Source organism: Perna viridis, chromosome 2 (genome assembly GCF_037379345.1).
Source record: "Perna viridis isolate PV_CMFRI_1.1 ecotype Kerala chromosome 2, ASM3737934v1, whole genome shotgun sequence".
NCBI classification, from domain to species: Eukaryota; Metazoa; Mollusca; class Bivalvia; order Mytilida; family Mytilidae; genus Perna; species Perna viridis.
The window spans coordinates 33,067,392-33,134,903 of NC_142446.1; the positions used below are offsets into that span (position 1 = coordinate 33,067,392).

Consider the following 67,512-nt stretch of genomic DNA (forward strand, 5'->3'; position numbering starts at 1 on the left):
TATATATATTAATCTTTTATAAAAAAAAATTCTTAATATCCGTTCCCAAAAATGTACATGTATACAACTGTTTTAAACAACAAATGTATCGTGAAAACAATTCGAATTAGTTTTGAAATCCAAAGACTACGACTGAATTTAAACCAACACAAACAAAAAGTTACGCAATCACATTATGATTAATGTACGTTTTTGTCTATCAAAATCGAAACAACTCTAATTATCATTTTTTTTTCAACCAAGCATCTGGAATTCTTATACATTAATGTACATGTGTATCGGGACTCAATTTGCTTTGGTCTTTTAAATTCTTTACTTTGAATATTGTAAACGTTTTGGAAGATTGAATATGACGAGCGATAAAAACAAATAGTTTATTCAAAGCATAGAATCTAGAAATGACCGAAAAAAATGTAACAAAGTCAATTTGGTCAATCAAACACATCTTGAGAGAAATTGCCTTTTGCGCAATGTGCTTCAAAGGGTTATGCATTGGAGAAAAAAACCAAAAAAAAGTAATGACAAAGCACAAGAATCAATACAAACACAAACTATTTCAAAGTAGATGAACGCTATTTTAACTTTTACGAAAAGAACTTTGATAGATTATTCCTAACTGCATATCATACTAAATCCTTTTTACGTCCGTAAAGTATCATTTACAAATATCTATAACTACACTCATTAACATAATTTAAATATCACTGAGTTTCTTCATAGCATTTTATCCAATTATGTCTGTGGTATGAACGATTCCATACCACTGATTTCATTATTTCAATGTATAACCAATCACAGTAGATAACCTTAAAAAGTTTTTCAGCAGAAGAATCAATCACTTGACACGGTGGCATATTATTTGTTTGTTGTATCATAATTCATATTCGATAGATATATTTTGTGTTATGAAGAAACAGTCGTAGCAATTGAGGAATACGTTGTTATACTGGAAGATTATAGTCTCATATCAACACGATCTACCCATTTACTTTAACAGGTAAGCGTTAATATAGTGTAAAGCTTAATGGCTAAGTCGTAGTCTTATTAATGACTTATTTTTTAGTGATTGATTTAGACATCTGTTTACAATCAATTTATAAAGGAAAATTGGAATTTTTAAGGGTATACAATTGCAAGATATTTAATGATAAATGCTAACTGATCTCAGGTATGTTGTCAAGACTAAGCAGAATTGTAAAAGAGATAAAACAATGAAATATTGTCATATCGTTCATTATTTTTCATTCAAGAAACTATTAGTTTCATCAAATTCACAATTCATAGACATATTCAATATTCGAAGTAAAGAATTCAAAGGCCATGGAAACTTGATTCCCGATAAGCATGTTTATGTATTTATTAGAATACCAGATACTTGGTTAGAAAAGAATGGAATGCCTTAAAATGATACAAACATGTGCGTATTCAAGGACGTACAAAATGAACAACTATTGACAAATTAGAAAATAATTTGCATATCACTTTTTTTGGTTATTAAAAAGATATTTTTAACCTTTTTTCAGCAAATCTTACTCCATTTGATCTGTTTTTAGGAAAGAAATTTTTAATATTTTTATTACTTATTTAATTTAGTAATAAATATAATTGATTGAAACTGTTGTAAGTTGTTCCGATTTTGATAGACACAATGTACATTTATCATAGTGCAACGTCCGTTTCGCATTGATAATTTCTTCTGCTAAGATGACTAATGAATGCATCAATATCACAAGTATTCAATTACTTGTGCCACATTTTCCGACGATATAAATATCAGATATCTTATAAAGGCTTGTCTGAAAAAATAATGGTTACGCTTTTACACAAATACCTGAATTGTTTATCTGTTAACCTTAACCTAGTGAACCTTAAATTTGATTTACTTTTTTTTAACAATTACAAAAAAAATGGTCTTGGCTTTATCCAATTAATATCAACCAACTGTCCTTATAAAATACAATTACGTAAAATAAGCCTATTTATCATAAGAAGTGACGTATCGGCAAAAAACAATTCCAATGACACATATATAAAGGTATTTCAAACACTACATTCCAAAGGCATGACCATAACGTGAATACAACAAATATATGTATACCATTCTGTATTATTTCGAGGACGGTCCATCTTATTTCTGTCATCTTCGGCAAATCTAATTTCCGCCTATTTATACATATACTGGCATTTGAAATCTTCATTAAATCTAATCTAGAGTAATCGAAGGACCCAAGATTCTGGCGGAAAATCAAAGGAATGTAATCCAAGGACAAAGACCATACATGGAAAACTGACCCACACAACAAAAAGAACATAAAATAATAATACACATACAACTCATTAAATTGCATGTATTCTAGTAGTAAAAGAATAAAGGTATTTTATTTCAGTTTGAATATCTGATCAATGTTCAACGCGCAGTCCTTTGAATCGTGTCTATCAACTATCAGGTGGACTATAAATTACAAATCAGTATACTTTCAATATCCGTCAAACTATGTAAATGAATATTAATCAATTTTTAATATTTCTTATTTTATTTATATTCATAGTCAGTTTTCTTTTTTGCTACGAAGCAATACGTAATTGTAGGTGACTTTTCATGATGTCTTTGTTCAGTTTCTGGGGCACGCATTTGTCTATTACGCACACAAAATCAACAAAGTATGATCACCAGTTTCTGTTTTTATTTTTGTTTAGTTTTGTTCCCCGTAACTTTGAGAATGCAATACATGCATAGATTAAATGTTATTTTACTTCGAGCAAGTTGTTGTTGTCTATAAATAGCTACACCTGTATTTGTAACAATTGTCATTTGTATTGAATACCTGATCATGTTTTTCTTCATTACCATTTTTTGTATGTACGGAATATGTTGCTTATTTTATGTTCTTTTTGTGTGTGTCTGTTTTTCCTGTCTGTTCTTTGTCCCTGTTTTTTTTTAATTATCGTTAGAATCTTAGTTTTCCTGATTACTCTTCAGTTGTAAGCAAATTACTTAAATTGACGTTACAACCAGAGGTTGGTGATGCAATTCCCCACAATGTTACATTATTCAAGTTTTCTACAAATTTTATCGGAGAAATCGTCAACTATGATTTGAATAGCTTCCAGTACATTCCATAAATGGTATAAGAACTCGTGGTATTATCAACATTCATATTTACTAGTTCATCACCCTAATATACGGAAAAAATGTTTAGACGTATTTCTCATTGTTATTTTCATTTTTAAAAAAAACAACATTTAAGTGATACTTTTCGGAATCTGACTAATTTGATTTCGGCTCTTTTTGTTATTTAGAAAGTCCCTGAGATATCTGATTGCAAAGTGTTGTCATGAAATAAATGAACCTTCTGTATTTAGAACCAGGATTATATGGTAATATCAATCATCATCAGCGGAAATATTCAAGTTAAAAATAATTCACAAAACGAGAACAAGAATACAGTCATTACAATTACTCTTGCCTAAGCTAGAACACAATCGTCAAAACTAATGTTGCCTTAGCGAAAAAGAACTATCCATACCATCAATGATGCTTGCCTAATCTGAAATGGCCCCGTGCAGGTCTGGGTGTTAAAAGAATAGGCCTGCTGCAGCGCTAAGCTTGTCGTATAAGGCGACTAAATAGTGCTCAGAAACCTAGCCGGGGGCTAGGCGCTCTGCCCACAGAGCAACTGGGATGTGTGCCCCAGGTGGTGGAATGGGGTACCCCTGGCGTGTTACATGCTGGGGTTGTCAGGCTATAATACGGAAAACCTGACCGCAAACCATAGTGGTGCACCGTGTTGGGAAAGATGCCACGTTCCTCGCACGTTAAAGAACCCTGCTGTGGTATTCGATAGGAGTAGGAACCTTTGCGCTCCGCCACAGGAGGCTAAATTGCCCGACCTTACCCATCCCCCCTTTTTCCAGTGGCAATCAAAATATGTCGACCCTATTATCCTTCTGACCCATCCTTTCTTTTTTTCATTTCATGTTCATTGTCTGAATATAGCTGAAATATTGCTGCTCGGACGTTAAACCCCAACAAACAAACAAACAAACAAACAAACAAACCTAATCTGAAATGCAATTATTGCAAGGTTACTTTCAATACTGGAATGTTATCATTACGATGCGTTTTGTTTCAGCTAGAATGCAAGCACAACTTTTGTTCTTATATATCATCGAATGGATTCATTTCAATGCTTTCTTGTTGATAAAACAAAAGAAAAAAGTTGAATTTAACGAAAAACCAAAGATTTTTCGCACAACCCAAAACACGTTCGTCTCCGGTATTGAGATGAGCGTAGAGTGTTCACTGCTTAATGTGATCACAATTTCCCGTTGGCAAATAGTGTATCTGTATCTTCAGTTTTTAACTCAATATTGACAATTTCAATTTTTGAGCGAAGTCTTATACAGTATCCATACTTAACATTCTTTCTGTTTGTACTCATTCTTAAATATTATTTTAACAGAGAGTGTATTTTACATGAATATGTCACAATTTATAGTACAAGACACATAAATGAGATGAGTCTGATGTACCGTTGGTTTAAGAAGGCTTATGACTATGATAACACTATATTAAGTGTTAGGAGAAACACACAGTATAAATCATTGTTCAAATTAGGAGTTTTATATGTGAAATTAGACTATACTTGGATTTTATAGAAATATGTAGGACACTTTAGTAGTTTCGTTTCTATTTCAAAACGTTAAATCAGTTTCATGATGATTAGCGGGATGAAAGTCTATTGCAAATTTTATTACACATGATTCCTATAACAGTACAAATTACCCCAGAATAACTTCTACACCCAAATTAAAATCCGATTAATTATTCACTGAAACCATCTCCATCCCCACGCTACCTTTTATAGTTCAGAAAGCAAAATTACATCAAACGCATTCCAGCATTAAAATAGAGACGTTAAATGCCGTTGTCTGTAAAACAAGATCTCTATATAACTATGAGCGTAAATACAAATGATGGAAAAACATGCACATAGTTCGAATAAAAACGCAGTCATTTTAATCCGAAAAAGAAGCCCTTGAAATAAGACTGGCATTGTTGTATTGTTCATTATCGAACGAACAGTGTCGAAGGGAAATACATGTATTGTCATGATTTAATATATTTGAAACATCTGATATTAATGGAAAATTGACTAATTGTTATGAAGTTATGTGTAATTCAGTCCAATTAAGAAGTAAGTATCTATCAGTAACCTACAACAAACCATTCTTAAATCTGCATATGATATGACAAGTTACATTAATAATAATCAAACTTTTAAGGATTGATATTCAAAAAGCCGTTACAGCGTTACATAAACACAGTTTATGTGATATCCCACACACGGTTCGTATTACGGGTATTGGGAAAAATTCGGTTTTAATGTAAAAAAAAACTGTTTATGTTTTAACTATTGGTACTCATACTATTTTTTGCTATTTAGTTGGGTATTTTATGACCAATTTATGTCAAAAATCGGTTTCCAAACACACTAGAAACTTTGAAAAATCAAAAACAAGGGAATACTAATGAGAATAAATTCAGGCCTATTTGTGTATATTTTAGTATACTTCCTAAACTGTTATATTTGAACATTTAAGGTAAAATGATACTTGAATTCAATTACACATAATTTACAAGATGTAGAATTATAATTGAATCGAAATGACATCACAAAATATGAAACACACAACAACAAAAACATACATATATTTTTTTGTATATTCAATTTGGATTGGTTCTTACAAAAGACATTAACACAAAACAGGCACATCAGTTCATCGAGAAAGGCATAACAGTATCGTTTAGGTATTCACTTTTGTTAAAGTCTTTCCACGAACAAATGCTGCCCTTCAAATTTAACAAAGGAATCGATCTGACCTTGTAGTTATTTTCCGTCAGGAGCAACTTTAAAACAGTAGAACAAAACAATTATGTTCAAGTCCAACCTTTCAATTTTGAAGCCTTCATAAACATACTTCTATCCGAATTAAAATATCTACTGGTGCCCTGTTAATCATTTTCAATCCATAATTGAACCTGAAAGTTGCTCTTATCAAGTCTGTTTTTGCGCTTCAATGATTGTAGTCTAATCCTTTTATCATTTTAATGGAATAATAATTACTATATTTTTTTAAACATTCCTCCCCAAATACTGTGATTGAGGAAAACAAAACATGTATTATACTTTGCGTGCGTTTGATAAAATTTTCATGGGGAATGACCTAACAATTATGTGGGAGTCCATGATAAATATTTTGGAATACACGGACGATAGTACTTGTTAGTTGAAGTTGAACGAATACTGACAAACAAAGGAATTAAATGATACAAATAGAGATACATAGAAACAATATACTTGTCCAAATTCTGTCTTTTTGAATCTTAAATTTCTCTCATGCGGTAGAAAAACTATGGTTTTATACCAATTTTAATGAATAAAAAACGACGAAAATGATAACTTCTTCATATTATGATCGAAAATTCAATATGTTAAAATTTGACGCGTGAAGGTATGTATTGCTTCCAAATAGCACTGCAATACATAGGGTTTATATTCGAAGTAAATATAGTGACTATTGCGTCTCCTTGGGCTTTTTCATTCATTAGGATAAGGTATGGGCTCTCGTCATCAGAAAAGGGCTATTTATATCTAATAATGCGAATGATGAAGACCTTAAAACTATCAATACAATGGGCAATATGCATTATATTCCAAACTGCAGAAACAAATATTTATTCGAATGTAACACTTAACATTATGACAACTCAAAGAATGATCCGCCATACCCTCTCAATGCAGTTCTGCTGTTGCAAACAATAGTGACTGAAAACAATATAGTAATATAATATGTTGTTGTAAAGCTCGTTTTACCTTTAAATGTATTTTTTTTTCTAGATTCCGTTATCATACAAACTCTATTAGTATTACTGTGCACGATGCTAAATTGTATTACGTTTTACTGCATGACATATAGTTATATATTACTTTTTTTCTTAATTGGTGTTCAGTTTATGCAACACGAAGGCTAATTCAAACGTCAACATAAATTCGTTTCAAATAACAACTATACGAGATTAAGATTTATTTATTGAAATGGGTTGTCTTAAAAGTAGCTTAAAAGTAGCTTTTGTTGAGAGTACTGTATAGTTACTGTCAATATCAGGCTTAGGTTAGCACTTTTATTCCTTATACTAGATAGTATCTTACTTAAAAATAGGACTCTGTCATTATACATTTGAGTTTGAAGCCAATATCAGAGAGACATGAGAGTTAGAAGATCGTTATTTGCTATGACAGCAAAGTGTAACTTGAAAGTTCAGTTGACATGTGTCCAATCCATTGAGGGGACTTTTAATATTTAAAATAGGTCATCACATGTCAAGCTTCAATAGACAAAATCACATTGTTTTCTTTTTTTTTTAATTTATTTTCAACTGGCTAATACCCTCCCTGGTCACTCTTACAAAATATATGGACATTTTAATTGAAAATTTTACATAAGGAGTAATGGAAAACTTTTTTGATTTTTGCATGAAATGTTTTGGTAAATGCTTCATGTTGTCCTATGTTATTGAAAATGTGTAAGCCAATTTTAGCAATTTTTTGTTTGGACTTTTGACAAAATATCATTTTTTAGATTTTTTCATAATCCTTTCAAATTCAAATGGGCTCTAAGACATATCGTATGATTCGATGTCGAGATATGACGTCAATAACTTATTGTTTGGCGACACGGTTAATATATATTGACAATATGGAAGGGTTACAATAGCATCGCTAGTTGACAGTGTCATACATTTTCTGCTGTTTTATAGTTGTCTTCTTTTCTATGTTTTTCTTGATATATATATCTTGGCATCTAATAAAAATAATACAAGCTGTTGGATTGTTACAATAAAAAAAGAAATGTCGTCATGTTTCTTTCATACAAAGTGAAACCAACACATAAATGTAAGAATAAGATTCATGTCCGGTTCCACAAAAGAGTTCGGTTTCAAGTCTTGGGAAATGACATATCGTTTTCACAAGGACGTCCTATTGTCGAATATGTAACAAAATCTGTCTTGGTTATTTTATTAATTTGCTAGGGTTTACATATTTATAACTGGTAGATTCTACTATGCAAATTTTAAATTCGTAACTGTTTGGTCCTGAAGAGAGGCAATATCATCATCGGAAAATAATTTTCAACAGCTGAACCTAATATATGTTATTAATAAAACAAACACTCCTAGTTTCGGGAATTTTATACATTGAATCTACCAATCAGCCCAAAGAACTAGAGATAAGTGACACTACAGACACTGTCACGTTGAACTACACTTACAGATCGATGGAAAAGGAAAACTCATGAACAAGCTATAAGACAAACGAGAAGACTTTCCATTTTGTATTGGAATTTTCCTTTTCATGTATGGCAATAACCCTTCAGCACTTGCGTATTGAGTTTTATTTAACAACTCAAACATTATGTCAGAGTTTGTCGTAACTATGCTCCACCATGTCATTATTTTCCGTTCCCCTTTTGTCTGCCACGGACGATACATTTTATGACATTGTATGACCACCTCAGCGGGTGTTTCTTGAAAAGCAGATGACGCTTAGCTTACCGGTGCACCTGGTATATGATCCAAATTTTAGTTGTTCATTTACCTATGTTTCTTTGTACGTGTTATTTTGATTATATCATGTTCTTTGTTTTGTGTGTCTCTTTTCTCTGTGTTGTTCTTGGAATATATATTCTTTGAATTACTGTTGTAATCTGCTTTCCCTTAATTACTTTTTATTAGCCATTAACCTTTAATCGAAGATTGTATTCCCAAGATTTACACAAAAAAATGACGCTAACATATTTGCAGTGCCTTGAATCGAGCCCAACAAAGAAAAGTATATAATGAAAATAACATGATTAACAAAACGAACCCAAAATGAGCGTTACACGCTGACGCCCCAAATCATTCTTATGTGATAAAATAAGCTTTTATTGAAATCCATTTAATTGTGGCGCCTTTGCAAAAAATAAACAACAAAACACAAAACAAAACAAAAACAAAACAAACAAAAAACGCATCAGTATCAATCCAGTTTTTTTTCTAATGTGATTATAATTATGTCGCATGCTCATTATTTTAAATAACGAAATAATGTATAATTTACAGTAATATATGTATGTAAAATAATTCAGCGGTGACGTTCTGAATTTATATTAAGCCGGACTGCTTGGTCTGTTAAGTTATTTTCCTTTGGATCTTTACTGAAAAACTACTTTCTTTGACTTGGGGAATAAATGTTATACTTCAAACATTTGAAAGACAATTTCGAAATGACTATCCTGTCTTAAATGAATCATGGATATCCGGAAAATCTGCCGAACCTGTATTAATAAATCGCTTGTTTAAATCGAACAGATTTTTCTGACCGGGCAGCAAAAATATTTTTATTTTTTATAAGGTGTTACAAAATAAATATATTCTATTTCATAAAACTGTTCAAAAGAACTACACCGCGTGTACATGTGAAATATGAAGCCAAACTACATGTAGATTACGTTATTTGTAATGGTACGATGGCAGTAATTATTTCCGTTACGTCATTTTGTAACATCATTCTAGCATCCATACAATAAGACGAGAGGCTTCCAGGACACTTAATCGTTCACCTGGTTCAATATCTTATTTAAATATCTGTAACAAGGAGCTGTACGACAATTTTGACCAAAAGAAAACTTTAATAGAATTATCATAAGGATAACTTCATCAATTGAAAGTTTCATATTATCTATCATAGTTTTCAAATTATCGGCTGAAAACTATAAAAAAAAAAGTCATTTTTTACCTTTCAATAGTAATAACTCTTATAAGGAGTCGTCTGACAACTTTGATCCTTGGGAATTTTCGTATGCCTTATAATAGGTGTTATTTCAACATTTGAAACAATTTTAAGGGTTTTGAAGATAAAAGCGAAAAACTACTGTCTGATCCTTATGTTCTATTTTAGTAACAACAGCCATGTTTTTCGACGAAACAAAAATATATACATTGATATCAGTTCTATATAGGATACCTCAAGGAACATCAATACCAAATTTGGTTCCAATTGGACCAGTTGTGTCAGAGGAGGAGATATTTGAAAGAAATAACATTAAAGTGGCGAAAAACGTGGAAACAAGGCAATAATGCCAACATTGCTTATCAAATTATTACCACAATTTGACCACATATAGATCTTATCATGCTAAACACTTTTATCATGACTGTCAGAATTTGGCTAAACCTAACGATTTTGGAGATATATGAGAAAAACTACTCTTTGACCGCGGTGTTCTATTTTTTGTAACATCAGCCCTGTTTTCGACGAATCAAAAATCAATTCTATGCAGGATAACCCAAGGAGCATTCATACAAAGTTTGGTTCCAATTGCCAAGTAGTGTCAGAAGGGAAGAGTTTTAAAAAATTCTTAAAGACGTCGACGGACGCCAAGTGATGGCAATAGCTCACTTAGCTGAAAAACGAAAAGAACAAGGCATGAATTGTGGTCATTATTGTTAGTTACTAAAAAAGGAAGTATCGATTGATTGAACTGAAATCTCTCAACTGTCGTGGTATATGACAAAATCATCGCTGTTGATTATTTTATAATTGCAGGAAATGAAGACATGGTCATTATTTGTCGTCAGTTATGGCATTATCAAAAAAGCATAAATCAGATCTTTCTAGTCTTGACAATATTAAATGGAATAATTCCAATTTCGACACCATATGATAAATCATTTGGAAAAATAATTCCCTGATTGGCAAATGAAGTATTTGCTTTCGTCATAAAATAAGACTTTGACCTTATACGTTGAAAACTAATGCCGTGTTTTATACTTCCTTCAAAGCACGTATGAACTATTCATCAAAGGCGTCTTGATTTCAATTCTATTGAATAAAGTGAATACTTCAAATTAAGAAATAAATCACGGACATTCCATTTTATCATTGTTTTACCCAGGCTGACCATTTATGCGACAGTGACAGCGGGGGGTAAAATATCAGCATAAATGTTCAGGCCGTGGTAAAACAATAGTAAACCAGTGTTTCCGTGATTTATTTCGATTATAATAGGACAAAATCGGTACTTTTTTACATTTTCGTGACCTATTATGGTAACCATATGTGTCCATATTTTGTTGTACACTTTACGCTATGTCAGTTGACATAGTCGGTAACGAAACTCAGTGCTTAGTATTACTACTTATCAAGGAAAAGGAGAATAAAGTAGAACGATGTTAGATACGGCACTAGTTGTTTGTATTATAAGGTCGCACATGGACAGGTACAACGCCTGGACTGAAACATTTCATTCGTTGACGGTTGTTATTGTTTGTTTTCATACATGATAGCACACGCGGCGAGTGCTACCATGTACGTGTGTAAGTGATTTTTTACGGAATATAATATATAACATTTCTAATATTGAAATATAGAATATTGTTATTGAAGTGTGATTGATAAAATACACCGTTATTTACATTTGCTAGTTACATGTACTTTCTACTTAGCTAGGGTGTGTGTCACGAACACTGGCACCGCATTGTTTTTTTTAATATCTGGTCAGTTCGTTAATTTCACTATTATCGCATATATGTTCTCTTCGTGCTCGCTTCAGGTCCGGGAGGTCATGCGTATGATCCCCAGTCGAGGATTTCCTAACACTAAAATTGGAAGTCACTGCTTCTCTATCAAGCACGCGGAATTTCGGAGAAAATTTGGCGAATCCGAGCATGTTTATTGCGGTTGTTTCAAATGACCTTATAGAATAATAATATTGGTTCAGGTAATGATAAAACTGATTTATTGACTTTTTGCTATAACCTTAGCTGTTTTAATAAATCATGTTTAAAAAAAGACATCAACTTTTATATTTTCGATTAGATTGACAAATAACATTTGACTGTAATGCAGTATGTTTTAAGATGGAGGAAAAGCCAGTGTTCGTTATATGATATTGTTTTATATGATTAAGACTATGTCTATCACGGACGTAGCTCATTTTGTATTTATGTTGCACCGCCATATTGCTATATGTGCGAATTCTCATTAGGTAAGGAGTGTGAGACTTTCTTCTGGGAAAGCTTAATACATTTCTACACACACTTGCACAATCTACTTCCGTGTCGACAATTTTCGACACTTCCGTTAAAATATTTTTTAGCCATTCATAGTTCTGGTCTTACATTCTACAAATAAAATTACGTCACTGAAACCTTCTGCATTGCACGATGAATTGCATGAAGATCTTATCCACGGTCAAAGATCAGACATGGAAAACAGACATACATAACAAATAACATAAAGTAACTAAAATTATACATACAAAGTAACAAAAGCAAATGAGCAACTCGGACTCCACTGAAAACGTGGACCAGGTGCACCGATAGAATAAGCATCCTCTACTTTTCTAGAAACACCCGCCGAGTTGCTCATAAAAAATCAAGTCCGGGATGAACAAACGAGGAAAGGAAAACTATGACCCATTGAATAAATCAGTTGCATGGTGCAGATGGATACACCATAACGATCCACGAGTTCATGATGACGACCATAGAACTTCTGTAGTTCAATCTTTTAGCAACATAACTCTGTTCCAGAAGCCTATTTGTTAGAGTTATAGCGCGATACAAGTCTGCGTAGTTTAGGCAAGCTCTGGCATAACGTATGAGTTGAACATAAAGACTCCATACGCAGGTGCTGAAGTATGGAGAATAGAAGTATACACTGTTGAAAAATCATACTTTTAAAGCTATTATATTCAGATAATAGTATTGAACCGATTGTTTCCAAAAGATGTTTCGAATTTTTCAGAATCCACATTGAATTTATACAACTACCGGAGTAACAAGTATTGTGGTAGGACCCTCCTTGACAGTTGTAAGTATAGAAGTTAAAAGTTTTGAAAGAGGTTTGGTGGTACATTTTGCAGATCCAGCTATGAAACGTTGTTTGTATGGATTCTTGTGGAGTTTAGAAATCTAGTACATATATGGTAAATCTCAATTATCGTCCCTGGTAGAGAGACCAAACGAGGATAGCACAGAATTATGGTTTTCCACAATCTCGTCTTTCGAGAGTGTGGTAGCAGTATAGGTCTTATCACTGCTATTATTTTCTACGTCTACCTCTGATAATAGACATTGGATGTAAAACGTTTTGCAGACAAAAAACAATGTTGTTTTGGGCTTTGTCTGCCGGTACGACAAAATATTTGTCATGTATAGTAGACAAATATATTAGTTTTGCTACATAGGGGTCTTTGAAAACTGATGTAGCCTTGGCATTCATTGACCTACTTTCATTCGTTTCAAAATTGAAGACCTCAAGGCCTTTAACCACTCTGACAGAGAATCAATGTCTTCTTGTTCTCGTTTTATCCATTTTCTTGCATAGTCCTCCAGGGCATCCATAAGAACTGTAAAGTTATAATTCCAATTTATGGAGCGTGGTTCACGGTACTTGGGAACAGTCGGGTGGTTTAGCCTTGAAGTCCTCAATCTCGAGGTTCTGCAATAGCCTTTTGAAATTTAACATTTTGGATGCAATGGGTGAGGTATAGGAATATGAAATAATTAGTATGGATTTGTCTTTGAAATTTGGGGGAATTTTGGTAACGTTTTTGTGATGGAGGATGTTATCCAAATTAATTGCATCTATACCTTTGTTGACAAACGGTAGTGGAAGAAATGATCGCTTTTCTTCATCTTGACTTTTCACACAAACTGGTTTAAAGAGTCCGTGGAAACCAATATCCAAAATGATGGCAACAAGTCTGTATAATGATGAGGTGGGGTCCGAAACAGGAGTGTCAAGTCTTGTTTTGTAAAGGGAGTGTAGTAGAGTGAGATGTATAAAATAAAGTTTGGTTCTAATGTGATGAAGTCCAAGAGTAACGAAAGGAAATGAGCAACTCGGAATCCATTAAAACTGGAAGCATGGACCAGGTGCACCGGTAGTATAAGCGTCCTCTGCTGTTTTTCAAAAAACAAGCGCAGAGTTAAGTAAATTAAAGTATGTGATACTTAAAAGTTTGCCAATTGATGAAAGCAGTAAATAAAGGAGTGAGATATAAAATTGCAGATATAAACATAACCAGTGAAATCTAGGCCTATACAAGGGAATAAAAAAGTGTTTTAAGAACAACTTAAATCAAATAAATATTTGCTGCATATAAGGGTTGATAATACTTTCTTTGATGATATTATTCTATCCTTCATATATAAAACCTTAATTCAGTGATAAATTCATTTCATTTTCTTAAGTATCCCATCAAACGAAAACAGTTTTAACACACTTGGTAATAAAATAAATATTGAACCATTATTCATAAACTGTAAACGAAAAATGTGGACAAATTGTCATCATTTCTCTTCTGTAAAATGGAAAGAAGTATAATTTATTGCTGATTGGAATGAATGTCTATGACTTTTGCATGCCACAATTCAGTTAATCATATCTAGAGAATGGATTTCATTTTTAAGTTTACTGTCGCTGCCTCCATATAATTAATGTAATTTGTTATAACCAAATTCTATAATGTTACTGGACCAACTGGAAAATTTCGAAATAGATACAGAATGTTAATGCAATACGAATTCAATACGATATATTCCTTATACGCATGCTTTAACACAGTATAAATTAACTACTGTAAATATACTTTAAGTCATAGGAACATATTTTTTGTCTTAAAGTGTAAACACGTTCACATGAATATTTTTTTATATTACCATTATATACCACAGGGTTAGTGGTTATTGCTTTATGACATTTGATAAATTCTGGTGTTCATTGTGTTTAATAGGTTTTCAAGTGCTTTCCAATTCATTTATTTTTTTCATTATGTCATTTTCATTTTTGGAAAAATACCTAGACAAAAAACATAGAAGAATAAGAACTTTTTTAAACATTGAAAGTGAATGGACGGAGACTTACACCAATTAACTAATGGTTGATAGAAGCATTAAATAAAACTGCCTTCGATGCCTCAAACTTTTTCGGTTTCGATTTCGGTATATCAGCTTCAGATTATTTTCAGCCGGTACCAATATTATTTAGTAAGATAATTATTCTAATTATTTTGAGGACTTTTCATAGACTTTGCAATTATTGAAGTTACTAATACAAATAAAAGGTTTAGCTCAAAGCCCTGTCGTTATTGCAAATTTACAAGAAAGGTTTATAATACAGACAATCCTCTTTGTACAAACATTTGTCTGAAAATCATTCAGAAGAGGTTCTTTTTATTCTACTGTTGTTATTACTTTCTTTCTAATGATCTCTTCCTGGAAATTGATTTCATATCAAATAACATTATCAATTTTAATTACAATTCACCGTGTGTTTTAACGTTGGATTTATTTGGCTTTGATTATACGTATCTCTCATAAAATGGGATTTTTAAGTTTAACACATATTTATATGTTCCCTACTGCCAAGAGATATTTTGCTTCCACCTACAACAATAATTAAACAACTGTTTTGTTCATCAAACAAAAACTAATATGAAATATATATTTTATTCAAAACAAAACGAATCGTCAGTCTGTTTCATCCTACAAGTAAGTTTAGTTTAGATTTTTTTAAAGTATTCTTAAAGATTCTTTGCAATCAAATATGCCATCGAAACTTATCAAATGTGTTTTTTCGACAGAAATAAAAAAAAAAAAATAAACATACGTGATTTTCACGTTAATTATTATTAAAAACAAATTAGTGATTTAAAGTTTATAGCAATCGTTTTTAATTGAAGTGCTGGTCTACATTGTCGTAACACATAAAAACAAAACAAAATTTGATCATACTATTTAACCCAAATAGAATAAGAAATAAAATCCAAATTGGACACACATTTAACTTATATGTTTATGTTGGAAATGTGTTTAGCAAAGTAAACATACAACCTTTTTTAATATTTGACGTGACTCTTCACTCTTCTTCCTCTTCGCAACATTCGTATATTAGATAAAAGAAAGTCGCAATTATTTTTTCAATCTTTAAGATATTCGGCCATAGGCTATGAATGATTCTGGTTCTTTTATTCTTGTGTTACGTTTTAGTTTAACTGTTTAAACTATGTGCTCTTTATGGGTACAGCATGCTTGTTGTTATCAATGTATATGAAGATTTCACAAGAATTTGTCGGTGTCACAATGCATTACGATCAATCCAAAACCAAAAAAATCCTGGAAAGGTAACGTTTTGTACCTAAATCAGTCGAAGACATTGAAAATACCGACAAAATAATGGAAAATGTTAATTATTTAATTTTCCGTTTTATTTATTTTGAATAATTGAATTTTGAATATTTAAAAAAAAAGACATACGTATGAAGACTATTTCTATGTTCACAAGGTTATTTATGCATGTAATAAGTGTTTACAACATTTTCACTCCTATTCCAGACAAAAGTTATTTAACATTACATAATACGTCAAGGGAATAATTTGACAAATATTCATGTGACAAAAATAACGATCGCTTTCTGTCATGTAGTTTTTTTTAAAATACATAGCGTTGGAACGACTAGGATTATTGTGTCTGTGCGTCTTCTTATACAGGGCTGTCTTAAAATCAGGCAATTTAAAGGAACATAATAGGTTTAGTAATCAACCTTTCATGTTGAATTTTGTTAGTGACCATTTAGTTTTCTCTGTCATGGCGGTCTATATATAATAATTAAAACCTGTAAAATAGTTATTAAAAGTATATATGAATTCTGGGTTTAAGACTTTTCTCTGTGTTGAATAATTAAAACCCCGTTTCAATAGCTATTGAAAGTATATGAAATTCTGAGAACCCAAGTTACATTTTCAGAAAAGCATATATGTATTGTAAAAGAAACAAATATAACGAGACATATCGTTCCCAATACCTATTTTATTCTTCATGTATTATTAGTCCTCACGTAAATATTTGTCTTGTTTTTAAACATTTTGTGATATTTACCTACCAGTATGCGATTTCACTAAGAGTAATCAAAGGAACAAAAATTCTAGAGATGTCGACAATGACCTGACATGGAAAACAGACATTCACAACAAAGAACATAAAATAACCGAAATTATACATACAAAGAAACAAAAATATAAATGACACTGAAAACTGGCAGCATTGACCAGGCGTACTGGTAGGTTCCGGTTAGACGAAAGAGGACAAGAAAAATATGACACGTTGAACAAATCAGTTCTCATGGTCAGATGGATACACCGTAACGATCCACGAGTTCATGATTATGACCATAAAACTTCTGTAGTGGTGACTTCAATCTTATAGCAACATAACCCTGTCCTATTAGTTACGGCAAGCTCTGGCATAACGTATGTGTTGTGATAGGAAAACTCAATACGCAGGCGTTGAAGGGATGTTGCCACAGATGAAAGGAAAGTTGATAATAAGGAATAAAATTATAGCTAAAGACCGTAATACTTTATGACGTCATATAACCGTCATTATGACGAGTTTAACAATATTGGCTTTTCGTGAAATAGACAATCGTCTTATCCGATGTTTACTATCCTCATTCAGCCTTGATTAGACAAGTATTACCTTAGAACTATTACAAAATAAACCCACGCAAATGGTTAATTTCACTCAAATAATTAGCAGGTGTTTCACGGTTGAAGTAAACGTTAGAAAAGATCCGTGTAAAAGGTCAAACACCACATGTTTGGCTTCAATCACTTCATAGCAAATAGTGCCAAAAATTCTATGTATACGTCTAGATATCTATTATGATTCAGTGTATAGAGCTTAAAGTCAAAAGATTGATCAAATTTGTCATTTACTATTTAATTCCGACAAGGTAAAAGGTCAGGAAAAGGAAAATGAATCACATCTTATAAAAATATTATTCGACACCTGTAATGCTGTTGCATATTATTGCGTGAAAAAATGCTTGCTTCATTCATAAAAAAAATGTTACAATTGTTTCAAAATACTTTTGAGTGTGTCATGTTTTTGTTGTTGCATTGATTCCGAATATATCGTATTTTTTAAGTCTTAAATATTGATCTGAGTACGTTACCAGAGCTCTGTCCATCACTTTAATTGAATTGTCATTGCCTGTAGTAGAACGTTACAATGTCGTTGAAATTGTTTTTATTAACGCTTGAGTACGATACTAAAACAACATCCAATTAAAATGATTTTATTCGTTTGATTACCAAGTGATAAAACTGGCTGAAAATAAAGCAATTTAAAAGTCATTTACCTCTAGTGGAATTCAATTTGTTTATCATTTATTTTGCATGGCTTACTTTCCAGTTCCATAAATACAAATGCAAGTAAGTCGGTTTTAGACTGATTGAATAATTCAACACTGTGTATGGTCTTTGTTCACTTAGGCAATACAAAATTAATTTCCGGTTCGTCGATCATCCATAACAAAAGATGTTAGCGATTTAGAGTGGGCTTTCTTCATTGTGGTTATTATTATTATTACAAAAGTAAACAATATATATATATTATTCGCCGACAATACAAATGCAAAAATATATATTTAACACAATTCTTCCTTTTAGAAAAGGAGAGGAGAATGTGCTTGCCCTTCAACTGCTATAGACTGTTTTTTAATAAACAATAGAAAATTAACAAATATCATGCCTATTGTTAAGAGTTTTATAGCAGCATTATCCTTAAATAATTTCGTCTTTGGTCGTATATCTGAAACTTGGTGTGAAAAGCATAAACTAACAGGTTTGTTTTCAAATCTTATTCAAAAGTTTGAATAGAATGGTCTTAAAAATGACACAGCAAAAAAATCTTGTCAAACCACGCGCGGCGTATAAGACGTGACGACCTAGTATTATTAGTCGTACCTAATTTTTTTTCTTTATTAGTCGTACCTAACTTTTTTTCTTTAAAAGATTTGTTGTTCGGTTTAATATACTAAGTAGTGATTTGTCAAAGACGCAGTTTATATCATATATAACCAAAACTAAAGAATTGACCCACTAAAATTATTCCAAACCAAAAGACGCCTACCCAATCGGTTCACTTGGTCCATTTTAAGAGAATTCGTGTTGCACTTTTGTTTTGGTTATTGTGTACGTTATTGTTTGTGCTTTGTCGTGAATGTCTATTTCCCTTGTCTAGTCTTTTCCCTCGGAGAATATTCTTTAAATCAGATTTAGATCTGATTTAGTTGATGTCTGTGTCAAGGTTTCTTCTCAATTGAATATATTGTGTGAGTATCTGTATTATTGTGCATGTTTAAAAACCAGTAATAGCATAAGAGGGAATTTAAATGATAATACACAACATATACACCATCATATAACCCCTATAAAATAGTAAATACTTACAGAGATCATCAGAAAGTCTTCAATAAGTGTAGCCACATCTTCAAGTAAGCTATGAAAAACCTTACAGCAAAAGTAACAAAAACAATGGTAATAGACCGATGACACTCCTTCAAAATAAACGAAAAAAATCAAGTAACGACAGGAAGACACATTAATGACCAACATTGACATTTAGGCGAAATCTTACATGCGTAACCAAGTATCAGCTACAAGCGCAGCAGACAATTTGGAAATAGTCGACAAATATCCGAAGGGCGTATCAAAGATTTCAACTTCTGCCACACTTACTATTTGTCTCTTTATTGGAATCAGTACAGTATCACAGAAACAACTTCACAGTTCTGAAATGAGTATTGCTTATGTCTCGTAATTTTTGTCCTGTTTGTTTAGCAGAATCTATAAGACAGCAGAATGGTATGTAGTGAAACCGAAAACGGTTATAATCCCGCAAAAAAGATGAAGAATGTTTATTTTTCGTTTCAAATTTATACAAAAAGTGCAGAATTAAAATCAATTGTACAAAATAAATCTAAGCGTAAGTATACAATATTTTTATTCGATATAATATAGATTTTCTTTTAAATTAGATGAATGGGATTCCAAACATAAGAATCATTTCTGTGATCTTCCAATATCAGGAGAGAAATTAAAGTTCAAGAAATATAACACTATGTAGAAAGAATTTTTATAACTTTTACTCTTACATTATACTTTGCTCTTAAGTTGTTTGCCAATTGTTAAATTGTAAAGTAGAAGATAGGCATGAAGCATCATAAAATTATTTTAAAACAACGATTTAAAAATTGACATTACTGAATAAAATTGAGCTTACGTAAACACAACTAACTGACATTCTTTTTGATACACATATTTTGGACTGAAAAATAAACGAAAAAGCTAATGCACATTACCCTTCAAGTAGGACTATCCTAGATTTCAAAAACTAACTTTGGTTGTCAATGAAGGAAACTCGATTTCCCCTATGAGGCAAAAAAAATTTGAAACATGGAATTCCACCTGTAAAAATTTGAACCCTCCAAGGTGGTCATAACATCACATGCACATCGGAAATATGATCATTAGAAAACAATTAATTATATGTTAAAGCTCTGCTTCAGGTGGAAGCATATCAGATATTGCAGGCGCCTTGTTTGGAAATTACATATTCGACAAGAAGTCATTAACGGAAACATATCCATTTTATTCCTAGCAAACATTTTCTGTAACATGTCTCGTTGCATAATTATCTCTAAATGTAGAACTACAACTGTTTTTATGACCGAACCACTCAGTGGTATTTAAAAATACATGCTCAAATATAGTCCACTGTTTGTGGATGACAAAGACTGATCCGAAAATGAAGGTTAATTTTTTTTATTTGGATAGGATGATTTGTCATGAGTATTTAATTTTGCAATAATAACTTTGAAGAAGTCATTTAATTGAAAATTTATTTTGATGCTTAGTGTCAGCACTATCTATATGGCAGCCATGTTTGCGTTATGAAAAGTTACGAATGTATCGATTGGTGTTAAAAAGTATAATATATGTATCTGATAACATGTATTTCATTGACAATGGTCTTCATTTATATATCACATGTATGTAATTGACTAAATAAAACCTTGCATTGTATTTTCGGAGCCACACGTGGGTAACGCATGTTTCTATATTTTCTTATGTTTACTAACAAACGCTTACGTATTTTAATACGCTGTGAACATTCGTCCACATTGACATGACAGTTTCGCGAAATTTGATTAAAAAGTTCTTTTCTAAAAGGGCAACAGTTTGCGGTCTGTTGTTTTAAAGTTTTTGGACCAGTTTTTTATATTATTAAATACAAAATGAATGCAACCTTCTCATATCTAGCGGATGCTGTGCCTAAAAATACTTAAATACACAGGTTTGTTTGTAGTCAGACGGAAATGTTTGTCGACAGGTAATGATGAACATTAACGCCGATATTAAGGAAAGAAAATATATTGCTTTGGGTGAACAAAATATTACTCCCATAAAATCACTTTAAATGTTTTGGACTCCCCTGAAAAGTACTGACAAAAATTTGGACCCCAAAAATAGTTCCAAATATTTCTGTGAGTCTCCCCTTGTGAAAATCTTGAATTTTCGGGGGGAAATTGCTGAGGAAGGGTTGGAAAATATAATGTGATAATTTTCTAACACTATAAAAATTAAAAAAAATATTATTTGCTGCCGCGAGTGAACCAACAAATTTTAAAAAAATCGTCCTGCAAACGAAAAAGAGTAATCTAAATCAAACTTTATTAAAAATAAACAATCAACCGTCTCTGAAGTTAAATGGTCGGTCTTGTAAAGGGGGAACCACAGAGCCGCTCTCTTTACTAGGCGTAGAAGACGACCTGTTTGTACTGATTTAGCCTTATAACAGCTAAAATTTAAAGTTGAAGTTGCACGCGGAAAGTGACACATGCTTGCAATGTTGTTTATATTTATGTCAATAATATTCATGATGACATTAAAAATGAATTACCCATATCTTTGCTACGGTACTGGAAGTAACCTGCCAACAAACGACAACCTGGTTGGCAGTCATATTAAAGAAAGGAATTACAATAAATGTTTGTGTTTGAAAGTTAAATTATTTTTACTTCGGTAAGTACCTAAATATTTTGAAATATGTCATTTAAAAGTATCCAAGCACTTACTTAAATCAAATATCATAATTTGAGGTCGACTGCTGTCCATTGCTCCAAACGGAAAACCAGTTACTTTGCTTCTCTTAAAATTTTAAAATATGAACTCAAAGTCTGGAATTTGAAAAAAAAAGATATTGGTCAATTGGTGAAATTTGTTTATATTAAGCTATAAATTAACCATCAAATATGTTTCAGAGGAAGGTTCCTGGTTCTGAAAGATTTGGGAAGTGACAAGCGCACAAAAACCAGTCGACTAAGAAATTGGGGTTTTAAATCATCTCCATTCGGTAGATAATTCATCCACAAGTATCAAAGAGTATATTTGCAACTATATAAATTAGTTATTGAATTTACTTTTGTTGATGACTTTTATATTATTTTATAAACTGTGACGCAATTAACAGACAGTTTTCAAACTATTACTTATTCAGGCATCATATAAAGAAGATCTCACTCAATGAAAATTTGCTGAAATGATTTTATGGAAGGGCAACGTTGTTGTCAATCATAGGTTGAATAACTAATTGATTGCTTGACAGTTTATCTTGTTCAGTGCCACAATCTTCATACATGTCATTTCCTTGAACTAACAACCACCATGACCCGAATTTATATGTGTTAGCAAGCTTACAGAAACTGTATTCCGTTGGGAGGTCTGTCTCCGTACTCAGACACACTAAGCTGACCCAGAGACAATCAACCATAATTCTTTATCTTGTATATAGCGCAAAGAAGATGTTACTTTCATATTTGGCTTTACATGACTCTGCCGGGATTGAAAACACAATAATCTGCACTTGTGGAAAGCACGCAAACACAAAACCAACAAAGCGCTTATTTGTCATTATTATGATGACGTCTAACGAGGATATTCTCAAATTCTTTTCGCCATTTGTCATGATAAATCACTGCTTTATGTTTTATTAGTCTGAATGTCCACACGAAATACGGATATGGTCAATAAAAGCCAGTTATGATTTAAGCAACATCAATCACGTGTCTAGAAATATTGTCTTAAATGTTGTGACATTAATATTGTAGTAGATATGTAAGTCTTTCTTTTTATTTGTATTTTTTTCATTTATGAAAGCCATGAAATATTCGTCATTTGGTTTTAATTATATTTTACTGAAGTATTTTTTATCTGTGTTGTATATACAGAAAACAGCAATACATTTTTTATAAGAGTAATCAAGGGAACCAAGGTTATAGCGGTAATCAAAAGAATGTAATCCAGGGACAAAGATCAGACATGGAAAACAGACATGCACAACAAAGAACATAAAGTAACTAAAATCATACATACAAAGTAACAAAAGTAAATGAGCAACTCGGACTCCACTAAAACCTGTGAGCATGGACCAGGTGCACCAGTAGGGTAAGCGTCCTCTGCTTTTCTACAAACACCCGCCGAGTTGCTCATAAAAAGTCAAGTCCGGGGTAGACAAACGAGGGAAAGAAAACTATGACCCATTGAATAAATCAGTTTTCATGGTGCTGATGGATACACCATAACGATCAACGAGTTCATGATAACGGCCATAAAACTTCTGTAGTGATGACATCAATCTTGTAGCAACATAACTCTGTTCCAGAAGCCTATTTGTTAGAGTTTTAGCGCGATACAAAAAGTCTGCGTAGTTTCGGCAAGCTCTGGCATAACGTATGAGTTGTGATATGAACATTCCATGCGCAGGAGCCGAAGGAAAGTTGACAATTCTGAATGAAAAGTCATCACGTATGTCTTAAAGTTTGGTCAATAGTTTTCCTTTACCATCGATTTCTAAGTGTAGGTCAAGATATGAGGCTAACTTCACAGTGTCTGTAGCATCCTTTATCTCAAGTTCTTTTGGGTAGATGCGATGTATCAAATCCCCGAAATTAGGATTTTTTAAAGATAATAAGTCATCCATATAGCGGAAACTGAGATTGAAGGATCTAGCCAAATGATATTCTTTCTTTCTGATCAGATCAGCTATAAAGTCAGCCTCATAAGAGTGGAGGAATAGGTCAGCAAGTAAAGGAGCACAATTTGTTCCCATTGGAATGCCGACCGTTTGTTGAAAAACACGTCCACCACACTGGACAAATATGTTGTCAATTTAAAATTCCAGCATTTTGTAAACATCTTTCTCTGTATATTTGGAATATGATTTGGAATTGTTTCTTACAAAGTATAAGGAATCTCCACCAAGAACTATATATTTGTATCTAGGTGTACCATCTTATTTGGAAAAACAACGATGTATAATGTTTTTAAGTCAGGATTTTAACTGAGTATGGGGAATAGAAGTATACAGTGTTGAAAAATTTAATGCTATTATATTCAGATAATAGTCTTGAACTGATTGTCTTCAAAAGATCTTTCGAAATTTTCAGGATCCACATTGAATTAAAACCACTTCGGGAGTAACAAGTGTTGTGGTAGGACTATAGACCCTCTTTGACAGTTGTGAGTATAGAAGTTAAAAGTTTTGAAAGAGGTTTGGTGGTACATTTTGCAGATCCAGCTATGAAACGTTGTTTGTATGGATTCTTGTGAAGTTTAGGAATCCAGTACATAGACGGTAAATCACAATCATCCTCCTTGGTAGAGAGACCAAACGAAGATAGCACAGATTTATGGTTTTCTACAATCTCTTCTTTGGAGAGAGTGGTAGCAGTGTAGGTCTTATCACTGCTATTATTTTATACGTCTACCTCTGATAGCAAACATTGTATATACAACGTTTTACAGACAAAAACAATGTTGTTTTGAGCTTTGTCTGCTGGTACGACAACATATTTGTCATGTATAGTAGACAATGTTTTTGCTACATCGGGGTCTTTGAAAACTGATGTAGCCTTGGCACTCATTGACCTACTTTAAACTTTCATTCGTTTCAAAATTAAAGACCTCACGGCCTTTAACCACTCTGACAGAGAATCAATGTCTTCTTGTTCTCGTTTTATCCATTTTCTTGCATAGTCCTCCTACGCATCCATAAGAACTTTAAAGTTATAATTCCAATTTATGGAGCGTGGTTCACGGTACTTGGGACCTTTAGAAAGGATATTACGCAGAGATTCGTTTTCGATAATGGTTAATTTCCCCGTAACGACGTGACCAGAAGGACCATATTTGAATGGAGAGGTTTTGCAAGAACAGTCAGGTGGTTTAGCCTTGAAGTCCTCAATCTCGAGGTTCTGCAATAGCCTTTTATAATTGAAAATTTTGGATGCGATGGATGAAGTATAGGAATATGAAATAATTGGTATGGATTTGTCTTTGAAATATGGGGGAATTTTGTTGGTAACGTTTTTGTGATGGAGGATATTAGCCAAATTAATTGCATCTATACCTTTGTTAACAAACGGTAGTGGAGGAAATGATCGTTTTTCTTCATCTTCACTTTTCACACAAACTGGTTTAAAGAGTCTGTGGAAACCAATATCCAAAATGATGGCAACAAGTCTGTATAATGATGAGGTGGGGTCAGAAACTTGAGTGTCAAGACTTGTTTTGTAAAGGGAGTGTAGTAGAGTGAGAGGTATAGAATAAAGTTTGGTTCTAATGTGATGAAGTCCATGAGGTTTTTGTATGAAAGGAAGAAGACCATCTATGGAGACATCATGTAACTTAGGTGACGTATAGTGGCGATGGCCATGACTCCTTTCCCGTCTTGGATTTTTGTCAAATAAATTCATCACATTTATGTTATTGTTATATTGGCTTGAAAGGTTTCCTATACTTTTGATGTTGTCATTGCATCCGTAAGGTATTGCAGTACCTAGTCTGCATATCCAGTACTCCTCTCTTTCCCTACGATAGTTTTAACTTAGAACGGGACTGTTCGTAGGATGGTAAATTGTTTCTAAAATACGAAATTCCATGGAGAGGATTGAATGATCTTGTTGATTAAAGTGTTGATAAATTGTCGGGAATTTGGTGGTGTGAATTCCCGAGAGATGACCGCACATTCTTTTATTTAATCGTTCTTGAATTTCTCCGACATATATTAAACCACATAAGTTGCATTCTAAAAACATCAAGTGGAAATGAAATTAACTCTTTCAAGATATCAACTTTCAACTTAAGTTATTCAAACAAATCGTTTATAGGAAGAAACGTATAAGCTTGAATTTCAATAAAAAGTTTGAAGTACTTTGGACTAATCAAAAACAAACAAGACTATAAACCGCTATGTAAGTATACATTCTCTGTAAGGAGAATGTTTTCCGTGAAGTAAGCTCTAAAAGTGTCCTATAGATATAAAGTGACACAAGATATTGAGTCATGCAATTACTTTAGTAGACAATACTCAAAAGCTGTGAAATTGGATAAATTCCATTCCAATTATATTTGTATTTAGGAAATTTAGCCCACACGAGTTATATTGTAATATACATATTTCTCGTGTCCTAATTTCGCATTCACACAATATATAAAGCCTTGTGACGCCTCATCTAGATTGTGTTTTTGACAAGAAAAATAAATTAGGCAATAGTAAATTTGAAACCAAGTACGAAATTTGTCAATTAACCAGGAAATTAGAGCCGACTTAAATCCTAAGACGCTTCCCAATTTTCCCACAATTAGTTACTGTTGTCATGGACACCATTTATGTGAATGACAAGGAACATTTAAAACAGTCTTTTGTTTTTTACTAATCTACTAAATTAAGTATTTTTTCTTTGAATAATCAATAACTCCAGAAGTCTAATGTGTTTCTAGTAGAGAAATTTCAATATATAGATTTATGTAAACGAAATATTTTTGTTCTGTGTAACTATAAGTCTATTATAACTTCCATTATATTCACAATGGACTGATGAGTGCGAAACATAACACCATCTAAATAGATTTTAACCACTTGAAGTACTTGTAATCGTTCAAACCCGCGAAAAATTGAATACCTGCGAAAATTTTCATTTGAGAGAATCCAGGAAATAAATACGTTGACAGTAATAGTCCATTTTATGTAATAAAAACAATAGGTTGTGACAATAAAGAAATACCAAAACTTTCAATAACGTAATATAACGTTGTTTGATAACGGATTTGTCATCACAACTCTTGTTACGCCCGTAGTAGTATTAATTCAATGTGGATCCTGAAAAATTCGAAAGATCTTTTGGAGACCCTTACTTCAAAATTATTTTTAGAACATAATAGCATTAAAACATATGATTTTTCAACACTGTATACTTCTATTCCCCATACTCAGTTAAAATTCCGACTCAAAATATTATACATCGTTGTTTCTCAAAAAAAGATGGTACACCTAGATACAAATATATAGTTCTTGGTAGAGATTCATCATACTTTGTAAAAAATAATTCAAAATCATCTTCCAAATATGCAAAAGATATTTTCAAAATGCTGCAATTTTTTATCGACAACATAGTTGTCCAGTAAGGTGGACGCGTTTTTCAACAAACGGTTGGCATTCCAATGGGAACAAATTATGCTCCTCTACTTAATCTCAGTTTTCGTCATATAGATGACGTGTTATCGTTAAACAATCCTAGGTTCGGGGATTTGATACATTGCATCTACCCCAAAGTACTTGAGATAAAGGACACCACAGACACTGTGAAGTCCGCCTCATATCTCATAGACATCGATAGTAAAGGCAAACTATTGACCAAACTTTACGACAAACGTGACGCCTTTTTTCACCGAATTATCAACTTTCCTTTCATCTGTAGCAACATCCCTTCAGTAATTGTGTATGGAGTTTTCATATCACAAATCGTTCATTATGCGAGAGCTTTCCGTAACTACGCAGACTTTCTGTATCAATCTTACATTTTGGCTTCTGGAACAGGGTTACGTTGCTACAAGATTGAAGTCATCACTACAGCGTGTCATAGTTTTTCTTTCCTCTATTGTCTACTCCGGACTTGTTTATTTATGAGCAACTCGCTGGTGTTTCTAGAAAAATGGGGGACGCTTACCCTACCTGTACACCTGGTCCATGCTCCCAGTTTTTAGTGGAGTCCGAGTTACTAATTTACATTTGTTTCTTTGGATGTATGTATCGTTGTAGTTATTTTATGTTCTTTGTTGTGTTTTGTCTGTTTTCCATGTCTGGTCTTTGTCCCTTCATTACATTCTTTTGATTTCCACTAGAGTCTTTGTTCCCTTGATTACTCTGTCATAACATTTACAATTTCGGCATATTTCTTATAATATATCAATATCTTTATTGTAGGTTATCTATATGATGTTGTACCAGTAGTCTAGTTGGGGCAACATGTTAGATGTTAATTGGACAACTGATAATTTCACTGACTATGAAAATGGTGCTGAAAGAGAGGCTCAAATCATTGCCGAAAATATTCAAAAGTATTCAAAACCTTTCATTTGTTTGTTTGGTTTTGTTGGCAACATTTTATCAACCATAATCTTTTTAAGTAAATCTCAAACGAAGACGTCATGTAGTCTTTACCTCGCTGCCCGCTCACTTTCGGATACTGGATTTTTGATTTCACTGTTCTGCATCTGGCTAGGAGATATGAAAGTCAATGCGTTTAAACCTCCAGGGATGTGCCAGATAGTTGTCTTCTTGTCATATATATGCGCCTTTCTTTCAGTATGGTTCATTGTTGCTGTGACTTTTGAAAACTATATACGGATATGCTTACCAATGCAGGTTAATGTTTACTGCAATCCTAGAAGAGCCCGTATGATCATAGTAATTGCCGTAGCAGTGTCTGTGTTGCTATATAGTTTCACCTTATGGATTTTTGCTTCTGTTCCGACGAAAACTGGAATGATGATTTGTCTTCCCTATGACGAATACGACGATATATACCAGTATTTCATTTACATTGATGTGGTTGTGACATTAGTTTTACCGACCTTAATCACAATGTTTCTTATGTTGCCAATTACAGTAAGTCTGTTTGAATCCTTACGAAGACAAGCGAGACTATCTATGAAGTCCTCTAGACCACTTGAAAGGCGGCAAACAGCACAGAGTATAGTTACGAAGATGCTATTCTGTGTCTCGCTTTCTTTCATAATATTAAGTCTTCCAAGTCACGTCATTCGTTTACAACTCACAATATCGACTTTTGTCAAACAAGAAACTTATCTGATCGAATATAGAACAATGGCCATAAAATACATCTTCGAAACAATTTACAACTTGAGCTTTGCGGTAAATTTCATGATATATCTCATATTTGGTGAAAAATTTCGTTCTGATTTTCGAACGCGATTTTGTATACGTTATTTCCGTAGACGCGAACAGGCTACACAAACTGTTTTATCTTTGAATAACACGAGATCGAGGTTGACCTGTAATGGCGAGGAGTCAGATTCTCTTTTGGTGATATCGCATTGCGCAACACCACTCTGACAGAAGCGAAACTTGTCACTTAAACAGAGGAGTACCCAATGAAAACAATACATTATCCATTGAATAAAATATGATTCTGATTGTTTATTCCATTGCTTCTAATATACAGCATTGTGAGTAATGAAATCCAAATGTACACAAAAAATATCTCACTGGCTTTAAAGAGAAATATTGCATCCCTTTCGTAAAACAAATAACTATTCGAACACCAATCTATGAAGCAAATCATTTTATACAATTCCATAGTTTTAGAAAAAGCTAATTTAGAGTACATGTACGTACTAAAAAACATAACACACAATTCTTGCAAGATTATTTGGTTTAATTTAACGCTTCACAACATTCAGATATGGTACTTAAAATAGTATATAATCACTAGGGGACCTAAAATCTAAAGATTGATTTCTTTTATATGTGGCAACATCCCTTCAGCACCTGCATATTGAGTTTTCATATCACAACTTATACGTTATGCCAGAGCTTGCCGTTACTACGCTGACTTTTTGCACCGCGCTAGATATCTTACAATTAGGCTTCCGAAACAGGGTAATGTTGCTTCAAGGTTGGAATCATCACTACATGTACAGAAGTTTTATGGTCTGGTTTTTGTCCCTGGATTACATTCTTTTGACTTCTATTAGAATTTTCGTTCCATTGTTTACTCTTGTCTGTTCCTCTATTAGGAATTTATTTACTCATGTCCAATCATAACCTATTCTTCCCGTTACAATACTTTATTTAATATCTATTTACAAAGCAAACATTTTTACTATTCCTAATACAACAAAAAGTGAACAACTTCAGAAGTGTAACCATTGACAAATACAGAAGTGTAACCACTGACAAATACAGAAGTGTAACCATTGACAACTACAGAAGTGTAACCATTGACAACTACAGAAGTGTAACCATTGTGTAGTCCACAACTTCAAAAACAAGTACTTGCATCAGTTAGCTAAAAATGAAAATAATCAAACATGATAAAACATAACTTTGTTTCATTAAAAGTTCACTTCTATGTCAAACAAAACAAAATAATTCATATAATATAAATGGGAAAAAAATGAATCGCACACATGTTAACACATCAAAAGGTAACTTTTTAAAGTTCTCTCGTTTGGAATTCCTAATACAGTCTGTACGAACATATATCTCTCTGGTTGTTTTTTGTTTCTTATCAACACTTTGTCTAATTTGTGTTATTATATATATATTCTCACTTTATTTAGTACCAATATCAGGTTTGTTTGTTTGTTTGTCTCGCATTGAGCTTATGAATCAAACAATGTATCAATTATAAGTAGCAATTAAAAAATTAAGTACGTCATGCATGAAACGGAGTTAAACATGTAAGCTTTCAACTATGCTGTCTTACAGCTGTAGGAAGTTGACAAGTACAATTGTTTTTAGTAATATGCAAAAAAAAAAAAGAAAAAAATTCTTTTCAGAAATCTGAAAATTCTGTGTTTTAATGTTAATTGCGTTCTCCCATGATTTCACGGTTTGTTTTTGTTTTTGCTTTTATTTTGTTGATGATTTTACCGGACGTAAAGTATCTTGTCGTAATCCGTTTGAATAGCGTCTACATTATAACAGTAACTGTGAGGTTTTGAAGCATCACTATAAAATAAATCTCTAAATAGTCTGGGTCGACAAAACTAATATAAAGTAGAAAAAAATCTAAGTTGTTAATAAACAAATTTAAGGCCTTGCCAATACATTCATGGAATAAATCGTTTACAATAAGTACAGTACACAAATTTCCCATCACCTCTGTAACAAATTTCATTTTGCACAATTCATATGAAAGTGATGAGAAATAATTATGCATCTGAATTATCATTATATCATGTGGCAAAATATTCTTCGGTTATTTCATGTTGGCTTAATGACCTAATTCTTTTCTTACATGACACTAGATAAAATATTAATTAATAAGTCATGAGGTCGAGTACATTATCACACATACATTTAAATGGATCTAGAACTTGTAGCAAATAAAAAATATTAAGGACTCAGATATAACAGGTTTGAAAACGACTTGTGCAAATTTGCACAGATTTTTTTTTCTAATCGTATAAGCAGCACATAGAAAAATAGGTATTATTTTTGGTTGTTAAAATTATTGAATCAGAAGTGATTAGAGTACATTTAAGACTTAGATAGAGGACGTAGTCCTCATAAAGTAATCCTTTGACCTTAGAAGCATGAAGAGCCGACTTTCAGTCTGACACGAAGTTAACAGGTAATAAACTGGATAATACTGAGTAAGGAGCTTTAATAGTTTCGTATATTTAACAAAAACATTTTTTAGTAAAGATTAGTTAAGTTATGAAAAAAAATATTTTGATGCAAACTGAAAAACCTTATTATTTTTAAAATTTCAATACATATTTAATTTCGAACTCTCACAGATTACATCTGCCTCATATAACAGTTTTATTCGATGAGTAACTTTCATCGTGATTTCCCCCCGTGCTTTGGTCACATCATGGAATATAAAACTCGTAAAAAAACGTTGGCTAATGAACGAAAAAATCACATCAGTTCTGTCAATTTTAATTCGGACTATCAACCTTTTTTTGAAAAACGAGTAATTGTTCTCAAAAATATAGGTACCGTAAAATGTTTAAAATACAAAGTCTTTGTCTGATAATACAAAAAACCAATCAAATATACAACACATTCTGTACACGTGTTTCAAGGAGTAACTTCTCACCAGCAGCATTATAGTCAAATATATAGGAAGAATTCAATAAAAAAAATAATTGTACACAAGAAGTACTCAAAACCAAAACTTTCCAAATAGGACGCTAAATACATTACTGAAAAGTCGTACTTTGTGCAATACAAGGAATGACGACTCAGTGTTTTAGGTTTTTTTTAATTCGTTATAATGCAAATATTGATACACATGATAAATAAAACCTTATATAATTCGGCGGTCAGACAAATAATATGTTTACTAGGTTGGCGAATACCCTCGGGAACTTTGGGTCCACCGGCCGTGGCATCGACCATGAGGTTGCCACAAAAATACCAATGAAATATATTGCAAAACATGAATGCTTCCCAGTTTCCATAGTTCTAATAAATAAAACATTGCACATATTAATTCACAACATTAAATAGTTTTAAGATTACCGATTTAATCTAATATGCTTTTAACTGCGATTGATCGCATGGTTGTCACATCGGAATGTTCTTTTCTGGATTAGATGAGTTGATAAAATTTTCACCACATAAAACAATGATTAGACTACAACATCTTAAATTATTATATTAAATGAATTTATTAGTAATTATCATTATACATATTATGTTTGATTTAATTTATACCAAGCACTACATTGACTTAAATAAAACAAAATGTAAAAAGAAAATGTTCTTTTATTCTCTATATTCGAAAAGAAGTTGACGATCGTAAATTGGATCTATTTTATCTGTGATCAGTCGTTATCAGTACGAGTTTGGCTTAATTTGCAAAATGAAACAGATAACGAAATTTATTGAGAATATAATGTAGTACTGTGATGATATGTCGCCACAATTCGAATGTTCTGTCCTCTGGGATGTCTCAACAATTATATGTCAATGCATTTTAATAAAGTTCTATTTCATAGTCAAACAAGATTAGTTTTGTAATGATAAAATATTCAGTAAATCTGCACCAAAATTATTACATATTAAAACATTGAAGATATCCACCATTTCGTTGGATTTTACAACCGTTTATGATTTCATTTATGCCAAAGCCGTTTATTGGGGTTACCATGGAATTAAAAGTATTCTCAGACGTATGTTTTTCTTTGAGTATTGTTGCGCCGGGAAACAAAGTTTAAATATTAAGAGCAACGGAGAATAGTAATCCGTGTTCAATCACAAAATTGTTTAAAAAAGAATGAGCAACATGTTTTATATGATTTACATATATATGTCGGAGAAACGCAAGAACGATTAAGTAAAAGAATGTGCGGTCATCGTTCGGGAATTAACACCACCGAATTCCCGACAGTTTATCAACACTTTAATCAACAAGATCATTCAATCCTCTCCATGAAAGTTCGTATTTTAGAAAAAAAATTACCATCCTACGAACAGTCCCGTTCTAAGTAAAAACTATCGTAGGGAAGAGAAGAGTACTGGATACGCAGACTAGGTACTGCAATACCTTACGGATGCAATGACAACATCAAAAGTATAGGAAACCTTTCAAGCCAATATAATAATAGCATAAACGTGATGACTTTATTTGTCAAAAAACCAAGACGGAAAAGGAGTCATGGCCATCGCCACTATACGTCGCCTAAGTTACATGATGTCTCCATAGATGGTCTCCTTCCTTTCATACAAAACCTCTTGGATTTCATCACATTAGAACCAAACTTTATTCTATACCCCTCACTCTACTTCACTCCCTTTACAAAACAAGTCTTGACACTCCTGTTTCTGACCCCACCTCATCATTATACAGACTTGTTGCCATCATTTTGGATATTGGTTTCCACAGACTCTTTAAACCAGTTTGTGTGAAAAGTCAAGATGAAGAAAAACGATCATTTCTTCCACTACCGTTTGTCAACAAAGGTATAGATGCAATTAATTTGGCTGACATCCTCCATCACAAAAACGTTACCAACAAAATTCCCCCATATTTCAAAGACAAATTAATACCAATTATTTCATATTCTTATACTTCACCCATCGTATCAAAAATTTTCAATTATAAAAGGCTATTGCAGAACCTCGAGATTGAGGACTTCAAGGCTAAACCACCTGACTGTTCTTGCAAAAACCTCTCCATTCAAATATGGTCCTTCTGGTCACGTCGTTACGGGAGAATGAACCATTATCGAAAACGAACTTCTGCGTAATATCCTTTCTAAAGGTCCCAAGTACCGTGAACCATGCTCCATAAATTGGAATTATAACTTTAAAGTTCTTATGGATGCCGTGGAGGACTATGCAAGAAAATGGATAAAACGAGGACAAGAAGACATTGATTCTCTCTCAGAGTGGTTAAAGGCGGTGAGGTTTTACTTTCCTCGATTGTCTACCCCGTACTTGACCTTTTATGAGCAACACGACGAGTGTTTCTGGAAAAGCAGAGTCCATGCTTCCAGTTTTTAGTGGAGTCCGAGTTGCTCATTTACTTTTGTTACCTTGTATGTATGATTTTAGTTACTTTATGTTCTCTGTTGTGTATGTCTGTTTTCCATGTCTGGTCTTTGTCCCTGGAATACATTCTTTTGATTACCGCTATAACCTTGGTTCCTTTGATTACTCTTACAACATATAGATGCATGCCGCATCAAAGGGTAATCAAGGGAACCAAGGTTATAGCGGTAATCAAAGGAATGTAATCCAGGGACAAAGACCAGACACGGAAAACAAACTATAAAGTAACTACAAATCATACATACAAAGTATCAAACGCAAATGAGGAAATCGGACTCCACTAAATAAAAATTACAAGTTGTAAAGCAGCAGTTAATAAAAAGAAAATGAACATGTTATTAACAGGACAAAAACAAAAACAATTAACAAACAAGGCAGTGAGCAACGGGCATTGTCAATTAAAACAGTAGATATATGGGACACAACTGCGTTCGTCAGTGTAATTTGCTATTGCATTTAAGGGTATATTTTGGTATTTATAAAGAATTAAAAAGAAAATTTACATGTTTTAATGGAAAGGCATCTATTATAACTGTATCTTACTTATAATATATATATATATATATAGATTAACAATATTGCTCTTTATAGTCCTTGTATTTGTAAAAAAGTTTGAGTTTTATATTGTAAAAACTAATGCTATTAAATTTGTCCGATTCAGCAGCAAAGAAAGTCGTTAACAGGAATTATTTCAGTAAAAATGTCCAATTGTTTTCATTGCAAACATAGTTTCTTAGTTCAATCTTTCTTTGCCCCTTCTGAATATCCATACAGAAATCATAAGATTATGTGTATTGCTCTTTAAAGTTTATAGGTTAAGTTAAGGCACTCTCAAAATGTAAGATAATGCGGCATTGTTTGACAATTCGATGACATGTTAACATATGATGTGAAAATTTTGTTTGTTTTTTGTTTTTGTTTTTGTGTTTTGTGTGTGTGTGTGTTTTTTTTGTTTTTGTTTTTTTTTTGTTCTTTGTTTTTCTTACCGTAGCCCCAATAATCTAATTCAATAGGGTTTATCAGATAATAGATAAAGCGATTTAATCGAAGTCACAATAATGTGAGTTAAGTTTTAATTATACGGAAAATGATTCCGTTATTGTTCCCGTCTTAATTGGCTTAATTTTTCATCCAGGTATTCAGTTACAATTTAAGTTGTTTTTCAACTGACGGCTCAACTTTGATCACTGTGCACACGTTTAACTAGTTCGACATTGACTTTGCCTCCAAAAAGAAAGAAAAAGCCTTCTCAGAAAGTGAGGTTATCTGACGATAATGCTTCTCATCCCAAAAATAAAACATCAACAAACAAGAGACGTTATACAGCATCCGAAAACAGTCTCAATGACCAACCTCGCGGCCCATCAGGTATAAACAATTTTCAAGAAGTTTGTAAAACTCCTGCTGTGATGAATAGTGGGAAGACCAACCCAATCAGGACCCAACCAACTGCACACTCTCAGTCGATGCCCAATCCCAGTACATGTAATACACAGAGTGGCTGTTTTGGAGACCACCCATTATCAAACTGCAAGAAGAGATGACGATTTACAAGCTCTTGGTGTGTCACCAACAAATGTTGATATGGTTGAAAAATATCTTGGTGCTTATCCAATCAAAAATTTAGCAAATGAAATTATAATGGGATTAAAGTTTGGTTTAAACTTCATTACTCTGGGTCTCGTCTGCCATTAATAAGCAAACATTCAAAATGTGTTATTGAAAAAATACAATATGTCATAGATAATTAAATAAAGAGATAGTAGCAGGCATAATTTTCTGGTCCCTTTAATTCACCTCTATTTCCAACTTTCAGAGTTTCTCCTATTTTCTTAACACCAAAAATAGAATGGAGATTTCCGCTTAAATAATCTCTCATATCCGCAAAATATCTCTTTTAATGAAATTCTTGATGAGCAGATATGTAAACTAAATTATTCAAGTATTGATGACGCTGTGTCTATGATCAAACGCATGGGTATTGGAGGAAAACTTGCTAAAACTGATATAAAAATAATTTCCGTTTATTGAGAGTTGCCCCTGCTGGCTTTGACCTATTAGGTTTCAGTTTTGAAGACCAATTTTATTTTGATCGTTGCTTACCACGGGGAGCTTCTACTAGTTGTTCACTCTTTGAAAAATTTTCCTCTGCATTTCATTGGGCTACTGTAGATATGTCAAAAAACGAAAACATTCCCCGTTACTTAGATGATTTCTTTTATTTGGAGGTGAAGCCCATTGTAATGTATGTCAGATTACACTAGACAAATTCAGAGATTTGTGTATGTCTTTGGGTGTTCCTTTAGCAGAAGACAAAACAGTAGAACCAACTGAGATTTTGATATTTTAGGGGTCGAATTTGATACAATAGATGAGGCTGCCAGAAGATAAGCTGAACAATATCCGTCAGTCATTGCTTATGTTTATAAAGTCAAAAAAGTCACATTGAGAGAGTTACAGTCCTTGGTAGCTCTTTAAAGTTTGCATGTCGGGTAATTGCTCCAGGTAGAGCTTTTTGCAGACATTTGATTGACGCAACGTGTCAAGCTAAGCTTCCACATCATAAAATTCGGGTTACAAATGAAATCGTGAAGGTTTAAACGTTTGGATTTCCTTTTTTGGGCAGTTACAATGGCATCACTGTTATGCTTGACGGTATATGGTTTTCTAATGATACTATTGAGTTGTTCACTGACAGTGCAGGGGTGGGGTAAGACAGAGGCTTCGGAATATATTTTGCCGGAAAAAAAGCCTCAAAGATGCTGGCCAATGCAATGGTTTGATGGTGATATTTTATCGGATATTACATTTTTAGAGTTATTCCCAGTGGTGGTCGTTTCATCCATTAGGGGTTCTGACCAGAAAATTGTCTTTAAAATTGACAATGAAGCAGTTGTGACAATTATAAACAAAAGGTCGTCAAAATCAAAAGGACTGCTGTCCCTTGTGAGAATTCTTGTTTTCTGTACCTCGCAGTTTAATATTTTACTGAAAGTAGTTCACATCAGGGGCAAGCTTAATAATTTGGCTGATTCTTTATCACATTGTGATTTTCAGCACGGTTTCACCATCTATGCCCAAAAGCAGATGCAGCGAGAACAGAAATACCAAACCATATTTGGAAGATTTAGATACTGAAGTAAATGTTTAAGTTGATAGATCCATGGCATCCAACACTTGGACAACTGACGAATCTGCTATTGAATCCTTTAATTCATTTCGCATATCATATAGCCTCTCTAATATTTGGCTAGCCCCAGTGTCTGATTTGTTAGAGTATATTGCATCTCTTTCAGTTAGAGGTTACGCCTTTCCCACAGTCAAAACCTACATAAAGTGGATCAGTACTTAACATAAACTTAAAGATTTACATGACAATTCGCAGTCATTCCTATTAAACATATCCCTTGAAGGATTTAAATGAAAAACAAATGTTCCTAAACCTGGTATTCGTATACCCATATCACTTGACCTACTTAAAAAAAATGATTCGGTCCCTCTCCAAAGTATGCAAATGTAGTAACGAGTCTGCTTTATTTTCTTCTGGTTTTAGTCTATGTTTTTTGTTTTTTTTTGTTTTTGTTTTTTTGTTTTTGTTTTTGCTTGCTCCGTGTAGGCGAGATGCAACTAACAATAAGTACGATGTTGGCAGTCATGTCGTCAATGTGTCAGATGTTTGTTTTTTCACGTCCTGATCAAGAGGTCCTTTACCTTTCCATAAATAGCTCCAAAACGGACCAAATCGGTACTTTTACAAAACTAGTTATATCAACAGGTAGACAAGGCTATCTACCCCATCACATTGCTAAAAACTTTCCTGCAATCCCGCAATTCTCATTAGAATAAAAAATCTGTTCATTTATTACGATGCAACAACTTTAACCCGTTATTAATCTTCGTCTATCTTACAAAAAACATTGTCTTTTTGCAGTATTGTAGGGCATTTCAAGTCCCATTCTTTTTTCTGTGTTTTACCACAGAGAATTTTGGTCTCATCTGAATGTACCAGGTGGACCGGGTTCCTGAATTGTTCCCAGTTCGGAGTTCAGGTGTACTTTTTTAATAAGTGTATAACATACCAAATAGTTCTTGGGGGAATATTTGAAACGTATTTGGGTCGATGGTCTATTACATCTCTCTATTGTGTGTTTTACGTAGAGGATTTTGGTGTTTACTGACGCTCAGTAATACACGGGCAAGCTACTGTATGCATGGCGGTCCATTACCCTCACCTTACTTCATCCTGCCTGCACCAAAAATATTAACTGTGACCACTACATCCACTATATATAGTTAGTGTCTATTATATTAATTCATATAATTATTCACGTCAAGAAGGTGAAATATAATGATACATTCACAATTGTATTTATGAAGTACCTAGAAGTACTTGTATATGTATGCACTAGTAAGCTGCAGACAAGTAAATAAATAGCTGCATAGTTTTTGTCTTGCTGGTTCATGTGTGGATTCTTTGATTAGATGCTGCTAAAAGAAATGAAAATATTCCATATAGGCTAACCATAGGCTACTAAAATGTTAGGACCGGCCACATTGCTGCCAGAACATACCCAAACACAAACACTACTACTTTTAAATGAAATATTATTGTAATACATCAAGTCTCATTATGTATATTTTTGCAGAGGTAAACAAAACATTCCAAAAAGTCTATAACCCATCAGCATAACTCATCATATTAATAAAATAAAGTACAAGAATGACTCTAATAGGATGTCATTGCACATAATACACACAGCGAATAGTTATTTAGTATTGAAATCATATCTTTTTTATTGAAGGTATTCACCACAATACAGTTACCAATAAAACTTGACCTTATTCTATACAAAATTAACGTATGGCTTTGACAAAGCGTAACTCTATCAGAAGTAGATTGCTTAATCATTTTCGTTTGTCTTGAATTTCTGAAGATATGATAGCCAAAACGCTCAATTTACTCGCTAAGAAAATGATTTCGAAGTCGGTTATCTTTCTCGTCTAATTAGATAAAAATGATACAAAAAGTCTTTAAATGATACAAAAGAGAAAAAAGGCCACCTCTTCCGGATAATAGTTTAGGGAAAATACTCATAAGGTTATGTTAGAATTTCATCTATGAAAAATGTCAGAAATACATGTTGCTGACAGAGTATCTCTAGAAATTTCAATGCTTACAACGTTGGATATTTAACGAACTAAAAACATTATCTTTAATTCTGTTTTAAAAAGGGACTCAGACCTTTTTAACTGATTTTAATTATGTTTAATTGTGTAATTTTTATCCACAGAGGCCAGTTTTCAAGGGGATATGAACATGCCAAACAACTTTACCCCCGTCATATTTTTGCACCTTTCCAAAGTCAAGAATTTCTGGTCTCTATATGTATTGTTTCGTGTTAACTCTTGGTTTTCTTTGCTAGGTGGTATATGGGGCCAAATTTAACACTATTGATACTTGACCAAAAAAAACAGTTTCTTTATTTCTTTTTTTAAAAGGGTCTCAGAATTTTTTAACTGATTTTAGTTGTGTAATAGTTTGTCCACGTGGCCATATTTAAAGAGGATGGTGTTATGAACACACCAAAGTACTTTACATCCGCCACATTTTTTTGCGCCTATCAAAAGTCAGGAAATTTTTAGCTCTGTCTGTATTGTTTCCTTTTCACTTTTACTTTAATTGTTGCTAGTTATATGCGGCCAACTATTTGGCTGTACCTGTATATAATGTAGTTTAGGGGTCAGCTGCAACCTATCCTGTGGCTTGAAGATTTCCTTACCATACATGGCAAGACTCATGTTGGCCTTAAGCTGACATTTTCGATCCAGTGGGGTTGTTGTCTCTTATTCACCATACCAATTCTCGTTATATTAAGTACAAAAGTTTTTAAAAAAAATATAAAGATAAGGTTAACTATAGTTAGTATTACATTGCTTTTGTTTTGTTTTGATTTTTTATTTGTTTTTTATGTTTGTTTGTTTGTTTGTTTGTTTGTTTTTTCAATCAAAGTTAATATATGTAAAACGCTTCAACTGGATGCATTTTCAAGATCTGACAAATCACATTTAAGACAATATCTTCCCTACCTTTATCAATGACTGGTAATTTTGTACGCAATACGTCATTTACAGGATGAAACATATGGTAAAACTAACGTGTTCAGACCTATATTTTGTGGTTAAATAGCACGTAGAAATGAATATGTAGACATCAACTCAATTAGCAAGATCTTTTAACACACTTATTTAAGGCTGCCTCAGTACCGCTTTTACTATAAATACGTTAACACCTTATGATTGAGTATTCTCCTGTCAGCATCTATCGCTATTTTATTTCCCATCGTGAACATGGTTATATGAGAGAGTAGCTATTGTATACAGAAGAGTAATAAAGGGAACCAAGATTCGAAGAAAAATCAAAAGAACATATTCAAAGGATATAGACTAGACAGGGGAAAGACATACACAAAAAAAAAAACATAAAACAACCAAAACAACACGCACCAAGAAACGAAAGTAGCTTAGCTTCACTAAAATTGGGATACACTGGTAGGGTAAGCATTTTTAGAAACGACCACCGAGTTGTCATCACCGAGCTGTGATATTAAAACTCCATACGCAGGTGCTGAAGGGATGTTGCAACATATTGAAGGAAAGTTCACAATACGAAATGAGACGTCATCGCGTTTTTTTTTTCGTAAAAATTTTGTCATAATTTTTCCATTTCTATCGATCTGTAATTGAGGCTGACTTTATTGTGTTTGTAGTGAAGAACTATATCTCCAAATAGCTAGGCACAATTAGTTTCCATGGAATCTCGATAGTCTGTTGCAAAACACGTCTACCATACTTGCATACTTGACAAATATCTTGTTGATAAATAATTCCAGCATTTTGACATTTCTTCGGTTTAATTAGGATATTATTTAGAACCATTTTGAACCAAGTACGGATACTCTCTACCAAGAACTACATTACTGTATCTAGGTGTTCTTTGTGTTGGTAACAACGATGTATAATGCTTTTGAGTTGGAATTTCAACAGTCTATGGGGAATAGTAAACCATTAAACGTTTCTAAAAAGGTTTCGCTTACCGTATAAAAGTATGGGCGCATTGTCGTTTTGACAGACATGGTTTTCATATTTGCACACTAATACGTATTGGCGGGAGATGACACAAATATGATTTAAGGTAATTCAGATACCAATGAATAATGCAAAACAAACACAGTAATTAGATATATCAAAAGACTAAGCTGTCTTAGGTCGCTAAGTCCGTCCTTTGAAATTTCATATCCGACAGACATACCGGTAGGATCAATTCCTTTTTGCTTTTGATTTACTAATAGAATTGTATTTCTAACAGATGTGACACATACAAAATATATTTAAGGCGCCCATATCCTTGGGATATTGAATCAAATTCAGGCTTTGAAGTACTAAATCAGTTCGTTTTATGTATTCAAATTTCAAGTCCTTTAGCTATTTTACAAGGTTGAATATGGTGTGGAAAAAATGTTTGCTATGCTCTTTATTTACCCGAGTAAACATGAAATATTCTTTTCTGGTGGGACTTTTGACCCTTATTAGGCCAAGCTTTGTTTTATGAAATTGCTTGGTTTTTGTGTTTGCATTATGTTGATATCGATCTTTTTATAACCTAATACATGTGTATAAGATATGTCTTTTGATGAATATTTCATAAGGTTATATTTTATTAACAATATTTTGTTTCAACTCCTAAGGAAAATTTTAGCAATTATCTTTTTTTTATTCTAAATTAGACCATGTACAAGAATGAAATAAACATATAATAATTTTATAATATTTAAGGCCACTAAAGTTTTGGCTTTAATACGCTATCATAAAAATTTCGCTTTTGTCTAACCCTTCTTTGTTTTAATACACGATTGCAAAACTTGTCAAATTCATAAAATGTTGCTATTAAGTACAGTTTTTCTCATGTATTTTGTTTTATATTACGTCTTTAGGTTTGGTTTGTTAATAGTTGGGTTTTAGTTTTACGTTTCAATTGTTTGTCATTGTGTTTGTTTTTCTTTGTGTTGTTGCTGATGATGATGATGTTGTTTGTGTATTTTCGCTTGTTTGCTTTTATTTATTTATGTCATTTTTGCCCAAATTTGCCTTGATCTTAATGTATGACATAGCCGTTAGCAATAACTACACAAATGATTACTTATGCATGGTCCCTGATTCTTTTCACCGTTTCAAAAACTCTACTTGTGAGAAGAAATGCAATTTTTGTATAAATAATTATACTTAAGGATTGCTTGATCCACTAAGTCAAAGCGGATATAGCAACTTGACTGAACTAAAAAGATAGCTTATCTGACACCAAAGGCGTCATGATTCCATTACGTAATTATGGTATGAAATGGAGACAAGGAAATTACATTTATGGTTGACTTTCTTCAAACAGATTCAAACGTTTTCAACGACATTCTCTTCCAAATGAATTTCTCGCTTTAAACCATATCAGCTGTACTTAACATTTAATTTAAAGTAAACACTGAAGACTGTTATAAAATGAACAACAATTGCTTCGCACATAAATGATAGAAGTTAAGAAGGTAAACCTAGGGTAAGGGCACAACTCTTACAAATCATTGGAACGTTTGTATTCTGCATTTTACATTAATCTCATGTAAGCATCAGAGTAACTTAGATTCATTTAATTCATTTTCAAATTAAAGCTTGAAAGGCTTTGGTGAAATTAAATATAATAAAAACATATCACTGATTTTAAGAGTAGTGTCCCTTACCCTAGGTCTACCTCCTTAAAGAAGCACATTCGCTGATGAACAGATTGAATAGTTTTCATTGGAATAATATCCAATGTCTTAACCAAAAATATTACTTTAGATTCCACCAACTCAGACACATGATTATTAAATAAAATAATCTCAAGTACAATCTATTTATGTAACAAATTTTATCGCAATTATTAACTGATAAGTCTGCGAAACATCCGTCATTCTATTCCTACGCAGAAATAAACTAATTCTGTTCGGTACTATATTTAAAAAGGACTACTTAGCATAATGCCTGGCACTTGTCGTCAAATAAAGTTACGACTAAGTGAAATTTAAGTTCGCCTCCTACTAAGATCAATCTTTTCAGCTATGACGATCCAATCAAACGAAACTGATGAAAAAATTGAACTATTCAAACAATATTATATATTTAAAATTTGCATGGTACAATTTCCTAAGGTTTTACAAGAAATCATAACACAGTATGGTGGAAATGATTTAATATTTAAAATATATAATATGCATGAAGTTCAGTTTAGGAAACACGTGCGTATTTATTTTGATTGTGCAGATGAGAAATAGCATTTTTTTCACGCATTCGCAACTACGACGTCATTATAACGAGTCACGGAACTGACATATTCTCTAATAAAAACATTCAAAACAATACAGATTGGAAGAATATTTATGTTTACATTATATTTTTATAATAAAGATAAAATTTAAATCACAAGTTTTTAGAATATGATATATGAAGCACTCATATTATTCACATGTGCCTATTAAAATGTAAACTATTAATGATTTCATGACATATTTAAAAGTGTAAGCTCAACGTGCTTCTTTCTGTTTTTAGTTTTCTAAAATGAAAGACTAATAAGAAATGCTTATTCTTTTATTCAATTGACCTTTCTGAATTTATTTACTCTTTAATACAATAATAAACCAGCCAAGCTCGCAAAAATGGTAACGAGTTTGAACTACTTGATAGACTTCGTGCTGTTGAAAAACGTGACATAATGTACAATAAATAAATTAGGGCAATTCTCGTTGGTCAAATGTTCAAAAAGGACAATTAATCACTTATAGATAACGTAACTATGCAAACACCACGCATAATTTGGCTTCCAATTTGAGATAGAAACAGAAATAGTTCGCTTACTACTTCGGTAGTGTCTTAATTTAATATTTGCTAAACGTATCAAAGGGACATGAAATTTATTTGCCTATTTTTTTCTGATGTCGAATAATAGTTCTCCAAGTATCGGCTGTTGGAATTAAAAGATCTTATGGATGCCGTGGAAGACTATGCGAAATTGGATAAAACGAGAACAAGAAGAAATTGGTTCTCTGTCAGAATGGGTAAAGTCTGTGAAGTTTTATGGGTAAAGTCTGTGAAGTTTTCAAAGTTTGCAAAACGTATTACATCAAATAGTTATTATCAGAAGTAGACTTAGAAAATAATAGCAGTAATAAGACCTATATTGCTACCACACTCTCTAAAGAAAAGATAGAGGAAAGCCATAAATCTGTGGTAGGTATCCTCTATTGGTCTCTCCATCAAAGACGATGATTATTATCTACCGACTACGTACTGGATTCCTAAACTCCACAAGAATTCATACTAATAACGCTTCATAGCTGAATCTGCAAAATGTACCACCATCTTGACTTGACTACCGTGATTTACCGACTACGTACTGGATTCCTTAACTCCACAAGAATTCATACTAATAACGCTTCATAGCTGAATCTGCAAAATGTACCACCATCTTGACTTGACTTTTTATGAGCAACTCGGCGGGTGTTTCTAGAAAAGCAGAGGACGCTTCCCTACCGGTGCACCTGGTCCATGCTCCCAGTTTTAAGTGGAGTCCGAGTTGCTCATTTGCTTTTGTTACTTTGTATGTGTGATTTTAGTTACTTTATGTTCTTTGTTGTGTATGTCTGCTTTCCATGTCTGGTCATTGTCCCTGGATTGCATTCTTTTGATTGCCGCTATAACATTGGTTTCCTTGATTAATCTTTCAAAACATTTAATTTCTATACTCACAGCTAACAAAGTGGGTCTCCTGTGCTGCCACGACACTTGTTACTCCTGTAGTGGAATTGATCCAATGTGAATTCTCAAAGATCTTCTAGAAATCAAGATTATCATCAGAATACAGTAGCATGAAAATCATGATTTTTCATCTTCTTAAATTTTTAACATAATCAGTTACAATCTCGACTCAAAAATATTATACATGTGCATCGTTGTAAGTAAAAAAAAACGGTGCACCTAGAAACAAATATGCAGTACTTGATAGAGATTCTACATAGTTTGTAAAAGTAATTCTAAATCATCTTCCAAATATACCGAAGACGACGTTTTCAATATGCTCGAATTTTTTACCGACAACATATATGTTCATATGGTGGACGAGTTTTTCAACGCATGGTGGACATTCCAATGAGAAAAAAATGTGCTCCTCTACTTGCTGATCTATTCCTTCACTCTTATGAGGCTGCCTTTATAGTTAATCTGTTCTAAAAGAAGAATCATCGTTTAGCTAGATCCTGTAGTCTCAGTTTCCGCTATATAGATGACGTATTGTCGTTAAACAATCCTAGTTTGAGGGATTCAATACCTAAACCAAAGAACTTGAAATAAAGGATACTACAGACACTGTAAAGTCAGCCCCATACCTCATAACTTGACCTGCATTTAAAGACCGATGATAAGGAAAAAACTATTAACTAAACTTTACGACAAACGTGATGACCTTTCATTCAGAATTGTCAACTTTCCTTTCATCTGTTTCACCACCCGTTCAGCACCTGCGTATGGAATTTTTATATCATTACTCACACGTTAGCAAGAGCTTGCTGTACCTACACATATTTTTTGTATCGCGCTAGACTTCTTACAATTATGTTTCTGGAACAGTGTTATGTTGCTACAATATTGAAGTCATTACTACAGACGTTTTATAGTCTTCATCATGAACTCGTGGATCGTTGCCGTGTATCCATCTGCACCAGAAACTGACTTATTCAATGTGTCATAGTTTTTCTCTCCTCTACACTGAACTTGACGTTTTATGAGCAATACGGCGGGAATTACTCTGCTCCTGGTCCATGCTCCCAGTTTTTAGTGGAGTCTGAGTTGCCCATTTACTTTTGTTATTTTGTATGTATTATTTTGGTTATTTTATGTTCTTTGTTGTGCGTGAATTTTCCAGGTCTGGTCTTTGTCCCTTGATTACAATCTTTTAATTTCCGCTAGAAACTTATTTCCCTTGATTATTCTTTCTTATATAAATCTTTTTAAAAACAAATCGTTTCATGTATGAATACTTTTATTTCTGGATTGATAGATACAGAAGGTCACTGTTTTATATCGAATTTAACCAAATCCAAATTAATCGGGTTGAGTTTGAACTCTTAATCAATATTTTTAATGAGAACATCAAAGTTCATTTATTGATTGACATTATTGTAGGTAATTTCTGTTGCAATTAAACATACCTCAATTGTACATGGTGGTTTAAACATCTTAATGTGCCACTGTATAGTTCGGTGGTGATTTTGAGTGAATAATTTATTAACAATAGACAATATTTCGGAAATCAATTCAGCATATCAAGAATACCATCCTTATCCTGTGCTTGAACCACTAATTAACTGATACGATTCTTTACAATACATCTATAAAAATCGTAAGATTGTTTAACTTATATACATATATACAATCTTGCAAATAAACCAAACCAATGCAAAGCTAATTAAAAAGATTTTAGAAGGCTTGACTCACTACAGCCAATATGCATAATTCAAAAATGGACGATTCAGCATATACAAAATACCTTTCACTTGAAACAAAGCGTACAGCCAGTGTTTCTCTGATATTTCAATTGTGTTTGCTGACTCCGTAGAACATTTACTGCAACAAACAGCTGGCTTCAAAAATGATACTCTTTTTTCAACATCAGTCATATGTTTCGAAAGCTGTTTCATTTTCTCATTCCATATTGTCATTTAAGGACAAATAACAGTGCTAGTGACTGATTGCACAGTATTTGTTATACTTTAATTTGGCCATCAGAACTTTAGAGCGATATTTAAATGAATATAGTAACATTTTGCATTTATTGGCAACTTCTGAATATTCAGATCTTGAAACGAACATTTTCTTTACGTCTGTAATTTTCAGTATATTCTCCCAAATTCCTTAAAGTAACCACAATATAAGCGTTGTCAGAAAGCGACCCTAACCCTCTAAACATATATTGAGCCCGTGAGACTTGCAAATTTGGCAGGACAGTAATACGAAACATAAATTTCACCTATCGTAGTCCATTGACCGGGAGGATATACCGTGCACCCAAATCATCAACTTCGTGATGATTTTCAGGAACCTTTACGTCCTTTACCGAATTAATTTGTCGCTAAAGAATATTACTGGATTCTATATTCAGTATTAGGCTATATTTTTACCCCAATGACACAAAAGCCAAGATTATTGGGACTTAATTATTCGAGCAACTATGTCTCCCGAGGACATCACGTGTAAAGACACTAAATATGTATATGTATCATTATGTAGCCTAATTTCTTCTCTCCTTAAGCACAGTCCTTCTGGTCATGTCATTAGTTGTGATTTGAATATCATTGAGAATGAAATCCTAAGTAAGATAGTTTGTCATGATCCAAAATTCGGAGAACCACAGCGCCTCAATTGGAAACTTAATTTCAATTTTCTCACTAAATAAACATTAATCCTTAATGTCTTCTCTCAATATCAAAACAACATGTAAAGACTTACCTTAGATTACCAAACTTCATAGGAATCCATACAAATTAAAGAATATAAATGTATCTTCTTCCTGTTGCTTTCGTAATGGTATTAATCATATGTGGATAGTTCAAAATTCTTAAGATTTACTTCAAAACCTAAAATCCTGCAGCTTTTCAGAAATTTATTCTCTCCAAACGTTTGACTTAAGAACTATTCACAATACATTGCCACGTGATAAATAAAAATCTTTATTGAAAGGACTTGTTCGAAAATTTTTTGCTGAATCGAAAAATGATGTTATTCTTGGTAACAAATCTACATGGTTGTCTTCAACATCGCAGATGGATTAAGTGTGCTACACAGAAAAGCAGGTTTGCGACATGCTTGATTTCTACATTGATAACATATGCGTCAAATTTGGAAGAGATATATTTCAAAACAAGTTGGCATCCAAACTGGCACTAACTATACTCCTCTGCTAGCCAATTCGTTTTTATATTCTTCAGAGTCTCGTAAAGAATAAAAACATAAAAGATGCTAAATCATTCAACTTTTAAGAAAAAATATATTGATGTATTGTCCACTCTTCATTTGGTAAATGGTTATCTCCAATTTATCCACCAGAGCTCGAGAAAAAGGAAACTACAGAAACCACTTGTTCTACATATCGAATATGATAACAGTTAGAGCAATAGCAAGTACTAACTACTCTGATTTCCCTGAATGACATAAATATCTGTGTAACAGACATATCAGTCCTTGGTTGAAAAATACTCAGTTTCCTCTAAAATAATGAGCAATGATTGTTTTATGCAAATTGTCCTTTGTGCTGATGTGACCGCAGATTTACAAGTTTACAGATTTTCATCGTCATAATTAATTAAAAATTGAAGAAAAAACAACGAGATTTTCGATTTCCCCCAAAAAAACAATCGCATAAAGTCGACTACAAATTATCAACAATTATCAAGCGACTGAATTGATCAGATATTTTGGATATTATCTTAAATATGAATGCCTAAAATATAAGTTTTACAGCGTTGGTATGCTGTAAATGAGAATTGTGCTTGATACTGAGAATATTTTTCTTAGGGTAGAGGAAGTAACTTTGTAATATTTAAAAAAATATTCATGCAAATTAGATTTTAGTGGTTTTATTATTACGAAAATTAAATTATCTACCGAATTATACCAAATTTGAGATGTTTTGGATATTACGTGTAGATTCGAATTCGGTGGTGTAGCGGTAAATAGTTTTTATTTTACTCCACAACCATATGTGCAACCGAAACACTTTTGGTACCATTAGAAAGTTGAGATATTTGTCTGCATAATAATACCTGAATATGTCAATTTACTCTGTTGTTTTAAAAGAAGAAGGTGGAATATATCTATTTTTTTTTTAATTCGAGTGACCAAAATACAAAAAAAATGATTCAGTTTATTTTTTGGAGAAAAATAATTCATGAATTGGTTGTCTAAGGGTACCTGAAATTTTGGTTGATGAATTGGGAATGCACGAGGGTTATATCGCCCCGCCCACGTATTGACGATGGATTTTTCCGAAAAAAATTGAAAACCAGCTTAGAACGAATAAGCTTTGTTTTTTGAATGCTTCTTGGGGCTTTGAAAACAATTTTGGACTAATTTGTTTTTTACATTTACATACGTGTATAGCAATAAAAAAACGAGATATGGGATAATTGTCAATGAGATAGTCATCCACCAAATGCTAAACAACGTAAACTTAAACTCCTTCAGGTCACCACAAGGTCTTCAATGATGGGCAAAACCCATACGATAAAGCAAGCTGTAAAAGGCTCCAAAATAAACCAAAATAAATGATGTGAACGTATTCATAAAAGACGAAAATCGACTTAATCTATACAAACAAAACCTAAAACAAATGACAAGAAACATAAAAAAAACATTAACAACCATTGAATTACAGGTTAACCCTTGAGATCAATACAAAATAGCAACACATTAACAAATTAAATAAAAGGCAACTAACCTTATCTACCTCGAAAGAGAAAAGAGTACTCGCTGTTTCTGTAAGCTAGTTCAAAACCCAAAAGTAACTGATAACCATTGTAAGTAGTTTATTCAATCAAAATTAACAATAAAACAGGTCAACAGGATTTTGTTAAAACATATCATAAAATGTCTAAGAAAAACAGAGGTCTTTGTGCAAATGCCCAAAAAAACAAGTATTCACTGGAAGAAGGATGAAATGTTAAGAAGAGGAATCATAGAAACCAAGATTCTAGCAGAAATCAAAAGAATGCAATTCAGGGTAGTGTAAGCGTCCTCTCCTTTCCAGAAGCACCTGCCGAATTGCTCATAAAAGTCAAATAGGACAGGAAAACGATTACACACTGAACAGACGGTTCTCATGGTTCAGTTGGATACACCGTAATGATCTACGAGTTCATAATGACGACCATGACCATCAAAATTCTGAACTGATGATTTCAATCTTTTTGCAACAAAATCCTTTTTCAGAAGCCTAATTGTAAGCAGTCTGGGTGGTACAAAACGTCTGTATAGTTACAAGCTCTGGCATAACAAAGTTGTAATATGAAAACTCAATACGCAGGTGCTGAAGGGATGTTGGCACAGATGAAAGGAAAGTTGAAAATACGGAATGAAAAGTAATCGCTTTTGTCGTATAGTTTGGTCATAGCTTTTCTGACCATCGCTCTTTAGGCGTAGGTCCAAAAATATTAGGCTGAAAGTGTCTGTAATATCCTTTGTCTCATGTTCAGCCATAAAGTCATCCTCATAAGAGTGATGAAATATGTCAGGAAGTAGAGGAGCACATTTTTTTTCGAATTGAAATGCCGACCATTTGTTGAAAAAGGCGTACATCACAGTGGAAAAATGTGTTGACGATAAAAATTTCTAGTTAATAAAGTTAATTAATCAATTTATAAACCAGAAGAGTCAATATAAGAACCAATAAAAGCATAATTCTAAGATTTAACAATGATTTCAAGACGTTAACACTTACGGATCAACTATTTTTTTATCTAAAATAATTCTCCTTAAACTTCCAAGCTTAATTTATAACATTATCATAAAAAAAACTAGGATGTGAAATCCCATATTTGATTAAGTTACGACAAGGACAATCAAACTCCGCCATTAAATCTTTATATTTATGGAAGAATTTAGTAAAAGTCTTTTTTATGGTAAGAAAACATTGACTTAACACTTTACCAGTAATACAGCTATTTTGTTAAGTCCTAAACACTGTTACAAACACGGCACATCAAAGTAGTTTAGAAATATATACACCGTCAGAAAGAGCCGTCAAGGAAGAGAAAATTAAAAACTGGAAGGGGAAATCGTCCTCCTTGTCGTAAAATTTAGTTTTGAGTTTACCTTTTAAAATAGAAACATCCAACTTAAGACAATTAAAACTGTCGTTATTAGTTTTATTTTAAATTTTAGGGCAAATTTATCAGTGTACTTAAGTCAGGGTTATTCAGCATAAAAATATCTTTAAGGTAGCGATAAGTATTATTGAATTTGTCTATTAAATCAGAATTGAAGGGTATTTATAAACTGAAATTCAAAACAATACAGCAATAAATCTGCTTTTAAAGGAGCACTATTTGCACTAATCGAACGGATATAGATGTTGTCAGGAAAGAAAATTGACTGAATTTATCAGGTGCAGATAGAGAAAGAATATTTTTCATAAATTGTCTCATTCGTCTGAGGAAAAAAAAATTCTTTATTAAAGCAAATATACTTTTGTTGTGATTTGTTCTGATTTACCAAAACGCCAATTGAAAAGTTAAAAACAGTTATGTTGAATGAAGTTACGTGGAAGTGTGGTGTTAAGTATGAAGAAATCATAACTGTCAACATTTTCTGGGTTTATCCAAAGCATGTAATTCATAAAGCTGCTTTGGTATACATGCTCTAAATCCTTTGAGTTACAAATACACTGTTACAGGAACGTTAGTTTACCTTCATATGGAAGATGAAAATTAAAATAGAAATAGGGAATGACCTATTCAAATACAGTAAACGCGTTATTTACAAACCAAATCATATCGCATGAACAATGGTAATAAAGGACATATATATTTCCTATTAAATGTCTGACCAAAAACAATAATTGGTCATTTGTCTGTCAACCATGCTGACAACTATATCATTATAGCATTTTAAAGTCAAAACACGTAAAATAACTATACTTGATTAATTTCACCGACATGATTGTAAATCATATATATATATGAAAGTTTCTCTCCACATCTGGCCAATAAATAAATCCGAAAGTGCTATGGACTCAACCGTTTATGTTAAACTAAATGATTTATGTTCGGGAAAAATATCAAACGTAATTTTTATTGTAGATCATGTCCCTTAAAACCATTAAGAAATATGAAATTTTATATGTCTAAAATATATCAAAATTTAATAAGAAATCAGTAAAGCAGTGATTCAAAGCAATCAGGTCAATATGGACATGATACTGTCTTTATCCAACATCAATAGCAATTCCGATACATCGAACAATATATATTAAAAAAATGTCAAACAAAAGCTTTTGTAAGAAAAATGTTCATTTATGCAATGCTTTTGCAAACAGAAGTACAATATTTGATATAGCATTTAGTTATATCAATAAAACTAAACTAACCCAATATTATTAACGAAATCAGCATTTAGCACAATCAAATGGGATAACAAGAATCGTGAACAAGTCAAAGACAATAACCCCACCACATGTCAGCTCATGGCCACCCATTGGTTTTTTTCAAAGAACGACGAGGAAACCCTCACATCGCAGAGCAGGCTGCAGCTTGCCTCAAAAGAATATACACAGTGCTGCCCCTATATACTCCAACAACATAAAGGTTAAACGAAATAAGACATACAAAGGCCAGAAATTCCTGACTTGGAACAGGCGCAAAAATGCGATGGGGGTTAAATTTCTCAGGCGTAATATTGTATTAGGCAGAATATTGTATTTAGGTTTCGCGTACCAATATAACAGTTTTCATGACAGTTGACAAAACATATTAAAATTTTAAACTGCTACTGTAGTATCATTTTATATGAAAAATATATAACAATACTGGAACCAACATAACCTTTTTACAAAGCCTTATAAAAAGAAGCCTAGCTCGGTATATAAAGTTTCGGCAATCGCTAACATTAATGAATAATCTCTACAAAGTACTACGTATTTGTCTCTTGGTGTTGCATCATTTTGTAGAGCAACGACAAAGAGACACAACGACGCATTACCTTTTTAAGTCGGGATTTCTACTATACTCGGCCTCACATAAATAACATACTGTTAAAACTTGAATAAAAATATTTTCTACAACTTTATTGACACCTGTCGTCGTTTAAATTGTCTTAAATGACTTGCTCATTCGTTTAGCCAAACGGCTTCTCCCTAAACATTGAATCGTTAAATTCCGGTCAGATTTTAATTCTCGGGGCCAATATTTACATTGTAAAAAATCGGCCATGTTTACAGTGATCGGGTTGCTAGGGGATGTTGTTTACGTTTAAATGGTTTGTCCAAAAACCGAAGAACCCAGAATGCATTTCGGCGTTATTTCGGATATCTCGGATTTATTTTACGCGAACAACGTACAATACCGATAAGTTGATCAAGCAGACGATTGTCACCGGAGTTCGACGGGAACTTACGAACTTCGTTTTTAAACAAATCGTCCCGTAGAAACCAACATGGCGGATATTAGTATGGGATTTTCCCGTAAGGATTTGTTACGCATGATTTAGGCTAATAAGCGACTTGTTTAGGGAGAAGCCTTTTGGCTAAACGAATGAGCAAGTCATTTAAGACAATTTAAACGACGGTAGGTGTCAATAAAGTCGTAGAAAATATTTTTATTCAAATTTTAACAGTATATTATTTATGTGACGCCGAGTATAAACATGGAGAATATTAGTATTATTAGGTCTTGATGTGTCACATCCAGATGATGACCTATAATTCTAGGAGATATCATCATGATCCACATTCAATTGACGTTGAAAAAAAATGAAGAATCTTATGACAGTTGTTGTTATGTAAATACATAGTTAACGATAAATTACTAGTGCATAGCCCTATAAGCGTAACTAATGTAAGATGTAACATAGATACTCGTTCGCTTATATATACAAATTTGTGAGTGTTAAGTAAATACATTGCTTCCCCTGATTGATTTGGAAATAAAAAAATCAAAGATAATCGTAGAGTAAGCACGATGTGTATGTCTTTACTTCCAAATGGACATTGGGTAATATAATTTGAAATAAAACAGATTCTTAATAATAAGTTAGTTTGTACAGTAAGTTTTGCTTCTGTGTACATTTTCAAAATGTATCCCAAAGGCTTTTTCTGTAGTTTCTCTTGATATTTCAATAAATTCAACTTACCTAACTACGTCATAGGATTATGATATCTCATACATTTATGATCTAATTCTATATTAAAACATTTCAATGCAGCTATTTATATGTTAAAAATAACGATATCGGTTTTATACTTCCTTAGATTAAAAAAGTGTTTTAGTTTGCATTTTTGTCATTTTTTAAGTGAACACAATAAGGATGTTTAGATGTAAGGATACATTTTCATACTTTACTACTTTTAACAGAATCAGACAATTAAACTACAAATTGCTCAAATACCAGAAAAAAACATCAGTTTTATATATTGTAAATTTCGATATGCTGTACACGTGTATCAAGGAGTAACCTCTCATCAGCAGCATTAAAATCAAATATGTAGGCAGATCATAATCAAAATATTAGTTGTATACAAGAAGTATTGAAAACCAAAATTATCGAAAGAGGAAGTCAAAGTAATTTACAGATAATATTGTTTACTTCCTAATTCTTCTCCACAGATTTTTAATAACTTTTTCTGATCCACTACGTATTCATTCGCTTGAATCATCGCTTCTATTCATAATAAAAACAATTTCACCAACTATGCACACAACCGGTGAAGAATCAAATTAAATCCTTCCGGTGTATGTGACGATAAACTTGAGGAGACGTGGTCAAATACAGAAGGTGGCAGAGCTAAAACATCTTTCAAATATCAAGCATACCTCTGCAAAGGAGATTAAAAATTATCTTGGTGATCTTCAATTTATCATGATTGCCTTCAGCGTGAAAGATACTTAATAGTATGGCTTCCATTATCATGATCCTTGGTATTCTTTAAGTCTTAAGATTGGTTGTTCTAAAAGTTAATAATGATAATCTTCTTAGGTTCCATTTTTAAAAGAAGAAGCATTTATAGTATTGTCATAACCTATAACTCCTGTAAAGCCCTGAGTGTATATGGATGCTCCTTCTGAAAGCTTTCATTACACTTCAGATAAAATCCTACTTGTCTGAAAACGCCAGGTATAGCTATTTTAAAATGTATTTGGGCCTCTTTTATAAAGCATTTTGTACTTAACTGTTTTCTTCGGAATATAATATATCTATATAAAATGAGTATAAAAATGTGAATAAATAGCAGTTATACTGTTTTTGGATAATTCCCAATTTATATTTAGTTTCAATATAAAAAATAACATTGTGCAGGCGGTGTTGCCATAGATGTCACAGCGGTATGAGTTCTAGTCCCGCGGAGGGAACGACCTCTTCACAAAAAATATATTTTAGTTTAAATTAAATTTCAAAATGCTTTGTTGACAAAAGAAAAGCTTCAATTTAAACACGTACATAAAAGCGTACGCATTTTGATTGTAAAAATTAATTCGCGGAATTAGAGGAAATCATTTGTGTACGTGATAGATCCAGCGGTAGCACCAGACACGCAGTCGTCACTTAAATGTCAACGTCCTAAAACTGAATAATTATTATCACAAGATATTATGGTTCAAGGCTATAATCACCATTGTAATAATCGGATATTATAACTAGCAGGAAATCCCAAATGTGTAATTAACAACAGAAGTAAATCCCCTATGAATTTGACTTTTTTGTTTATCTCTTAAAATATCAATAATGCGTTAAAATGAATAATGGCATAACATAACGATTGTTTACACATTGTGTATATTGCTGATTGGTCATTAGCTCTTACCAGTGTCCTTGTGTACTTCAGGGTCAAAGGAATTATGCGACGGTGCACATAGAGTACTCGTTTCTTCTTTACAATCAGTCTCGATAAAGTATGGACTTTCATTGAACCTTGCCAAGAAGTTTGATAATGATTCCAAAATTTATTCTTCTTATGATAAACAAGAGCAAAGATCGATCTAGGGTTAAATTTGCTTAAGCGCATGAGTGAAACATGCAGTATATAAATTACATTTTCACTTGAAAACTTGAAAAAAGCATTATTAGAAATAAGCAATAATACTTAAGGTAATACGTCTCATGAAAATCTATTTACCCTACAATAGCTGTATTTCACTTTCACGTGAATTTTGGTTCCCAATATATAAAGTAGTGCATGTGTGTGTGTGTGTGTGTGTGCGTGTGCATGTGTGTGTGTGTGTGTGTGTGTGTGTGTGTGTGTGTGTGTGTTAATAATACTATAAGCATTGATTCCTTAGTTATATTCTTCGAGATAAATTTGTTCTTACGAAATTCCTCTCTTAGGACTAATAGTGATATTAGTAATATTTCATGTCAACAACTTATAATTGGTCCTCATTGACGCATATTAATTTGTGAAGTTGGTTAAATGATCAAAACGCTACTTTTATTGCTTTACAATTTATACATTTTCAAATGTCATCAAACAAGTAAGAAAGTAAAATGAAGGAGCATTCTTCAAAGCATATAATCAGCGGTTTAAAAGTATGTCTTTCCTGTGAATAAGAGTTTGAAAGGACTCATTTGTTTAGGAAGTCGTTGAAACAAGTCATTATAGGGATAAATGACAATTTGATATCCTTCCGGGATATTGACTGACATTTATCATAGCTTTTATACGGGGCTACTGTCAGTCAGACAATTATCTCCGTTAATGAAGCATTTTATCAATCGATAGGGTTTAATTTTTTAAACAACCCTGGATTTACCATTGCGTATTGCGGTATACTTCCCTAAAAAAACATTTATCTACAAACATTTCACACACTTGAATTCTTGGAATGTTAAAAAAATGTTCAGTCTTCAGACTAGGTGTAATGTTACCCAGTATTAATGCTAACTGTCTATTTATTGAAAAGGTGGCGCAAATGACAAGAAATTACAAACATGTGTTTCGTAAAATCTTTTTTATAAGCTCATAAAAGTATGCTTTAATGTAAACAGTGCACGAAAAAATGATTTGCAAATAACCATTTACATGATCTGGGATAGTTTTCAAAACAACTTATGTTGTCAGTCACTCACTAGAATAACATTGTTGGTTCGATTTTAATGTGCATTCAGCGGGAACAGTTTTTTTTATTATTGACGATTCAAATTTGACATTTTCGCAATAACCCGCAAATAAAGCATGCTGTGTGAGACTATATACTGACAGGATTAAAATGCTTGTATCAAACTGTGCTAGTCTTCGAGTACTGGCTGATATTCGTCATATATATAATTTTCTTGATAATTATATATTTTGATAGTTCTTGACAAAAAAAAGTTTGAAATATTTTCAAAATGATGGCGTTGTTATGTTGCTTTAAAACTATGATAAAAAAAAATGTAAAAATACGTTTATTACTTTCCACGAAACAACTCACATTTAGTGTTTGATTTCTTTCTTTTTCGTTAATTTTCAAATTCTGATTTATGTTACTTTTTTTCATTTTGCATTTTCTTTATAATGATAACACTTGTTGTTATTACTAAGATCGCTCTTACTATGTTTATGCAGTCTCTGGTGCGAGCTTTCTGAGATTTAAAAAATATGACTATCACAAGATATATCTACATTTGAACCGTAGTAGCAAACTACGTAAATATGTTTATTTTTGTCCTGATTAATTTTCACCTTCCTTTGGAGAAGAATGTATTACAATGCAATTATGTTAAAGTCCGGTCGACACAGAATCCTTTCGGTTTTGTCGAACACCAGCTTAAAATCAATGTATTTGTCTAAGATTGTGTAATAAAGTCTAATTATTTTGACGGATTTATTAGATTTAGTGCCAAGAACATGGTACAGGGTGTCTACATCTCAGTGTATACAAACCCAATATGCATTATTTTTAGATAGTAAGTTCAATCATATATTAAGGTTTTAATTAACCACTTCAACATTAAAAGATCTTACAAATAAAATATCTTCGACTAATGCAGATGCGTGTTCATTGCCACCAAAAGGAATTAAAATAATTGAATTCCAAATATATATTTACTGTATTTATTTAAATAGTTTATTTTATCATCATAGACAATTTGCATGGTCTAAAGATGTAACATTCCAACATATCTATAGACAAATGATAATTGAATGCTACATTGGCAAATATATAAGGGCGATTTTGATTATCTTGGTTTCTGGAGATTTATTGATAAAATAGTTTTAAATTTGCAATAACTATACTTTCCAATTAGATTGGCTCTTATTATTAAGTATGAATTCTTATGGACATATCGGTAGTATGACGTAGGAATACAAACCCCTTTTTAGCTAAAAACATTAATTTTCATAGTGATCTAGATAAAGCGAAAAATGAAAGAATCAACCATGGAAAGTTTAGTTAAAGGTGTTCTTATTCAAATGTTAATGTCGATGATAAGAATAATGTTCATGTTCTTTTCTGCAAAACGAACTTTTTTAAGGTTTAAATTATTTCTGTCGGTTTTGATCAGTTAATTGGTAGTTATAAATAAAAATAGTTGTTCATGTTTCCTGCTTATTCTCACTGTTATGAATCATTATGTAAAAGAAGTATGAACTTATTGTTAGAATTGTCATATAATGAGTATTTACAATAATTATGATTATGGAAAATTCAGGAAACCAAGACGGCAGCCTAACAATATAATAAGAAACAAATGATTTAAAGGGTTATGCCACTGACACTCCTTTTTTAAATTTAATGACAAAAATATCCATAGCTATAGGGTTTGTAAGTCTCGTTCTAGTTTCATTTTCCTTACCGAAATTTTCAATGTAGAACATATTGAAATCTAAAGACCGATCCGCATTTGATTGTTTACTTTCGGGATCTCAGAACGCTGCATTACATGCACAATCTTCTATTTATTGCTTTTCTTAACTATTTTATCATGTAGAAACATATATTGTTTTGGTTATGTCTGTTTGAAAGGTTTTTTAATTGTGATCATGAGGACATTTTTATTTCTCATTGAATATGATATAAGTTAGCTTTCAGTTACTGCGAAAATTCTTTAAATAAGTTTTTTTCACAGTCCGGAGATCTTGGTCACTAATGTGTCTTTGTGTCGTCATAAGATTGAGTTATATTTTTAAGAATTGTCATTATCAGTTTGTTACTGTAGATTGTTTTATTTTTGTTGTCAGAGCCTGCTAAATTGAGTGTTTGAACTTGTTTAAGACGAAATATCTTTAAGTATTTACTTGTTTAGATACAGGTACTACGCTGGTGCATTTTGTTTTACTGTTACCATATTTGTTCTTTTTATTTTTACTGATTTTAAATATATGTCGTTCTTGATTATAAGAAATGGGACGACATAAAAACATTAAAACGGTAAAGGCTTTTCTGATGCAATTTTTGTAAAACAATTAACTTCTAACATTAAATGTTTTCTCTTCCTTATAAGCCCAACTGTTTTTACGGACCGTGTGTGCTATTGCCATTACCTAGTACCAGTCGTCGTCGTCACTATCGTCTAAACAAACAACAAAATATGTATGGAAAGAAACAAAAGTATGTTAGCAATCCGGACCCCACTAAAAGGTGAAAGCATGGACCAGGTGCACTAGTAGGGTAAGCTACCTCTACTGTACTAGACACACACACACACACACACACACACACACAAACAACGTTGCTAGGAAAATATCATGTACGGGGTAGACGAAAGAGGAAAGGAAATGACATAGTGAACAAATTAATTCTAATGGTGCAAATGGATACATCATAACGACAAGAGAAAATGTTTCAAGTCATAATTTCAATTTTGTAGCAACATAACCCTGTTCCAATATACTTATATTTTAAGAGGTCTATCACAGTTAAAAAAGTCCACGTCGTTAGGATAAGCTCTGGCATAACGTATGAGTTATGATATGAAAAATCCACACACAGATAATGACGAGAAGTTTCCAGATGAAACAAAAGTTAACAATATAGAATAAGATGCTATTGCGTTTGTCGTTTGTGGTTATGAGTTTTCGTTTTTCATCAAACTCTCACTGCAGGTCAACATATGATGCTGACTTTACAGTGTCTGTAGTGTCCTTTACATCTAGTTCTTTGGTGGTAGATTCTATGTAAAAAAAATCTCCAAATCTTTTGTTTTAAACCTAAGACCTTATCTGTATAACGGAAACTGAGATAGAAGTACTGGCTAAACGATGTGTCTTCTTGTGGATCAGATCAAACATAAAATTAGCCTCATAAAAGTGAAGGAATGGGTCAGCGAGTAGCGGAGCAGTTTGTTCCAACTGGAATACCGACTGTTTGTTGAAAAACTGGTTCCCGACATTGCTAAATCCAGTATTTTGACTGTTTTTTTTTATCCTCTTTGAATTAATGTCACTACGGGAGCAATTATAGCGTCGTGGTAAGACTTAAAACCCTCTTTGACTTCTATGAGTATGGAAGTTCATAGTTTCGATAGAGGCCTGGTAGTAAATTTTACAGTTCCAGCTATGAAACGTTTTTTTATGCATTCCTGTGGAGTTTTGAAACCCAGTACATAGACAGTAGAACAGAAACACCAAGAGACACCAAAACACCATAGAACAGATTTATTTACCACCATCCATTCTTTGCAAAGATCAATATAGATCTTTTTAATTCTATTATTTTCTATACGACGCTTTTGATGTTACGCATATAGCAGATAAAACAATGCCGCTACGACGACATATTTGTATGGTAATAGTACACAATGTTTTGAAGCATCGACACATTTGAAAATTAATGTAGCGTTGACTTATTTCTCAGGTTTTACCAACTCTGACAGCGAGTCAAGGACTTCTTTTTTCCCTTTTTCCATTTCTTGCATACACTTCCACACCATCCATAATAATTTTAAAATTATAATCCAAAGAGTGGTTCACGGTAATCGGGGCCTTTAAGCAAGGAATTAAATGAGAGGTTTGTTTCTTTGTTGTTTTAATCTCCCTTAATGACGTGACCATATTAGAATGTTTTTTTTTGCAATAACAGTCAAGTGCTTTAGCCTTGAAATCCTCAATCTTGGTGTCTTGTACTATCATTTTAAAGTTGAAAGTCTACGATGCAATATGTGAAGCATAGAAATAGGAAATACAGCAGAATTTTGTTTAAGACGTTTTATGATGGATGACCAAGTTAAGTTTATCGATACATTTGTTGACAAATGGAAGTGGAAGAAATGAACGTTTTTCTTCTTGGATTAAATAGTCTGTGATAACTAATATAGAAACTAATGTCCGTACAATGATGAGATAGGCTCAAAATAGAGAAGTGTAATAAAGTCCGAGAGGTTTCTATATGAAAGGAATACATCAACCCCCTTGCACAAAGTCAAGCGCCCTAGATCAGCCAAGCCATATCATTGTATAGATTTCGTTGGCCGGGTCATTCTTCATTGTAAGATAAATCTAGGGTTGTAACTTACTACACCATGTATGATAGTACCGGACAGCTCATCTAGGTGTTATTGTTTTGTAGATAAGATCAAATTACGATACATGTCACGACAAATAAATTATAATACAAACGACTCAGAATGTGACGACTGTTTCTGCTACCCTGCTCGGACCATGAAGATAATGTTAACATGTTATATGTATATTAACTTGTATTTTAGTCGTTTTTAATCATTTTGTTATTTCTTACTTTATGTTAAAAATTCAATTTATCTAAGTAGGACACAAAGGACACTGTAGGTTCAGTCACGGTTGAGCTACATGTAGGTTCAGTCATGGTTGAACTACGTGTAGTTATAAGCTAGCTGGTCCAAATACAGCTCGGCTCCTTTCAGACTGCTCCAAGCACGAAAACGTAAAATTAAAATATAACAATATAACTCCAATTAACGACTGTATTTTTTTTCAAAAATGGTATTACACTTACATTTACATTGTCATTATGACCAATTTCTGGCTTCAGCTATATTTTTCTACTGACTGTATATCATTAGTTTGCTCGTGGGAAGGTGGATATTTATTTTTGGAGTTTTAATTCAATTGACAAGTCTGACACTAAGTCTAAAAACCTTTTTGTGAAAACTATACTTCCTTGTATAAACCAAGTTCTTGTTAAAACTATTATTTTTTTTTGTAATTCACACTAGGTCACATTCGTTTGTATCATGTCTACTTAAGATGTTCTGCGTTCTCAGAAAAAGCGACGTAATAAGGCAACTGATTGAGGTACAGAGATAAAAGCACTTTGAAGTTACATGATGATTAACCTACTTAACTTTGCAACTTTGCGAAAGGTAGGAATTATGTTTAGTAGAATAGATAAAATATTCAATGTTGGTTTCTGTTCTGTTTTTGTTTTTATTTTTTTACTTAAAACTCGCTAAAGTTTTTTGATTTCATTACAACATTGATGTTGACTTGAAACATTTGTCAACAGTATCAGTACATATGCTATTTATGATTGGAAAATAAATATGTAGATGTAGCTGGGACTGTATTATGTCGAAAAATGATCCTAGTTTAAAGTTATCCTAGATGTCTTTCAACAAACAAACTTTTCGAGTTTAATTCAGATTCAAAAAGGGTAATTTAATTGTTTGTGAATTAAAGGAAAACTCACAATGTCAATGTGATCTTATTGAGAGAGAACCAGAATCTCACAAATAATAAATAAAACCCTCCATTTAAATATGGTCCTTCTGGTCACGTCCCTACGGGAGATTTAACCATCATCGAAAACGAATCTCTGCGTAAAATCCTTTCTAAAGGTCCCAAGTACCGTGAACCACACTCTTTAAATTGGAGTTATAACTTTAAAGGTCTTATGGATGCCGTGAAGGACTATGCAAAAAATGGATAAAACGAGAACAAAAAGACATTGATTCTACGTCAGAGCGGTTAAAAACCGTGAGGTCTTTAATTTTAAAACGAATGAAAGTTTTAAGTAGGTCAATTCGTGCCAAGGCTACATCAGTTTTCAAAGACTACGATGTAGCAAAAATGTTGTATGATATACATAACAAATATGTTGTCGTACCAGCAGACAAAGCCTAGAACAACATTGTTTTTGTCTGCAAAACGTTTTTGATAGCAGTGATAAGACTTATACTGCTACCACACTCTCCAAAAACGAGATTGTGGAAAACCATAAATCTGTGCTATCCTCCTTTGGTCTCTCTACCATGGACGATGATTGAGATTTACCGTCTATGTACTAGATTCCGAAACTCCACAAGAACCCATACAAACAACGTTTCATGGCTGGATCTGCAAAATGTACCACCAAACCTCTTCCAAAACGTTTAACTTCTATACCCCCACTGCTAAAGAGGGTCTGCCCTCCTACCACAACACTTGTCACTACCGAAGTGGTTTTAATTCAATGTGGATCCTGAAAATTTCTAAAGATCTTTTGGAGACCATCAGGTCAAGACTATTATCAGTATGGAATAGCATTAAAGCCTATTGTTTTTCAACACTATATACTTCTATTCCTCTTACTCAGTTGAAATCTCGACTTAAGAACATTATACATCGTTGTCTTTTGTTTGGTTTTATTTTTTAAAAAAAAAAGATGGTACACCTAGATACAAATATATAGTTTTTGGTAGAGATTCCTCATACTTTGTAAGAACAAAATTCAAATCATCTTCCAAATATACAGAGGAAGATGTTTACAAAATGCTGGAATTTTTAATCAACAACATATTTATCCATATGGTGGACGGGTCTTTCAACAAACGGGAATGAGAAATTCCAATGGGAACAAATTGTGCTCCTCTACTTGTTTCGCGCTAGAATTCTAACAATTAGGCTTCTGGAACCGTGTTATGATTTTAGGTACTTCATGTTTTTGTTGTGTATGTCTGTTTTCCATGTCTGGTCTTTGTCCTTGGATAACATTCTTTTGATTACCGCGATAACTATTGTTCCCTTGATTGTTCTTTCAAACAACTTCCACTATCTTAATACTTGCGTAAGACAATTATGCACACCAGTTTATACTTTTCTATCCTTTTCTATCATAGAGAGCTAAACACAAATTTTTCATTAGGAAAAACTCTTATGTTATAATGAGTAAATTGTGTTTGTAGAGATTGTGTAATATCAATATGTATTCAAACAAAATGAAAAGACCAATTTAAGAGTAAAACAACAGTTTATCGCCAAAGTTAATGTGAATGCTCACAAGTAGTCAATTATACGGCGGTGCGTTTTGCGACAAAACTTCAATTTTCATTGTCATCAAGCCGCTTGTTATTTGGTATGATTGAGTCCAATTTTCTACAAAATGACCGCATTTTCGTATACAATCTTGGAAATGCTGACTGAATCTTATATACCTTATAGGAATATGATATGTTCTCAAAGACTGATTTTACATCATCCGTCTATGTATAACTTAAACTATCCTTGTCAGGAATGCCGAACCGTCATTCGTCGAATAAAAATAGAAGCATTATGCTGAAACATTTTTTTTTCTTATTCCTGTGGATTTTAAATGTCACTGGAAAGACAAGTGTGGTAGAAAATGATGTATAAATATGTATTATATTATAACAAAAATAAAGGACAAATGTAGGATATTTTAAGGGATAAAATGCCTTAGATTTCTACCTTTATCAACTTTGTGAACTATTCTAAAATATAATGCAGATCTATGATTCTATCAGAATACATCTCTATCTCTATATAAATGTATTTATCGATTGGAACTATCAAAATGTCGTTGGATATGGATAGTCGTCATATTTCAGACAATTTAACAGTTTCATTGTGTCAGTAAAGTATAAATATCTATATTTAAGTTAGTATCGAAGACACATAGATAATGAAGGACAGAATGTCATCACATTGATTAAGCGAAAATATATAACACCCACATAAATAGAGAGAATGTTATCATTTATTGTTCATCTGACCATTTATGTGTCTGACGAACAAAAGTGCTATAAGGTTGACAGACAGCCTTGTAGCATTAATCAGTTTTTGCCTTTGGATATATATAATAGTTTAATTATACTATTCACACAATGAGAAAAAAATGGCGTCATTGGTTGATGATATTAGTTTTAATGTTACTAAACACACGATACATTATCAAATCACGGGCGTATAACTATTCAGTAGAACTGTTAATAAGTTTTAAAATTTCTTCAGATATGTGGCAACCAATATGCAATAAAAGCTATGGTAACATGAATGAGTGTGCCTCTCTCTGAATAGAGCAATTTTGGAAAAAAATATTTTACCTTATTTTGTCTAGCTTGCGAAAAAAATCAGTCTTGAAAAAATAAGTTGGTGTCTAACTTGAGGGTTTAACTTTAATTTTGTCATTTGTTAAAAGGCCTTTCCTTTTTATTATTCCTTTGACCATTGCCAAGGGTTTTATAGTTATGTAATTTTGTTATTATTCATTGGTTTATATTAAAAAAGCCGACTGCATTGCATAAAATCATAATGATACAGAATTGTTAAAAAAGAACAATAGAACGTGCTTTCATATTTTTTTTATCTAAAAAAAAATACCTGTATCCGATCCTTAACCTAGAGGATCAGAAATCAAAATGGCAACAGGAAAGAATTTAATTGACGGCCCTCATGTAGTTGACAGCCGTTTAATCAACGGTACTTCACATTTTGCAATCACTCGGAAACCCCTCCACTACTGGCATCGGTAGAGAATCGATTAATTGGCAGCAACTGAATCACAATCCCATGGATCTTTTTCTTCAAACAATTGTGATAACAGAGGGTGCACCTACATCTGGTCCACCCTTGCAGGTAATCATCAGTAGACAAGGGGGATTCTAGACGCGCTTGGAATCACAGGGTCGACAATAGGCCAGAATAAAACAAGTCAATCGGTTATTGTCTACCTGCAACTGGCAAAAACATTTTTCAACACGACCAAGTTTGTTAAAATAAGTTCAGGAAGATGATGTATTATATATAATTCTTATTTAATAAATATTTGTATATCTTACTTACGCCAGAAGTCCGTTTGTTAATATTTTTATTAATTAGCATGTGTGTGTGTGTGTGTGCAAATTAGAGTGGTTTAGGGTATTTTAAATACCCTATTAAAAACTTTTCACTTGAAGCAAGTACATATTGAAACCATCCATTTACCAAAATATGAATATTTGTTCATTTCTTGAAACATAATTTAAACAAATAATCAATGCAAAAAGAATGTTCATTCTACGTTCTTCAATTTTTAAACATCCCAAGGTCAAGAGGACTATGTCAGATCTTCATGACAAATTCATTGTCGTTCCAGCAGACAAAACACCGAATAACATAGTGTTTGTGTTCAAAAGACGCTATATTTACTGTGTGATAACGAAAAAGGTATGAAGTAATCGGGACGGGGAGTTGTTCATATTGCGAGTACTTTGATTTTTGTGTTTCGTCTTGTTTTCTTATCTTCAGTTTGTACATGACATTTTATTCCGTTTGCAACATTTTCTATGTGCTGTTTCCTGTTTTCATGTTCTGGCTATGAAATTTGATTTTGACGTATTTAAATTTTCTGATTGGTCATTTTTTTTGCCGATATCATGATATAACGACATGTGAGGCAAACTACATAATTTAAGAGTAATCAAGGGAACAAAGATTCTAGCGGAAATCATAAGATTGTAATCTACGGACAAAGACTAGACATGGAAAACAGACACACACAACTAAGAACATTTAATAACCAAAATAACACATACAAAATAACAAAAGTAAATGAGCAACTCGGACTCCACTAAAAGCATGGAACAGGTGCACCGGTAGGGTAAGCGTCCTCTGCTTTTCTAGAAACACAAGCCGATTTGCTCGTAAAAACTCAAGTTCAGGGCAGACAAAAGAGGAAAGAAAAACTATGACACATTGAACAAATCGGTTTTAATGGTGCAGATGGATACACCGTGACGATCTACTAATTCATGATGACGACCATAAAACTTATGTACTGATGCCTTCAATCTGGTAGCAACATAAACCTGGTCCAGAAGCCTAATTGTAAGTAGTCTAGAGCGATACAAAAACTCTCTCACATAACGTATGAGTTGTGATATGAAAACTCAATACGCAGGTGCTGAAGGGGTGCTGCCACAGATAAAAGGAAAGTTGACAATACTGAATGAAAAGTTATCGCGTTTG

At 32.7% G+C, this 67,512-nt stretch overlaps 1 protein-coding gene across 1 annotated transcript; it reads left to right on the forward strand.

The window, feature by feature from the left end:
• The first annotated feature begins 749 nt into the window (after positions 1–749).
• LOC148624706 (thyrotropin-releasing hormone receptor-like) lies at positions 750–29,415 on the forward strand. The gene is made up of 2 exons (XM_088571180.1): positions 750–997; positions 28,224–29,415. Exon 2 carries the CDS (start codon positions 28,266–28,268, stop codon positions 29,373–29,375), a length of 1,110 nt encoding a protein of 369 aa, XP_088427306.1. The 5' UTR covers positions 750–997; positions 28,224–28,265; the 3' UTR covers positions 29,376–29,415.
• The last annotated feature ends 38,097 nt before the right edge of the window (positions 29,416–67,512 follow it).

Excerpts from the sequence above, each read along its gene's own strand:
- LOC148624706 (XM_088571180.1), top strand. The coding sequence starts at position 28,266 with ATGTTAGATGTTAATTGGACAACTGATAATTTCACTGACTATGAAAAT.